Source organism: Adiantum capillus-veneris, chromosome 3 (genome assembly GCF_014529385.1).
Source record: "Adiantum capillus-veneris isolate H3 chromosome 3, ASM1452938v2, whole genome shotgun sequence".
Classification (NCBI taxonomy): Eukaryota; Viridiplantae; Streptophyta; class Polypodiopsida; order Polypodiales; family Pteridaceae; genus Adiantum; species Adiantum capillus-veneris.
The window spans coordinates 63,477,031-63,549,119 of record NC_140933.1 but is presented as its reverse complement, the minus strand read 5'-3'; the positions used below and the strand labels follow the sequence as shown (position 1 = coordinate 63,549,119).

General features: G+C 40.0%; 1 pseudogene; it reads left to right on the top strand.

Annotated features, from left to right (window-relative positions):
- Window positions 1-42,400: 42,400 nt before the first annotated feature.
- LOC147461020 (uncharacterized) lies at window positions 42,401-64,768 on the top strand (annotated as a pseudogene).
- Window positions 64,769-72,089: the final 7,321 nt, after the last annotated feature.

Here is a 72,089-nt window from a genome sequence, read left to right as displayed (position 1 = left end):
CGAGGGTGCCCAACTAATAAATCTAAGTGTCGAAACTGAAAAAACTGAGAGAAGACCAGAAAAAACGTGGAGAAGAGAGGAGGAACTGCCGTAGGTGTGTTTTTGGGGTTTTTGGAGCCTGTGATTGCCGTAAACTGCTCATCCAAGGTCGGATTTGAGCACTTTGACATTGTAGACTAGGGTTTTGGGCCGTTCCGGACGTGATGGCACTATCCATTTTGCTAAATTCCTCACTATTTTTCTATTGTTTTGGCTATGTAAGTTTCTCCTATGAGCGAAGCTTCTGCTCCAGTTTGTGATTGTATCTGCCTTATTTTACTCATACTGTGAGAGCTATTTGCCCCATTGGTGTTGGTCCAAGCTCATTTGTATCGAAATATCAGAATTTCTCCTCTTTTGAGCTGAGTTTTTTGGGTGTGTATGTGTGTGTGTGTGTGTGTCTGTGTGGAGTGGGCAAGTGGATAGTCTCTCTCCTCTCACTCCATAGGTGTGTTTCCTGTCTCCGTCAGGGGTGTTGTGTAAGCCGAGTGGTGCCCCAAAGTGTTTGTGTGTTTATCTTCCCAAGAGTGTGTGTCCGGTGGTTATAGAGGCGTTCTGTTTCTTTCTATCCCGCTCACATTCTTTTGGTGCCCCCCGTAAGGATCTTCTTTGAGTACCTTCTGCTTCGAGCTTCGCGCTTCGAGATTCGGGATTACAGGTCAAGATTACAGGTTACAGGTTACAGGGACAGGTGCAGGTACGCGTGATTTACACCGGTACAGGTAGATGGAGTACAGTGATATACTAGCATTGGTGTCACTTGCAGTTGTTGTGGGTATGCATCATTTGGCGCCTGTTTAAGCGCATTGTCTGCTGGATTGTACGTTACTTGGGGAAACTGCCATTGTACGCCTTTGTGGAGCCATATTTGGTTTTATTTGGCAGTCCCAACCATTTCTGAGACTTGACTATAGGCGATTTGCATTAGCCTTCGTAAGAGGGTCGATGGCGTGAGGTTTTATTGAGCTGGGGGATTCTCAAATGTGGAGATCCTTTCGATGATACAGGTAGCTGGAGCACCCTTTTCTCGACCTCGCCATAGGCTATGTACTAGTGATTCCTAATTGATGCTTGGGGTCTATTGTTGGCAGTTTATGCATACATAGACAGTCTATATTTTGGGCTCACACTGCTCTACTTGTGGGGAAACTTTGCCAAAATTTTTTCAAAGTGTGATGGCTTGATTTTTGGTCTTTTGAGCCATTTATGTTGTTATGCTGCTAAAATTTTGGCTAAATCAGAGGATAAGACAGGTGTGCTTTCTTGAGAGCTTCATGGTTGGCTTTAATGGATGATCAAAATGGACCTCAATTCACTCCTTTTCATTTAACTCAAAGAATCCAGATAAATGTTCATGTGTCTAGGAAGATTTTTTTCTAGCATTGCATAGTCTTTATGTTCGGGCCAAGAAGATTAAGGGAGATACTGGAATGTCCTTTACCTGTTGTAATTCCAATGATCAACTACGAAAACTCATTTGATGTGCATGTGTTTGTCCTTATCTGAAGTTGAGCTCCATTGAAGTTTCTGGGAATTGAGTCAGTCAAATGTTTTGGGTTCTTGCACGTTTGTTCGAAGGGGTTCTCAAAGCATCGTAATTTGGGTAGCCATAACTTTCTCTTATCCGGAGTCTCATGGAAGAAGTGGTGAATATTTGGAAGACTTTTTGGAAAAGATAGAGGTTGCCTGCATTAGCAAACAGATTCATGACCCAACGCAGATGTTACGTCTTCTCCAAATCTGTTTGAAGAGTGATGCACGAGTTTGGTCCAAAGCATTTGAAGAGGAGTTGCGTGGGGTTGATCCACTCGTAAGATTGAGTTGGGACAATCTGAGGCATGGATTGGTATTAGAGTTTGTGAAGATAGAAGATCCTGACAAAGTGTGGCAAGAAGTATAGGCTTTGGTGCAAAAGGAAGGTGAGACAGTAGATGCGTACATATGTAAGTTTTCATTGGCATGGGAGCGGATGTGCACGGCCTTAGCACCACAAGTATCCCCGCCTGTCATGATGAAGAAGGACAGGTTCTTGGCTGGTCTTTGGGAGAATATACGTTGGAGAGTGGAGCTAAAGAAGCCTAGGACATATGAAGATGCACTAGAGGTAGCAAGGAACAAAGAGTGGAAGTTGAGGAAAATGATCTAGTTAGGGCTGGAGTCTTTGCCCATGAGGTCTGAATTTTAACCTATGGATTCTTCGCAAGGTCGGGTTCATCATGAACCAGTGGTTTCTGTTACTCCTCAGGTTATGCCAGCAGTGGTCACTACAACAGTGCAAGATGATGGGTTAAGGCCAGACATGAGGCAAGTGGTAGATTTGATGAAGAATCTAAGCCTAAACATGCTTGGTCAAGTGGGAAATAATCGAGGTCGAGGGAGGTTTGAAAATCAGCGAAGAGGTGAAGAAAGGCCTATGGATGGTGTTGGACAAAGCAAATGGTAGGTACTGGAGGCAGACGCCCACATGCTATAATTGTGGAGAGTTGGGTTACATCAGCCCGCAATGTGATAAGCCACCAAGGATGGTGGGAGACATGTATCTGTAGCAAAGATAGATGCTAACTAGGTCAAATGATTATGGCATCGAAGTTAAGGGAGATGTAGGAACCAATGGATTAACCCAGGAGGAAAAGGGAAAGAAAAAAGTGATCAGTGTAGTCACCTTGGAGAAGGCATCAAAGCTAGAGGATACATTAGTGATGCCTATTGGGAAGAGGACCACAAAGGAAAAGGAAGGAAGAAGTGCCCCAAGTCCTAGTAAGAAGAAGGGAAAGAGTCATGAAGGCGAGGATGTGAAGGCCAAGAGAAAAGGGAGAGCTCGTCGGAAGTTTCATGTTGCACATTTTACACTAGGGGATCGGCAATTAAGCTATGACTTGAAGCAGGATCTGGCAAGCAGGAAGGCAGATGTTCCTTTTGGATAGCTTATAGAGATGCTGCCTAAGCTAAAGCGACAATGGAAGAGGATTGTTAACCCAATGGAGAAAGAGCCAAAGAGAGGTTCAATAAAGGTGTTGGCGATGGATGAGCTACCAGCCATTTGTCCAACAGTAGATGTGTGGCACAAAAGAAAAAATCTAGGACAAGGTTATGTTGATGGCGGAGCCCAAATATGTGTCATAACACACTCATGCGCTGACAAGATGGGTCTTATAGTGACTGGGGTGTCAGGTTTCTGGATCAGATTGGCAAACCATCAGAAAGCAAAATGTTTGGGTGTTGTAAAAAGCTTAGAAGAGGAGGCGTATGATGCAAAGGTGGTGGTTGATTTTCATGTGATGCCAGCAGGATTGGGAGCATATCCTATTATACTAGGCAGACCATGGTTACGTGCAGTGGGAGCTGTTCAGGTTTGGAGACGTGGTACAATTAGCCTCTATGGAAAAACAGGTGCCAAGAAGCTTTATATTATGGACACAAGGAAACGATTGGAAGAGCTTTATGAAGATGAGGATGAGTCTAGTGATGAAGACTATTCTACAGTGACTAATGAGGACAGTGATAGCACTACCAGCACTGATGAGGATGCTGATGTTGCATTTATTTTGATGGACAAAGGAATCCAGGAGTCTCGTTTAGTTGCATTTGCAAATGAGGTAGAAGATGAAAATGAAGGGCCTTATGAAGTGATTGAAGGGCTGATTGAAACCAAGGTCGAATTATCAAAGAAGCAAGAATTGATGACACAGATGATCAGTGGAGACCTCTCAACTATGGAGAAGGAGATATATTGGGACATGTATGTCAATGCCAAAGTAATTCATGGTTTTATTGGTGCAAAGTTGATATATGGCATCTCTACATGTTTTCCTTGGGAACCAGGGGGAAGCTTGATGAACCTTTTGATATAAGGAATGCCAAGTGTTTTTGTGTGGGATCCAGGTGGAATGAGTATCTCTAGTAGGCTAGGGGATGGGAAAATTATGTTAGGAGTTTTTTGGAGCAAGGGATTGCGCATATGTACATACACATACATGGTGCATCAAATAAAGGATTGCCCATTTTCCAAAGCCAGGTGGTTACGTGGGGCCCACATGTGTACATGTAGGACAACATGTACATAGTGCATCGATTTTCATCGTTACTAGTACCAGTGTGTTTTTTCTATAATAATGAGGAGTTGGTAGCATGTAAAACTTCTCAAGGAAGCTATCCACGGGCCGATGACATGAGGTAAGCGAGTGCGTCAGATAGCATATAGTGGCGTCAGGGGGCCGAATGGGGTCAATATTTGCACGTGGGTAACTACGAACACAACGTGGGTGTTTTCTTGTGATAACTATGCAGAAAGGTCATTATGAGGACCATATTTTGGGGCCACTTCACGTGGTGGCGGGATGCATTATTGAAAAAAGTTGAGTGCCAGGTGTGCGCATGGATTTAGCAGGGTGACAACTATTCACTGCGAGGTCAATTTTTGGCATGTTTGGGGTCCGTTTGAGGTCATCTAAAAGGCCAAGGGTGCCCAACTAATAAATCTAAGTGTGGGAACTAAAACAACTGAGAGAAGACCAGAAAAAACATGGAGAAGAGAGGAGGAACAGCCGTAGGTGTGGTTTTGGGGTTTTTGGAGTCTGTTTTTGCTGTAAACTGCTCATCTGAGGTCGGATTTGAGCACTTTGACATTGTAGACTGGGGTTTTGGGCTGTTCCGGACACGATGGAGCTGACCATTTTGCCAAATTTCCACTAGTTTTCTGTTGTTTTGGATCTGTAATTTTCTCCTATGAGCGAAGCTTCAGCTCCAGTTTTTGATTGTATTTGGCTTATTTTACTCATACTGTGTGAGCTATTTTTCCCATTAGTGTTGGTCCAAGCTCATTTGTATCTAAATATCAGAATTTCTCCTCCTTTGATCTGAGTTTTTTGGGTGTGTGTGTGTGTGTGTGTCTCTGTGTGGAGTGGGCAAGTGGATAGTCTCTCTCCTCTCACTCCATAGGTGTGTTCCCTGTCTCGGCCAGGGATGTTGTGTAATCAAAGTGGTGCCCCATAGTGTGTGTGTGTGTGTGTATCTTCCCAAGTGTGTGTGTCGGGTCGTTATAGAGGCGTTCTGTGTGTTTCCATCCCGCTCACATTGCCCAGTAACAGTGCACAGTGATCCAGTGGATTCAATGTCTGTCTACATTACAAACTGCCAAAGTCATGAAGCCATTGTAGAAAAGACAAGATTAGGTGTGAAAATGGTGTTGACAGGCCTTCAAAAAGACCTACTAAGTGGAGGGAGGAATGATGCAGCACCTTTGTGAGCACCACCAACACAAGAGGCACCTTCACCAGAAGTGACCATGGAGGAATCTACAACAGGAAAGAAGAAGGACCCAACAAAAGGTAAGCCAAAAGGACCAGCTTACAAACTAAAATCTGACATTGAGCTTGCTACAGACTTGAAGAAAGTTCTAGAGGAGATGATTTTGAATAGCAAGGTTGAGTTTACTTTGGGTGAGGTTCTTGGCATAGCCAAGAGTGAGTTCCATGAAGAAGTTATTGACATCATCAAGAGAAAGAAGCAAACACTTGGAGAGTCTATTCGCCCACAAGCTGAAAGCGATACTGTGAAGACACAAGGAGTACAAGTGAATGCTAAGCAAGGTGATGAAGCTATGGTGGGATTCTACTAGTCTTCTTGGAATGTAAGGCAAGTGAAATTTGCTAATGATGGGGAAGAATCTCAAAGTATTCCTAGGAGCCACTATTCTAGAAGCCATTGGGCACTGGCTACTACATTAACATTGAGCAAGGTAGGTGATCTTGAAGAACCATTTGTTGCCTTAATTGAACATGGTTTTGAAACAAATATAATGTCAAAAAGTCTTTACAACAAATGTAAATGGCTAATGGACATAGAACATGGTTGGATGATCAAAGTGGCAAGCAATTCATCAGGTGAATTGTATGCAGCAAGCATGTCCAAGTGTAAAGGTAACAATAGGTGATGTAAAGGTTGAACAAAACTTCTTTATAAAAGACACATCTTCATATCATCTTATCCTTGGACAACCCTACATTGTGGGAGTTTGAATGGAAACAAAGGTAATGGATGATGGTTTACCTTATGCCAGGATATGAAGCAAAGATGGTAAACATGCTATTCAATTTCTCACAGTTTGTGTAAACCATCCAAGAAATCATTACAACCTCAGAGATCATCCTCTTCAAAAGGTGAGAAAAGAGTTTCATGATCATAGGGAAATGTTGGGTTTTGGCCAAGTACCATTGTAAAGCGGGATTGTAGTGATACAAAAAGAAAAAGGGTCTCGCTTGATCCAAAAATAGGTGAAACTTTCTCAACAGGCTCCTTGGTAACAAGGAATGGAGGTAAGTCTTTTGCATTTGAGCCACATGAGATAGGATGTGTTGATCCTTCTATTGTAGCTCCTATGGTAATTTTTACAATACCTCATGTGCCTTGGAATCTGCGGCCAATAGTAACAAAGAAGGTGAAACCAATAGCTTCACCCTTACCACCCAACAACAGGAAAAAGATTGAGTAGGCTTCTTTGCAACCAAGTTTGAGGAATCCTAAAAAGATTGTGCACACCTTCACAAAGGAGTCTTTTCAAGAGTTGCAAATTGGCTGCGAGGCGTTTTTGTCACAGGAGGAGACAAAGTGCTTTAAAGAAATGCTCTCAAAGCATGGTAAGTCTTTTGCATTTGAGCCACATGAGATAGGATGTGTTGATCCTTCTATTGTAGCTCCTATGGTAATTTTTACAATACCTCATGTGCCTTGGAATCTGCGGCCTATTCCGATTCCAAAGGCTCATTTGCCAAAGTTAGTAGAGCTATTAAATGAAAATATCAAAATGGGGATTTTGGAGCCTTCTTGTGCTCCATGCTTAAACAGGTGGTTCACAATTCTGAATAATGGTTCTCTACGCTTCATCTTGAAGGAGTACGAGCGGAAGTGCGATGCGAGAGAGAGTGCGAGAAGAAGAGCATGACGATATGGTGAACTCGCTCTACTATAATGTGTAGAGCATAGTGAGTTCTTATTAGGTTTTAACAAAAGAATATGTGTACATAGTGAGTTCTTATTAGGTTTTAACAAAAGAATATGTGTACATACCTGGCGGCGTGCCCACTTACCTGGGCGACCACATTGGGCTTTATACCCCAACAACCTCCCACTTAAAGTCCAATGTGGTACTTTAAGTGGGAGAGAAGCTACTATACAAGCTAATATACAAGAGATGTAGAGAAGTGATGTAGTACCCTACACCTAACTGCTTGCAAAAATTATCCACTATTATTACCATACTCATTATCGTCATTATATCCGCTGCCCAAATTTGGCGCCTAAACTTTCAAATTCTGGCTTAACCCCTCCCCCCCCCTTCAAATTTTGGTGTTTCCCTCCTCTCAATAAAAATTAAAGAATATTGTATATAATTTTCAAATTTAAAAAAGAAGAGAAAGAAAGAGAGAGAGAGAGAGAGAGAGAGAGAGAGAGAGAGAGGAGAAGGAGGCAGAGGATATAAGATTACACTTGGTTACAACTAAAATAATCATTGGCAATTGATTAACATAATTGAGCATATTCGCAAATCTAAAGAGAGGAAGAGGAGGGAAAGAGAGGTGAATGGATTAAACGACCAAAAAACTTCATAACTGCAAAATGTTTATGAATCATCTTCCAAACAATCTCTACATGAAGCATCATCCAATTCTAAGCCCATGGCTCCTAAATCAACAAATAGAGGAGTGGAATTGTTGTTTGTGGATGCATTGCTAGCTTCATCATCTTCGAGTTCGTCATCCTCCATCTCATCATCTTCATCATCATGACAATCATCCTCGCTAAGACTTGCTACCGCCGGACTTGATTCCTCGACCTCCCGCTCCTCTGTTTCCACCTCATCCAAAGTCGGACGTGGAAGAGGGTCGAAGATAGTCTCCACTTCATTAGTGGAAAAAATGGTTCTCCCTCGAGGTGTTACAAGAAATACGAACCAGTGTTTTGGTTGGTGGATTGCTGGGATATAGATGACCTATAAAATAGAACCTCAAAGTGAATAACATTGGTATAACTAACGCTACAAGTAAATAAGAATAAAAAAGGTACATATCACTCACTAGCTCACAATTGCGTGGTAAAACTAAAGTATCATACCTCCCTGTGTGATGCACCCTAAAGTCCACCATGTAGAGGCCATTATCATGTCGACTAGACACATTTGCAAACCACTTGCACTCAAAGATGAAGCTACAAAAGTTTCTAAAATTAACCTTTAGTATCCTTTCAATAGTTCCATAGTACCTGGCTTCATCAGCGTCTGTGTTATAGTTGCCCATGATGGCACAATCCATGGTGGTTCTACTCTTGTCAATATGGTGCGTACGAAAGTGACGACCCTTTGACTACATAGAGTTAAAGGAAAGGCACTACAAAATAGATAAATATACTAATTTATCACAAATACATATTAAAGATAATTTCAAGGAATAGCGAGACAATATGGTTTAGGTATATGAGTACTCTACCTTTGGTATGCAGCCTCATGCATACTCCCATTCTTTGTTGGTGATGTCTTCTCCGCGCGCTTTTGCCTCAGTCATTCTCTCATGAATCCACTATGCACTAATGATACCTGGGAAACATGCAAGGTGTCTAGGCATTGGGGGTGCCCTCCTTCCTCCATGTGCTTGTTTCCATGCTTCCCTCTCTTGAAAACGCCTGGCCTTTGCCATTATCCACAAGTCAACCCACTTGGTCATAATCTTTGCATTGAGAGTGCAAAAGTTATCGACCACTCACGATAGATTCATATCCATGTTAAGTAGTTTTCCCTTTCCACTTGTCAAGTATGAAGTCATCCTTGCATCTTCCTCGTCTGACCACATGTGAGGCATTGAAGGATCGACTTGAGCCAAATACTCTGATATGTAAACAAATGCCTCTTGAACAATCCACCCTTCGGCCATGCATGCCTCTGGTTGAGATCGTAGCCGCACAAAATCTTTGAGAGTCTTTAAAAATCTCTCTAAGAAGAACATACATCATGCGTGCACTACTCCACATATAGCTATCTCCTCCACCACGTGAACCAAAAGGTGGATTTGACTAAGAAGGACCGATCAAGGAAATGCATCTTCAATGCATACACAGTTTTCGTTGCAAGTGTTTTGAGCAGCAGGGATAACATCTATTTAGATTTCCTTGGAGCTCACAAATCTCCAAGAAAACACACAAGGATACACTAAGTGCTAGTTGAAATTATTCTGTACATAAAAAGGTGTATTCTGTTCTCTTCACCCTCACAAGCTTTCCAATTTTTCTCACTAGTTTTACTCGGCCACAAGCTCGCTTCAACCTCAAAAGTTTTCCCATCATTTCTACTCTGCATGGAAACCATTTTTCTCTCGTCACCCTCACAAGATTTCCAAATTTTCTCACTAGTCTTGCTCTTCCTAGAAGCTCAATTTAGTCTCACAAGTTTTCCAAACTCACTAGTTTTGCTCTGGTTAGAAGCTCCCTTCAGCCTCACAAGCTTTTTCACCATTTGCACTCTGCCTAGAAACTCATTAAGTTGTTCCATATGAAAATCAAGCTCAACCAAGTGTAAGAAACCGCGAGGGTTGTGTATCAAAGGTTGCAGGCGTCCGAGCTCAAGCATTACAAAGCCAACGAAGCAAGCAAATGGATATGGACAGAAGTCAACTTGTATCCTGTTGATCCACAAACTCGAAGGTAAATAGAAAAATTTGAAGCCTTACTTTCATAAATCGATTTCCATGGTGGCCATCTGCATTTGGAGATTGATCCAACTATTTCTAAAAGTACAGAAAATGTTTTGCAGGATTCTTCAACAGGAGGTTTGAAAGCTAAAAGATTCACTTAGTTTTCTCAGAAGTCACATTATCAAGCACAAACTTCATTTTTCATATCAACAAGAAATGGAGGATGACAAAGAAGAAGCAATGCACTAAAATAACTAAGTCGATACCAAGGGAGGCAATTATAGAGAATGAGATCAAAGAGCCAACAACAACCACCTTGCTGTGAACATCACAATCCTTCCAAGGAGGAGACTATTTAGATTCAAAGTTACAATATCATTCCTTGCAAAAGACTATCATTTTAACAATATAACTGCTTGTAAATTTACTTTAAATCTCCTTGTAAATTTACTTTCAATCTCCTTGCAAAACATTCATTTTCACAATATAATACCTTGTAAATTTACAACATATGTTCCTCTAGCATTGCAGCATCAGGATTAACACTTTATCTCCCCTTTGCCACACAATCATTTTACTCATCTATAACTCCTAAGACAAGTTTCCCTTTAACTATTCTAACATTTGTGTGAGATCAAACTTGAGCTTGAATTTTTTTCACTCTTCTATGTAGACTTCCATGTGACCATGATCCTATAACATGAAATCTAGAAACCATTGGCATGGACCATCATTATTAGAATCTTCATCACCCTCCAGAGTCCCTTTGCCTTTAAGCCATGTTAATAAAACTTTGTTGCTTCAGCTATTTTGACTCAACTTAAAATTACAACTTTCAAATAGAGAAAAATGACAAAATTTTAACATCACAGATGAGTTCGAAATGCCCAAAAACCCCGAAAACGACTGGCTATATGCTTCGTTCTGACACCCGGAGAGGTCGGTATGGCCAAAAAAGGCCTCCGGAGCCTTTTTTGGCCATACCGACCTCTCCGGGTGTCAGAACGAGGCATATAGCCAGTCGTTTTCGGGGTTTTTGGGCATTTCCGACTCATTTGTGATTTCAAAAGTTTCAAATAATATAGCTTTTAAAAGTTACAAGTGTCATATATTGTAAAAATTTTGTGACTATGCTTGGGTCCAATATGCTTAATAGATCTCTATATAAAAAGACATCTATATTAGGCAGGAAAGGTGAATCTGTGAATGCAAATAACCCACATGTCATGATTGGGGTAATGAGATTCTAAAACTAACCCCCTATCCTGGGGTAATGTGGCACCAAATTGTTTCAAAAATGACCCACACAACATGAGGGGATAGTGAGATTCTAAAAATACTCCCTATCCCGTTGTGCAAGCAAGGCGTAGTGTGGCACCAAATAGGCCTTTTGCTAATATCTTGTACATATAAGAAAAACCAATGGAATCCAAATAATAAGGTCACTCAATATTTTTTTGCATCATGTGTGCATGTAGCCAGAACGATGATGAGGGTGGGAGTGACAAGCTGTATGATGCCCTTTTTGCGCGGTTTGGGTAGGAGCAAAAATAATGCAACATGGCAAGTGTCAAAGTCTTTGAGTGCTTTTGCACATGGTTTAGAAAAATAAGTCCAAATAGTAAGGTCACTCAAGATTTTTTTGCATGGTGTTTGCATGGAACCAGAACGACGCAATGAGGGGGGTAGTGACAACCTGTATGATGCCCTCTTCATGCGGTGTGGGCAAGAGCTAAAATGATGCAACATGGGGAGTGTCAAAGTCTTTGAGCGCTTTTGCACATGATTTAGAAAAATAGTCCAAATAATAAGGTCACTCAAGATTTTTGTGCATGGTGTGTGCATGGAGCCAGAACGACGCGATGAGGGGGGGAGTGACAAGCTGTATGATGCCCTCTTCGCGCGGTGTGGATAGGAGCTAAAATGACGCAACATGGGGAGTGTCAAAGTCTCTAAGTGCTTTTGAACATGATTTGGAAAAACCTTAGGAATCCAATTAACAAGGTGATTCAAGGTTCTTATGTGGTGTGGCCGCAGAGCTAGAACAACACGATAGGAGGATGACAAGCTCACACATGACAAGAGCACTATGGGCAAGAGATGGACCGGTGCGATAGGGGGAGGAGTGAAAAATTTATTGAGTCCTTTTGCACACTATGTGGGTACACTAACGAAACGGGGCGAGTGGGGGTAGAGTGTAGTTCAATCAAGCCACAATCGCATAGTGTGGTCATTGATTCAAAACAATGTGAGAAAGGATGTCTTCAGGTGTGGTCCCATGTTAATGTAGATATTATGTACGCACGTGCTAGGTGCAAGCTCTTGATGTGGTGCTTAGAAGTAGAGGCTAAGTGAAAAGTGGACATTTAAAAAAATACGGATTAGTCATTAATAGGCATCATCATCACTGTTTGAAAAGAAAGATTTCGTATCTTCTAGCTTAATATTGTACAATATTAAATAGAAAAGAGCACTTGTACATCAGGCCCAGAATATGATGTTATTAATAGGCGTCATCATCACTGTTTGAAAAGAAAGATTTCGTATCTTCTAGCTTAGTATTGTACAATATTAAATAGAAAAGAGCACTTGTACATCAGGCCTAGAATATGATGTTATACATCAAGAATAACAGGAACGCCATCAAGTATAGGCAATTTAGCCAAATGAAAGTGACATTTAGACGTTTTTCGCTAAAGTGGAAGCACAAAAGCTCAAGCTAGAGGAGACAGGAATGCCATACTTTTGTATACGTGTCAAGTGAGTACTGGCCTATTTCTTAATCCGTGGATTACCGAACAGCCCGTTTTTAGACGTTTTTGGCCCTAATGGAACTACAATGTAAATCAGGGAAAGGAAAAGTGAGTGATAGTCATACACACAAACTATAGATAGAATATGGAGTATGAAGACTACCTGAAGCATCTTGTGCCAATCGTGGGACTTCAACCCATACAATTGAAGGCTTCCACCCTTCTTTGCTTTGGTGAAAGCTCCCTTTAGCGACCTCATGTATCCTATTGGTGTGCGAATAGAGGCGATGGTACCCTTCACCTTGACTAATTCTTCTTTTAATAGCATCCATGGTGCTTTAGGAAGCACAATCTTTCCATTTGGGGCACGCCGTGGAGTGGCAAAGGTGGGGAGACATTTTAAAAGCCTCAAATCCTCCCTCGCACCCAAAGAGTCCTTCTTGCCAACAATGTGGTCCCATAGTGTTTGGGCTACATTCTTGAATATGTGCATGGGATCCAAGAGGTGTTGTATTAAGTCCTTCCAAGGATTATCTGTCTTTGATAACATTTTAACATTGATGTTGGGAATTGAGGCATGTCTAAAAAATAATCAAAATGGGGTTATGATGCAACTAGATTTTGCCATAGCATTTGATTCCATTCTTTGGGACTTTGTAGTAATTGTTTTGATAAAATTCAAAGTTGGGGGAAAAAATGCATCTTGAATTATGTTACTTGGGGAGGGTTTCACTTCAAACATATTGATTAATGCTAGGTTTTCTAGTAAAGTGTCCATAGGAAGATCACTCAGACAAGGTTGTCCCCTCCCCCTATTGCTTGCAGTAGCTACTCATTCTTTCTTTTTCTTTCTATCTTTCCAAGGTGAGGCTGGAAATATAAGAGTTTTGCAGGTTGGGCAGGAACTCGTGGTGGCCCTAGGGTTTGCTGATGATACCTTGACCTTTCTCTAAGCTATAAATGCAATCGTTGGTAGATGCATGAATTTTTTGAGTGTGTACTCATTGGCTGCTAGTCTTAAAATAAATGGGGGAAAATCTAATCTTATTGATGTCTCTATTGTGGATTTTGACTCTTTCATATTGAAAGGGCAAAGGATGCCTATAGGCACCATCTTCAAGAATCTGGGATACCCCATTGCTGTTGATGTATCAGCTAAACAACTGACTGCATGGGTAGAAACCAAATTGCATACTAAGGTTGCTACATGGTACTATGATGAATGGATTGTATTTCAATGCTTGCCTTTCTTGTGCACTTTGGATTTTACATTGTTCTCCACTTGTGGGCATTGATCAGAATATCCAGACTTTCACACCATCAATTGGGAGCTTCTTTGGAACAACCCAGACATTCTTAGACCCCTTCTTATCATGCTCTCTCTGTATTCACTTGCTCTCCACGTAAGCCCCTATTTTAAAAAATCTATTTCTAAGGCCGAGATAGTCATTTACTTTGCACGAGTAGGTCGAGTGATCACGGAGAAACAAATGTAGAGAACATGAGTTTCTCAATGATCTTGCAAAGTGTATGTGTCATGCATATGTTCACCCTAGCTAGTGGGATATGTAGGTATATTATTTTCACTTGATAGGAGTGTATATTATAGCTCATATATAAATTATAGATTTACACTTATAGGATGGGAATTTTAAATCAATTTTCAAAATATTATATAATACATGAAGAAAGAGGGTTAGCTTCATTCCAATCCACAAATGTGTGAAAGGATTTTTTAAACTTACCTTTGATCACATAAGATGTAAATTATTTCGTAAGGTGCACCCCCGAGAGGGGGGTATTCCACCAAGTGATAATGTGGCATGACCACCCGGACAAGCAGATGAAAATGATTTTATAAGTTGTTCCGACTTATGAGTCCTTTCTGACAAGGCCCAAGGGACACAAGAGAAAAGAAAATCGCATGCTAACTTGGTAGAGCTGTACAGACTGCCCGCGAATTTCACTGACAACTGACATGGCATATCGTACGGAAATTCCATGTTTTGCACTTGCTGTGCCACATGGCAGGCCGTACGGCTTCCGCCAATTGCACTGGCTGATTTTCATAAGGTGCACCCCCGAGATTGAAGTGGGAGATCAAAGTTGTCACTTGTGAACATCCTTGTTTGTTTTTCTTTTGGTGTAGCTTTCTTTAGATCTGTAGAGGTCAGCCTTTGAGAAATGTATTCCTTGATATCCTGTAATGCTTCTTACAAACACAAGTATGTCTTTGTGGATATCAAACGCATAGCTTGGATATAGTCTGAGTCCTCTCACGACTTGTACATTTTTTCTTATCTTCCTTCGCGACACTACAACTGAAATAGTGGACTAGTCTATACCTTTTCAATTCGTTTAATGCTTATTTGGAGTAGAACTACACTCTCGTCAATCACCATCATCCATTCGTGTCATTGGAAACTTACCAAACATAGAGCATTCAACTTCATTAGTCATCTGCATTGCATGGGCAATGCTATCATTTACATCCTCTAAACTCATATTTTTCTCCTGACCATTCTTATACAATTATTCTTTCTATTAAAACACATTAGTATAAAAGAAACCATTTCTAGTCACATGCAGATAGAAGATAAAAAGCGTAACAAGAATTGCTAGAGTAGTAGATACACTATTGGGTGCCTCGAAGAGATCCACGTACTTTGATGTTTCTTTGTCTAACATAGAATAAACGAATACACTTTTGGGAGATGGAATAAGTAATTATCCTATATTGTTACACAAACATGCACCAGATAACTTACAAGATGTTCACTACAATCATCTTCAACACACATTCCATGTTTTAAGCACATATATGTATAAAGTTGTGGGAAACAAGCAACCTAGAACACCTCTATAGCGATGTCACCCAAGAGAAATGAAAGAGCACTACAAGAACACCAAAAGATTTGGGAAACCCCTTTGAAATACCACTAATCCAACAAGAGTATTCCCCTTGGGAATTTACTGGCCATTGCCCACCGAAGAGACTATGTCACATAGTCTCTTGGGAATTTACTGGCCATCGCCCACCCAAAAGACTATGTTACATAGGATCAAAACCCTGTCAAAGCACGGATTTACAGCACATTCCGACCAATGCATATGAATACAAGGGCCCCCCCTTTCAAAATTGAGCATCAAAAACCCATAACTACAACATCAATCCCATAATTCATAGATACATGCCCTCCCAATCTAACTGCACAAAATTTGCCACTAGGCTACCATAGCCATAACCCTGCAGAGAGAACTAGTCGTAGAGCACAACTCCAATTGAGGCACTTTAAATCTTGAGAGAAATCTTGAAAAATGACTTGCCAAAAATCTTAATATGACCAAATTTGAATCTACACTCTGCTACATGAAAAATTGATGCGAACAAGGAGTTGTCGCGACATGACTACACGTACGTGGGTTAATTCTATTTGCGAGTTAATCAATTCGTGTTTTTTTGCTACAGGTGATGCTTTTTCGAGTTTATAGAAGCATGGATTCCACTCATATGTATGCTCTCTAAGGTGGCGTTGTGGTATGTTAAATAAGTACCGAGGGAAGGAGAGAGAAGAAGGATTAGACGGAGAGAGAAAAACATACTTGTGAAATAGAGATAGGATCGGGGTGTGAGAGTACCGACAACGAGAGAGAGAGAGAGAGAGAGAGAGAGAGAGAGAGAGAGAGAGAGAGAGAGAGAGAGAGAGAGAGAGAGAGAGAGAGAGCCTGAGAGTGGGAGATGAGGGGGAGAGAGGAAAGATAGGTTCAAAATGAAAAAAGTCCGGCTAAAGTTTGGGCAAGAAGGTTCTCAAGCCGGTTCAAATTATTTCATTTAGTAACTTGGTATAGAATTGTTTATGTGTTGGTTTAATGTATATATTTTATAAATATGCTACATTTTAATTGAGATGAAAGTGGAGTTAAGTAAAAGTGGAGTTTTGTTGTGAAGAAGGAGGTTTTGTGCACGTTTTCTACTCACATGTGTGTGTGTGTGTGTGTGTGTGTGTGTGTGAGAGAGAGAGAGAGAGAGAGAGAGAGAGAGAGGAAAGATAGGTTCAAAATGAAAAAAGTCCGGCTCAAGTTTGGGCAAGAAGGTTCTCAAGCCGGTTCAAATTATTTCATTTAGTATCTTGGTATAGAATTGTTTATGTGTTGGTTTAATTTATATATTTTATAAATATCCCACATTTTAATTGAGATGAAAGTGGAGTTTTGTTGTGAAGAAGTAGGTTGTGTGCACGTTTTCTTCTCACGTGTGTGTGTGTGTGTGTGTGTGTGTGTGTGTGTGTGTGTGTGTGTGTGAGAGAGAGAGAGAGAGAGAGAGAGAGAGAGAGAGAGAGAGAGAGAGAGAGTTTGCCTGTTCATATGCGTGTGAAAAGGTTCCAAAGCCGGGTCCACAAATAATGTTTTCCGAGCCCTTACAGAGGCAGTTAGTGGTGGTTACTCATTGCACTATTATATGCCTATAGTATTCATAGAAGAATAATAATCATAGTGTTTCCCGGGCCCTTAGAGAGGCAGTTAGTGTTGTCTACTCATTGCACTTTTAGATGCTTATAAATCTTATAGGGGAATAATAATCGTAGTGACAAATCATTCATATTTTATTGCACACCCCATTTAAAAGTTAGTGGTGGAGTAGTAGACGATTATAATATTCATATTGACAAATCATGCATATATTATTGCACGCTCCAATTTAACAGTTAGCATATGCTGCGTGGGACCCCTCATGTCACTAACACATGTCACTCTTCCATCACTATCGATGCTTTTTGAGAGCATGGTGCTTTAGCCTATATAAATGTTACAAGGCAAGCACCATATGCTGCACAAGTGAATCGGAGGTGCTAATCAAGAGAGATTTTTTCATTTTCCCTGTACTTATACAATGCCTATAGGATATGCAACTACTGGTAATGAGGTAGTTGCAAAAATCCATGAAGAGCTTCACAAACTCCCCCCCAACGCACCCCTTGAAGAAAAGAAGACGTTTACACAGAGAGAGCGTGACACAAACAAGGCGATCCGGATGTTCAACCACCTTAATCGTGCTCGCAACACCGGAGACCAGGAACTCAATGATGGCTTTGAGACAATGCGAGAAGCTCTGGGCAAGTGGGAGACATGGGGGTACATAGATAGCTCTTGAAGGGCCGCTTTACAGGCGGAGATTGACCATTTGCTTGTCTGCAAACGCACAATCAACCTGGTCGACATCTCTGGCTCTAATGTGGTTGAAGATTGAGGAAAGATTTAAATAATTATGCACTAAATAATATAGTTAAATAGATATGCACTAGCACATGATAAATTGTACTAGTGTGATGCAAGTTGTGATGTGTGTGTGTGTGTGTGTGTGTGTGCAGGTTTGATTCCCTACCTAATCATGTAAACAACTTATTTTAATTATATGATGCTTATTTTAACTATATGATGATGTTCCACTCTTCAGTGCCTTGGCGAGAATAATTCATATGTCTCTGTCTGACTTATTATTATTGAAGTAGCTATTATACTTTTAATCGGCCTGGTCTACTAACACATCTTCAAGATCTGTCATAATTTAGGGTATTGTTGATATCTTGTAGCTAAACTGAACCGTCAAATGTAACTACAAGCTGTTTGAAAGCCAAATGTAAAGAAAATCTATGTGAGTTTTTTATATAATGCAAGAAAAAGATGAGCATGTCTTTAGTATTTACCCTACTTTTAGTAGAATATACTTTCCTGTCCATGTAGGTGTTGTTGTAAACAAGGATGAATCCCTAATAAGCCAATTTGAAACTAGGAATCTAAAAAATATTGATGGTTGTACTTGTTTGGGCGAAGACCTCAAAGTAATGATACACGCATAGACTCTTGCATATAAAATAGTAATTAAGAACACTTTACTGAGTTGAAGAACTGCATACGTACATAAACACACACATATAAATAACAATATATATTGTATAAACAAGTACTTAAAAACACTTTACCGAGTTGAAGATCTCCTTACGTACATAAACACACACATATAAATAAATAAATAAAAAGATATTATATATATAATATAAATATTATATATAAAACTATATATATTCTTAGACTGAAAGTGTAAAGAAATACTGACAAGCAAATGAAATTTTGACAGCATAACAACGTGAAAAATAAAAATAAAACCATTCCATACTTGCTTCTGTGAAAGCTTGCCTAACTTTTGTTAAGCTTTCCTATTCTATACTTGCTTCCGTGAAGCTTGCCTAACTTTTGTGTATACATGAAACCATGATTATTTTTCTAAACATGAACAAAAAGCATGATTATATTCACAAGCAATCAAAATTTCGACAGCATAACGGTGCGAAAATACAAACAAAAAAATTTCCCATTCCATACTTGCTTCCGTGAAGCTTGACTAACTTTTCTGTATACGTGAAATCATGATTATGTTTTCAAACATGAACAAAAAGCATGATTATATTGATAAGCAATCAAAATTTTGGCAGCATAACGGTATGAAAATTCAAACTAAAAAAATTCCCATTCCATACTTGCTTCCGTGCAGCAGCGAATGCTTACGGGAAGAAGAAATTATATAAGCAAAAAAGCATATGTTGGTATATTACTTTGGTAAATCCAAAGCTCTCAACAAACTTCTATCTAGTATAATAAATATGAAATCATGGCTGAATTGATAAGGACGATCAACACCAACAACATGTCTTCAGTAATACCAGAAAAGTGGCACCCAAACACCATGGTCACACGTCGTTCCATAAAAATCACAAACTAGAAAAAATGATAGATAATACCAATGTTTATTTCAATCAAGGGCAATGTGATCCGGGCTCATATTGTTGCCAATCAGTCTCCTCATCGCTATCTGCATCAACTGCTGAAATAGCACGTACACATGGAGCCTTGAAGCGTGAAAGATGTTGATGGAAGACCTTTGGATCACTATCTATGCAGAGACAGTGTCTAGACAACTCAACGCAAACATTGCCCAAGCCACCACATCCAGAAAACATATCAACAATGTAGGTGTGCTCCGCAGTAAATGTCCGCACAAGCTAGCTAAAAAAAGCAAAAAATATGCGTATTTTTACTTTATGTAACATAGTCCAATAATGCATAGTAGGAAGCATATATTCTTACCGAAAGAAGTCAAGGCTACGCTCGGCGGCACCTCTAAGAGCGTGTCCTCCAATGTACTCTCCGTCGGCGTGCTCCACCAATATTCCAGACTTGGCATCGAAAGAGTTGTTGTCCACGCTCTCTCCATCTCGTCGATCGTAGATAGGACGTTGACCCTTACGATAAAACAATCCTAGCAATAGTGTTTCCACCTACAAATTACAATTAGAATGTGATCTAATTGAAGAAAACTACAAGCATGCTTTTCAATCAACAAATAAATTTACTTACTCTCTCAATCTCAATGGTCTTTCGCACATAACCATCGGGGATCAAAATAAGGATGGTGTGCATCATTTTGAATCCCATCTCGATGGCATGGCTAGACACAATGCCAAAGTGATTAGTGGAGCTTAGGGTGATGTACCACCCATTGTCTGCCACATACTTTGAAGCTATTATGGCCACTTTCTTACTTAATTTTTGAGAGAATTGATTCCATGGAGGGACCTTCATAATACGCATTGTTAATTTAATTAAAGTTCCAAAACTATCATAGACTGTCCATTGTGGTTTTGAAGGATGCATACCTCGTTCTGTGAAAAATTTTCAACTTTAAAGTTTGTTGGAAAATCCGCAAACAAAAGAAAGGCCACTTCATTGCTCTTTTCCCCATCAACATGGGCTGAATGAAGAAAATCCAACATCTTGCATACGATCAAATAAATGTATTTCAAACATTCACAACACACACCACACATAGTTAGTCTTTCTTTTCACATGTGTTTACCATTTCTCATCATCGAGAGAAATTTTGTAAACATCTAGCATGTTCCCAATAACGTTCACATCACAATCTATGGAAGGCACTGCATAATCAGAAAATAAAATATTTCATCAAGAATTGTTGAGTAGAAAGAAAGTGACAGCTAGATATCTATACAAGCAAGTTTACCTGTGGAGCCTTGAGCACCTTTTTGGTTCTTTTTGGGAGAGTTCTTGGGCTTCTTGGATCTAACAAAATCCAATCGTTTCTTTATAGAGGAGATTGTACTATTGTTTACTCTTTTTGAAGAGGTGGCTTTCTTGGAAGCTGAGCCAATCTCCTCAATACCATTTTCATTTCTTTCAAGAACGTGCTCTAAAGCAAACAAAAATATATTTCTCACAAACATAATCTAAATAGTATGAGCACTTTAACAATTTTGTAGTTTTTATAAATGCCAAAAATAACCTTTATATAAGTTCCCTTCATCACGTGGGTAGGTGCCTTGAGTGTAATCTAGCCACCAAGGGCAATACTCAATTTCCCAAGCAATCAAACCATAATCTCTCATCCATAGTGGATACATACACTCCTCACAAGAGAGGTCCCTCCAACTTTCAACAGCAATTGGCAACTTCTCCAACAAAGTTTGATCGTAAAGCTGAATTACCCATCTACATAAAATGCAGTTAACTTTATTTGAGCTCTTTCCTAAGTGACTTATTTATTATACAAACTCTAAGTAAAAAATAGAATAACAACCATAAAGATATCAATTGTATTACCTGAATAATACTCTCCTTGAAGATTCCATAAGCTCTGGAATTTTTTCATCCGACTCTTTTGTGTTGAGCTTACTCCAAAGCTCCACAAAAGCTTTATCAATGTGGTCCCTCAATTGGTGATGAAACCATGCTTCAAAGCCCTCCGGCATTTCTTTAATCATTTTCCCTTTGATCCTCAAGCATTGCTTCAAGATACTTCCCCAATACCACTCTTTACGCAAGTACATTCTAAATTTCATTGCACTAATATAACGCTCAGAAGTAACATCATCTACACGGCAATGCATCAAAGAGTGCAATATTTCCTTTTTCCTATAGAGCAAACAATAAACAAACCATAAATGCATTGATTCATTTGATGATTTCATGTGTATTTTTTATCCAAAAATTATTACCTCTCTGGTGATATTTTAGAAGTTGTCAAAGAGTGGACTTTGTCTCTTGTAAGGTCCACTTGATCTTTTTCTATTATCCAATTGAAGTTAAATAATAAAGAGAAGAACCCTTGGCCATTGGCGGGGTTGGCAATGGCCAACATCTATGTTACATTAGCACGAGATCAAATCAAATCAACTTTTCAATCAAATATATCAAATTCAAATGACATGTCAACTTACAATTTTGTAGAAATTCAAACATAAACGGGGAGAAGAGAAAGTGTTTACCTTATAAGCTCTTTCTTTGAATATTTTTTCTACTCTTCCTCGAGCAACCATTTCCTTTTCTGGCAGTGAAATCGAGGGATCATTGATCTCTTGCATCTCTTTGATAAGAGACAAGTCAAAGTCTTCCTTTTGTAGAGCAAATGAAAAAAAAAAAGTAAGATTTTACAAAATAATGTCAAGCTTTAGAAATTACATAAAAAGTGTACTTTAAGGCAAAAAAATATACCTTCCATATGAGCATTGCTAATAAAAGAGCAGGAGCGTTGTACCAACTCTCTTTAGATGCCTTCTTCTCACAAGTAAGCTCTACCTCTATCCATCGAATCCAATCTTGGGGAAAGTCTTTCATTAAAGAATTTTTGCTTGCCACAACCAGTTTTTGGAACAAGAAGATCTCCTACCCAAAATTTGTGCTCACAGTGGTTCTACCAATCCTAAACCACAATATCTTAAATTAAATGGCAGTACAATGACATCGATAAAGTAATAGCAATAACGTTCAAAACAACAAATGTGCTTACTCATTTTGAGAGCGCAAAGCTAGCATAAGCTCCCCCTCTGCACTTCTATCAACAAAGACAAATTGACATTTCACAGAACAATGTCTCCACTTTATCATTGAAAATTCTACAACAACAAAAAAGAAAATTAGAAAGCATAGAGTAATACAAGTCAACTTTACATTAGACAAAAAAGAAATCACTTACGTGTTTTTATTAAGCGCATCCAAGTTTTCAAACGGTGATTACCATCCCAAACGATAAATTTTTTTCCCCTTAAGTCTTCCCACTCAAGGGGAAGGGAATTATCAAAATCATCGCTTATTTCTCGCCAAATAGGCCCCCATTCATCTTTTTCTAAGTCGGAAACATAATGTTGATCATGGCCTGGCTTCTTAAATGACACAAGAAATGGAGCTCCAAGCACACTGTATCTAGACATCTCAAACCTTTTCACGAAGCCCTCAGTGCCTGGACCCACCGCTCTAATGGCTTCATTTTCCATCAATCTGCAAAGAGGAATTCGAGGAGGTTCCCCACCTCTCTTTACAATAAAACCCTCTACAATCTCCTCCAATATTCGACCATGAACATCCTTTCCGAATACTGTTGGATGATCGGGAGGTTTACCAACAATTGTTGTTGCTTCAGACACGCTCTGAGCCACCAATTCACCTTGTGTAGCATGAATATCTATGAACACCTCTTCTTCATGCACATCACTCAATATATCCTCTTCTTCATGCACATCACCCAAAATATCCTCCTTTTGATGGACATTGGAAGAAGCAATGGAAGATCGTGCATTGGCCCTATGCCCTGTAGTGCTAGACCTTAATGTGTATCCTACTCCTATAAGCAAAAGACAATAAGAACACAAATAGTTTAGTGAGTATGATGAGACAAAAGAAAAGAAAACAAATAGCTTAATGTATTTGAACTTACTTTGAGAGATACCTGTCCTGCCACGTTTAGATGGTGTACGAGCCATAATCTATTAACCACAAACAACAAAAATATTCTTAGCAATGACAATACAAATATAAAATTCTAAATTTCAGCAGCATAACGGCGTAAAATGAAAATTCAAAAAAAAAACAATTCTCAACTTGCTCATGGCAAGGAAAAATACAAATCCACTTTGACATTTGTATACCTCTTCTCTACAACGACCTGTTCTTACATCATTGTAATTGTTACTGTAAGTGTGTATGCAAGTGTGTTAAAGTGTGTGAATGCAAGTGTTTATATGTGTGTGTGTGTGGATGTATGCATGATTGTGTGTGTGTTTGTGCTATGTATGCAAGTGTGTTGATGTTGTGAATGCAAGTGTTTATATATGTGTATGTGTGTATGTATGCAAGTGTGTTGATGTTGTGAATGCACGTGTTTATATATGTGGGTGTATGTATGTATGTATGTGTGTGTATGCAAGTGGAATGTGTGTGCGTATACATGACTGTGTGTGTGTTTGTGCTATGTTTGCAAGTGTTTTGATGTGTGTGTATGCAAGTGTGTATCACTGTGTGTGTGTGTGTGAGTGTGTGTGTGTGTGCTTACCTACGCGCGCTCGCTCGATCCACCGGAGGAGGTCCAATGGAAGCTCCATTGGAGCTCCTCCATGCCTTGAGAGGCATGGTGAGAAAGCAGCGCGCGCGCTGCCCTCTCACCATGCCTTTCAAGGCATGGAGAAGGTCCAATGGAGCTCCTATTGAAGCTCCCCCATGTCTTGAAAGGCATGGTGAGAAGGCAGCGTGCGCGCTGCCCTCTCACCATGCCTTTCAAGGCATGGGGGAGCTCCAATAGGAGCTCCATTGGACCTCCTCCAGTGGATCGGGTGAGCGTGCGCAGGTAAGCACACACACACACACACACACACTCACACACACACACACACACACACACACACACACACACACACACACACACACACGTGAGTAGAAAATCTACACACACACACACAAAGTACCTTGTCTTCTCTTACTCCTTCACAACAAAACTCCACTTTCTCTTCACTCCACTTTCATCTCCTTCTTCACAGAAAAACTTCACTTTCACTTCACTCCACTTCAATCTCAATTAAAACTCCATTTAAACTTCACTCCACTTTCATCTCAACTACTACTTTTTTCACACACACCATATATTACAAAAATGATATTGTGGTATAAACACTCACACACACACATTCATTTATATATATATATGTATATACACACACAAAGATATACAAAAAATGGATTCATATATATAGTTTTACTAAAAAAATACTATGGTTTTTACACACACACACACACAACCATATATTTAAAAAAATGATTGTATGTGTTTGTGTGTATAAAAACCGTAGCATTCTTAAAGTTAAGTTATGCACACACACACACACACACACACACAAAATGGAAAAACTATATGCACAGTTAAATATCTTATGTGCACATACACTCAGCTTAAATATCTTAACTTAAAAAAATACACATACACTCAACTTAAAAATATCTTAACTTAAACTATGTGCATATACACTCAATTTTAAAAAATGCTATGTTAAATATCTTAACTTAAACTATGTGCACATACACTCAACTTAAATATCTTAACTTAAAAAAATGCTACGTTGTTTACACACACCCACAAAATCATTTATACACACGCACAGCAATGTATATAACTTAACTAAAATAATTATATATACACACTACCAAAAACACACACACACATATATATAAAATGGCAAGAAGGAATCATATATATAACTTAACTAAAAAAATTGTTACGTTTTTTATACAAAGTCAGTCATATAGAATGTTATGTTTTTTATACACACACTCACACAATCATATATATATATATATATATATATATATATATATACACACACACACACACACACACACTCACAAAAGATGGAGACAATATTAGACTGCATTAAATGCAGTCCTTGAACCACCATTTAGAAATTAAATGGCCCCTCAAATTTGATGACATATTCCACTGCACATACATTCACAACCGTCATATATTAAATGCACTTCTTCAATTATGATTTTCATTATTCTTTGAGCCGTCACAAGATCTTATGCAACTATCTTTTCGTCTATCTACCAATCTTTCACTTTCATTAACGTTCACATCTTTCATTAACTTTCACCAGTTTCATTAACCTTCACTTTATCTTTAACTTTCATTAACCTTCACCACCTTCACTTAATCCACCACAGTTTTCTCGCATCTCCACCCTGTAATCTGTTGCTTGAGAGAATATTTCCAACATGAAAGTAACAATAACTTGGAAGGTTGGTGGTCAGATAGTCAACCACGACATTCAGTTGAAGGGAAACTCATTGTTGCTTAGTGCTTACTATTTGCAGAGTTTACTGCCTCCATCTTGCCATTTTCAGTCACTATCTGCTCTTATTGAAAGTGATTGTGGCCTAACAAAAGTCTTGCTGCAACCACTGTGGGATATAGAAGGTCATCAGCATTTCTTAATAGATGGTTCTTTTTCGAGCTTGTTTGAGATGCTTCATTCAGACACATTTATACAAGTATCTGACAATGACAAAGAGATATCTGAAGATGTTTTAAGCATTGTGCATCTTGAAAGTAGTGGTGACGATATAGGACAGCTCAAAACTCAGTCAATCGTCATTTGGATTCAACAAAATCCAGGGGCAAAAAAGTTAAATGATCTGTTAACATTATGTGGAGCTCCTTTGCAAGTTGTTGAACTTCCACAACATTATGATGGAAATTTGTGTTTTGAGTTACCTGCGACTCAGGATAAAACAAAATGAATGACAGGGATGGAACAACGCTTTGATGGTCACTTGTGGACTCGCCCATCTGTGACAACCATGGCAATAGCATGCACAATTCGTCTAAGCCACTGTTTGGGATTCATGCAGTGCAATTATTCAACGTGTCCTCATTATATTAAGGAACAAGAATTCAATAGTAGAGATTTTCATGGATATTTGAACAGACACGTGAAAAAGGACTACCTTGCAATGGAAGAGAATACAACAATAAATTGTCATTATTGTCAGAAGGTTGTTACTTGTGTTGCTGCTTGTCCCTGCAAAATCTATTATGTTTTGCCTAGAGATGGTACAATGTCGCGACTGGCAATACATGTTGGTAAACATTGTCATAATGTTAAGGCAGGAACCTCTAGGGCTGCTATTTCAAGAGTGTGGAAACTGGTAGGTGCAGTACTAAAAATAGAAAAGGGTGGCCCAAGAAAAATTCAAATGTTGGTGGCTCAACAACTTGTTCTTCACTCCTTGATTGGTGAGGAAGCTGAAGCTACATCCGATGTACAATTCAATGATTTTTTGGAAGAAATGATGCCACTGGTTCAAACCAAAGGGTAAGAAAAGTCAATTTGGTTCCTTGAATTTGTTAATTTTTTAACTATTATAAATTTAGCCTTCTTGTGATGCATCGTGTAGGTTTTTTTCAATTGTTTCAAAGGAGAGCAAGAGTCAAGGTGCTGTTATTAGGGATGGATATGATAATATTTTATTGCTTCAAAAAAAGTGCACGTTTCCTTTTTTTCATGGGAGTAGATTTCCTGGACAGGGTGAAGAGGATGACAAGTGCTTCCTATTTAAAATGTCCACTAAAGGACCAGGTTCTGGGATTGATCTAGTAAATCGGATGAAAAGAACTGAAATTAGTGACTTGAGAAATGCGTGGATACATTTTGATTTTACCCATAGAATAGATGGATGGGCAACAATGTCATGCTCAGTTTATGATCCAAGGTAATCTTTAAGTATTTAAATATCTCGTATTTTTTTATCATTAAATAAAAGAAGATGTGTGAAAATGTTTATGTTGAATATCTTGCAGCATACGATCACTACAAATAATTGCTATATGTGAAACTAAAGAGGAGGATGCAAAGACTCAAGTTATTTTTTGGGAGATCCTTAATTCAACAATGGAAAAGTACGGACATGGTGCAGCTGACTTTGCAGGTTTTATGTCTGATGAAGCTGGTGCGAATTGAAATGCTATTCGAACAGTCTTCAATGGCGGCCCAGATAATATCATGGAGGGACGTGAACGATCATGCCTATTTCATTGGGAGCAGAGTCTCCACAAATATGCTAAAAAGTGGATACCTCAACATCTAACAAATCAACACATTGATATGTGTGAGGAATGGAGAGCTTGTAAGACCATTGTTCTTGCATCTCAAAAGGCACTTTCAATTCAAAAGTGGTGGAGACAACATCTATCTACAGAGAGCATTACAAGAGTGAGTAGATGGTTTAAATGGTGGGAGCAATGAATTTCACACTGGGGAGGAATTGGAACGGATGTAAGTACCTTTATGACAATCTATATTTTTAGAAAAATTTCTTTTCATACATGAAATTTATAAATTTTAATTCATGTTTTTTTGCATTTCATAGGGTAGTCTAAGTCCGTGGGAGCGGGCACAAATTCCCAATGTTAATTTATCAAAAAGTGTACATGCCAGTTGGTTAGCAGGTGAAGGTGGAAAGAGAAAAATATCCTTGTATGATGCATGTGTAACAGATGTTATAAACTCATATATTCAATGTGCAAAGCGTTTGGGATATACTACTGGGCGTTATATAGGAACGGGACCCACAATGGAGACCTTGCTTTCTCGAGTTGAATCTCAGCAAACTCCAACTCCAACCAACGTGGCCCATCTATTACACGAGGCTGTTGCAGGGACTCCCATGTATGCGCAGCCAATTTTGCATGGAGACAAAGAAACAGTACAACGCAAAAAGAGGGGCAGAACAGGAACAAGTAGCTCCCATCGGCCGGAATATGTCATGGAATCTAAGCAACGAAACCATCGCGGTCGACCAAAAAAAATCAAATTTGATACCCAAGGACCAGGTATTTCTAACATTCCACTGCAAATTAGTGACAGTGATGATGATATTGGATCTGAAAAAGAAACAACCACACCTTTGTCATCTCAAAGAAACAATGTGTTTGAGAGTGATGTGCCACGCACTCAATGGGCCCTCGGGAGAATGCCCATTCAAAGTCAAAGAAAATGTTTTGGAACAGTAGGGAGAAAAAATTGTGACAATATCTTGCATAGTCGCTCAATTGGTCTTGTTGCTCCATGTATATGGTCCGAAAGAATGTTCAAGGGTAAAACAATCGAGCAATGGTTATGGTTTTGTAATCATGATATTTTGCATACCCAATCAATCAAAAGACAAGTCAAAGATTTACCTCCTGCTCCAAATGTTTGGCCAGTAGCAAGAGGGACAGATATTCCACACAAGAACTTGCCGCGCTGCATCAGAGTGGATTTCGGACAGACAATTCAATGGTAAATCCACAACCTCTTGTTGGCGATTGCAAAGAAGGTGGTGGCAGCTCTAGGAAGAAAAAGTGGAGGCATGGAATCTCTAAAGAGGCCATGAAGAAATTGGAAGCATGTAATAGTATGACAATTATATTTTTGGATGAAGTAAAAAGGTCTCAAGAGCATGTAATTTTCCGAGTTCTCACTGAAAATAGTTATGAGATTCATATAAAACAGAGTCCAACATGCACGTGTCCGGATTTTCACAAGCGAGAGAATACCAACAAATCCTTTTTGGCATGCAAACATATGTACTATGTGTACACAAAAGTGCTCGGACTTGAACCTAAGGAGCACATGATTATTCATCAGCCAACCCTCTCACCAATGGACATTGCTTTTATTCTTGGACAACCAAGGAGGATTTCTCCCTCCATTTAATTACAACTAGTTTGGTATGCTTCTTTCACTCAACTAGAATATTGATCTATGATATGAAAGTGTTTTTCTGTATTTATTTTGGTTTACTATACTTGTGATTATTTATCTTGAAAAAACATTGTTTATGCAGCAAAGGATTTCAAATTTCAAGCAAAAGATATGAAGCATCTTGCAAGCTATTTGGGAGCAAATTACTTGCCTTTTAGAGTGACCATTACATTTATGGCGACTATCCTTTTTTGTACTCTAATTTTGATCTTATCCTGTGGTAGTTTTGCGAATGTACTTACATCCTCAAACTTACGTTGTTTCAAAAAGCAATTTCTTGGGAAAAATAGTATTGTCTCTATCTGGCATTATTTTGACTTCATCACATTTATATATGCTGTGGATTATATTTAACTCTGAAATTAGTGTTGTCTCTATTTTTCATGATTTTTTACTTTATTGCATGTTTATATGCTGTGAATTATTTGACTCTGATCACATGCGTTGCGAGCATATTTGACTCTAATGGCATGAGATGTGAAATGGTGATTTCATTTGTTTACATTTTTTCCGTCCTTATGCCCTCTCGGTTTCTCTCTCTCTCTCTCTCTCTCTCTCTCTCTCTCTCTCTCTCTCTCTCTCTCTCTCTCTCTCTTTCTCTGCGTAGTGATATACAACTCTATGATTTTACTTTCTCTCTCTAGAAGAGAAGTCACTCTCTCTCTCTCTCAAGGATTTATGATCTCTTCTTCCAATGGTAACTCGCATAAATACTATCTCTCTAGAATTTATACTTTCTCTCTCCGTCAACCACACATATATGGAGTCTTATGACGATTGAAAATTACATTAAATAGATACTTTATGCTATGACACATATTTGGTTTAAAAAACTCTAAACATTGCTAAAATTGTCAAAAAAACTTGAAATGAAAAACTCGCAAATGTTAAATCCCCCACGTAGAGTAGGCAAGGCGGCCGCAAAAACTGCAACGCAATCCATCAAGGAGGCACAACCAGGCTACCAGCTCAAATCTATAATTTTTGGATTTTTAGTGAACGTTTTTAATTTTGTACATGAGTTAAAGTTATATACAAGTCTCCCTTCAAAAAACTCACTCATGGACTAACAGCTGGCGCTATACTAGTGAGTTGCCTTGCATGTACATGTGCTTGCAAAATCAATCTTAAAAACCCAAAAAAACATGTCCAAAAACTCTTAAGAGAGTATATTTATAGCCCATATGTACATTTGTAACAAAAAAATGGGAGTTCTCAAAATACACACAACAACGCATGTGTGGTAAACATACAAGGATGGGAGAACACATTCAGTGTAGCTACATAAAAAATGGAGACACATCCCATACATGCTAAAGAGACTTCAATAAAAGATGCAAATATTGATTTCTTCGGTGCATGGGAAGGGGGTGTCATAAAAGCATTATACCACATTGATTCAACTTCAGTGTTCAAGCCAACGTAGAATTGGGAGTGCCCACATTCCCTCTCAAACTTATTCTATCACCAAGATATGAATCTATGCAGCATTGCCAATTCGAATTAGTATAATATTACACACTATAAAAATAAATGTGCCAGCAAATACTTCCATGGAGCATAGATGATGTGGAATAATTTAACCTCAAGGATAGCGTTGGATCTTATCTCTTTCGTCTTCTACAACTTACACATAATTGTTAGTAATAGAAAACACATGACCTTAGAATTGACATGTATACAATAATGTGATCTTATGTATGGCTAACAAGTAGTGACAGAGAAACTATGTATTTTCTTGGGCAATTATATAGCTAAAATAACATGTAGCACAAAGAAAAGATCTATATAGCTAGATTTAGTAGGCAACTATGTGCTTTAGGTGGCTACCAAATCTTGCCTCTTCACTGATATTTAAATCTTTGATAAATATCTAGTATATTTAAGTTGATCTACACTATAATCTAGAATATGTAATTTGATATCTATTGCCTTTGAATGGGCACTTCAGCTCCAAAAACCATAACACCCAAGTTGCATAAGACAACTCATCCCCTTGCTTGTGCCACAAGGACCTCTTGCTAAAAATGTTTTCTAGCGACAATATGGTTAGATGTGTTTGTGCTCCCGTAAAAGACCCTGATAGCAATTGCCCCAAAAGAAATTAAAAATCTAGGAGTCCATACATGCTCTAGTAGACTAGGGGTTTGGCTCTTTGTACTACTAAGCATACATGCTCTAGTAGACTAGGGGTTTGACAAAAAAACACATGACATAGTTTGCCAAACCCCTAGTCTACTAGAGCATGTATGCTTAGTAGTACAAAGAGCCACACACTCTATACAATTTATATGAAAGATAATTTTATTGTCACCAACACCCACCCGTGTCAAATGACAAAAGATCATAGGAAATAAAAACTTTACTCGTATTTATATACATTATGTACATTGGGTCTCTGTTGGAATTATGGTTGCAGAGAAACGTACACAGCTTGGAGAAGACGAAGGAAGATCAAGACACACAATAGAGAGTGTGTTACTTAGTGTGTAATGGAAAGATAGATAGCCCTAGAGTGATGGGCGTATAAACAATGCACGGGGGGAAAAACCTCCTAAAGAGGGAAAAAAAGCCCCGGAGGTCCTAGTGTGTTCACACACATCACTACCACATGTATATGGTAACAAATCCCCCCTGAAGTGATGTGGTGAACGAGAGCTGGCATATGAGTAAAGGGAAGTGCCATGCCCTGAGGACATGATCAGTCCACAAAGGGGAGTAAGCCCAAAGCTTTGCGGAAAGCTTCAAGCTTCTCACGCGGCAATGCCTTTGTGAAAAGATCTGTAAGGTTATCCTATGTTGGCACATAAGCCAAGATGATCTCTCCTGCTGAGAGTCTCTCCTTGACATAGTGGTAATGCACCTTAATCTGCTTTGTGCGAGCATAAAAAACTGGGTTCCTCGCAACTGCCAATGCGCTCTGATTGTCAGTGTAGATAGTGTTGGCAGTGTCCTATCCAACACCCAAATTAGCCATAAGGCGTCTGAGCCATACACATTTAACGGTAGCTGTGAAGATTGCCATGTACTCAGCCTCACAACTCGAAGTGTCCACAGTAGGTTGCTTCTTGCTCAACCATGATATACATGAACTGCCAAGCATGAAACAAAAACCACTTGTGGACACTCGCGTGTCAAAACAACCAGCCCAATCCGAGTCCGAAAAAGCATGTAACTCTATCGGCAATGATCCCCCCTTGGGATAAAACAAGCAGATGTAAAGTTCCACTAAGGTAGCAAAAAATCCTCTAGAGAGCTTGCCAATGCTTAGACTCTCGGCTATGCATAAATCTGTTGACTTGTGAGACTGCAAACTGAATATCCGGCCTCGTGTTTCATGGGTAGATGAGGCAGCCAATAGCATTTTGGTAAAGAGTGACATCAGTAGGATCGCCAGCATCATGTAGACTCAACTTCAAACCTGTTTCCATGGGAGTGGCAATAGGTTTGCAATACTCAAGTCCAAACTTACATAGCAATGTCTCTATGTAACTTTTCAAACACAAGGCAATACCACCATCACACTGTTTAAACTGTATACCCAAGTAATGATGCAACAACCCCGAATCTTTCATCTTGAAAGTAGCATTCAAATTAGCCTTAAATTCAACAATATGTCTCTCATTTGGTCCAATGATCATCAAATCATCAACATAAAGAACCACAATGAGAAGTACATCACTCTCACATTTTACATACAATTTTCTTTCTCTTGGACTGCTACGAAATCCTTGTTTGACCAAATGAGTGTCAGCTTTCTCATACCAAGCACGAGGAGATTGCTTCAACCCATACAAAGCCTTCTTACATCTGCGCACTTTGTCCTCTTGCCCTTTTATGACAAAACCGCGAGGTTGCGTTACATAAACTTCCTCAAATATGTCTGATTGATGTACATTCCAACAAAAATGAGCTGCCAATGCACATAGAAAACGCAAAGTAGTCATGCGATAAGTGGGAGAAAAAGTCTCTTCATAATCTATGCCTTTTTACTGTGCATAACCCTTTGCAACAAGTCGAGCCTTATGGCGATCGATCTCACCATCCGGCTAGCGTTTCAACTTGTAAACCCACTTTGTACCAATGGCCTTCTTGCTAGGAGGCAAATCACATAAAGTCCATGTGTCATTTTCTATAAGTGCATCATATTCTGATTGCATGGTAGCCATCCAATTTTTTGCATTCTGTGCTTCATCAAAAGGCAGAGGATCCTCAACATCATGTAAACTAGACACAGTCAAAGCATAAAAATATGATGCATAAGATGCATGGCGAGAGCCTGATCGAGTATGACTAGACAAAGATGCATCCAATTTACTATCACACAAAGTGTGCACCAGCCATTTTGGCATACCTCTAGCCTGCTCATTTTCAGCCGTGTCCTCATCAAGTACATCATGTACATCTGCATCAGTAATACGCTGATCTGTAACATTTTCAGAAGCCCCCATAGGCTATACATTTGCCTCATTGGAACTTACATTCGTATTTCCACCACTGAAAAGAGGCAACAAAGTGTCATAAATGTCCTGTGAGCTTACATTACTGTCTCTAGTACATGACAGCAAGGGCTGAACAAAATCTTCCACAAACACTACATCCCGTGAAACCAGAATACGTTTTGTTTGCGGATGATACAACCTGTAACCTTTGCTTTCATCACTATAACCAACAAAAATACATTTGACAGCCTTATCATCCAATTTTCTTCGTTGTGTTTGTGGCACCAAAGCATATGCCAAACAACCAAAAACATGCATGTGCTCAATAGAAGGTTTTCTGTCATGCCATGCTTCATATGGAGTAATAGACTACAAAGCTTTCGTAGGACACCTGTTAAGTACATAAGTGGCACACCTGTTAAGCCAAAAAGAATGCGGCAAAGCTTGACTTTTGACCATACATTGTGCCATTTCTGTCACTGACCTGCTTTTCCTCTCAGCAGCACCATTTTTTTGAGGTGTATAAGGCACTTTACGTTGGTGTTTGATCCCACGACTAGCCAGAAATGCATTAAATTCATGAGACACATACTCCCCTCCTTGATCGGAATGGAGGGTGCCCATAGTACATTTCGAGACATTTTCAGCCATAGCCAAAAATTTTTTGAAGCACATAAAAACTTCGGACTTCGCTTTAAGTGGAAATACCCATTCATGCCTGGAGTAATCATCAATGAAAGTCACGAAGTACACGTAATTGCCCAAGGACGGAGTTTGCATGGGCCCACAAACATCACTATGCACAAGCTGCAACCTGCATGTGGCCCTAACTGAACCATTCTTTGGAAACTTCGAACGCTGCATTTTACCCAGAATACAGCCTTCATAAACATGTTTGGCAGGTGCTTCAAGACGCGGCAAAGAAGCAACCATATCAGATTTCTGCAAACGCAGCAAATTCACAAAATTCAGATGACCAAAACATGCATACCAAAGTTTTTCACCTGAAATAGCCCTTGAATCTGCAACAGCATTTGCAAAATTTTCTCCACACTTGTCATATAAAGTGAGCTTATACAGCCCACCACACAAAAGTCCAGATGCAACAATTTCATCACCAAAACTGAGATCATGAACTGTACATCTGTCATCCACAAATTTGACTACAAGTCCAAGTCTAGCAAGTGCGAATATAGACAAGAGATTCTTCTTGATCCCAGGTACATAAAGTGCATCAACAAGTGTGAAGGAGGTGCCATTTGTAGCAGTAAGCACAATCTTTCTAGCTCCCTGAACCGGATAAGAGGCCTTGTTGGCACAAGTGACTGAATTCCCATGAGGAACAGACTCATGAGAGGTAAACAATTCATGATGTGAGGTAATGTGCTTTGTAGCACCACTGTCGAAATAACACACATGGGAATCTGCAAGGAGCTGAAAAGCATGCATCAAGGACATCAAGATTGTAAGTGCACTCTGCGCTAAAAGCCCATTCTGCATCAACATCAGCATCATAGTCTCCTTTCACAGAAGACTTAAAAATGGGTGCATTTGTAGTGGAACCAGCATTTGCAGTGGAACCACCCTCTTTCTTCTTAGCCTCTTTGGCCTTCAACTTAGGACACGACTTGATCAAGTGATCATTAGCTTTACAATAATGGTGACGCATCTTCTTTTTGCCCTTATCACCAGAATTTCCAGACGAATTGCTGCCAGTAGAAGCATTAGGAACATAATTTTTTGCCACTCGCAGCGGAACCATAAGAAATGGATGCATTACTGTTACCACCCTTTCTTTGAGAAGCAATAAAAGCATGTTCAACTGCACGCTGCCTAGTCCAGTTTTTTCTAGGAAGTGACTCTTGCAACAACAATGTGCATAATGCATCAAACTTGACAACTTCAGGGTTTCCTTGGGTCATCAGTCTCCAAGTACTAGCAAAAGTCTGGTAGGAATCTAGCAAGGCATTAAGAACAGTCTGCACAAGGGAACTGTCTGAAATGACTTCACCTGCAGAAATAAATTGCTCATTGATATCCTTCACACTAGCAAGGAAAGTGTCCATATCATCTTCCTCATGCATAATCTTTGACTCCAGTTCTTTACGCAGCAAAGCAATTTTAGCCTCATTGAAACTTGCATAAAGACCAGCAAAAATATCCCAAGCGTGTTTTGTTGATTTTGTCGAACGGATGTGAGGAACAATGGCGCACTTCATAGACAACGCAATCAATGCATGAGCCTGCGCATCCTTAACATCCCAACGAGCTTGTTCTACCGTAGGAAAAGCAACTCTAATTGCAGCAAGAACTGCAGCATCCTCAACATCGCCTACATCCTCAGAACCAGGACATACATCAATGCCCTGCACAATGTTCTAGACGCCTTTTGACACAAGAACATGTTGCATCATATAAGCCCATATAGGGTAGTTGTCCCCATCCAACCTGTCCTCAACAACAAACATCTTGAACACATCTCTGTTGTTGTTATCAGCCATTGTAAATGTTGCACCTGATGTGAAAAATGCCCGAAAATAAGAGAAATGGAATGGGAACAACACGTGCTCCATTCGGTCTTCACTAAGCACCCCTGCATGCGCTTCATGTTTCTCCTCGCACATATTCACTGCCACTCACATGTAAGAGGTCGAACTCATCATACCTGGATTGGGATGACTCGTTCTCCCAACTCATATCTGCGTCCATCGAGCTACTATCACTCGACCCAGTCTCCTCTTCGGTTTCAAGCTCGAGAACCTCCTCTAGCTTTACTGCTTCAACCTCGTCTACAAACCGCACTCCTTGCTCTTTACCGCACTCCATTGGAGCTTCAACAACTTCACTCGAACTTGGCAGCACTTACTTTGCCCACTCTAGAACCACCTGCACTTCCTCCACAATTGGAACTGCTCTAGCCGTCATCTTTGGCATAGGAACCATCTTGTCTCTTTGCAGCCAAAGAACCCTTGTTTCTTCTCGCACTTGCACTTCTCTTTGCACCACCTTTGGCTCGGGTACCACCACCTCACACTGCTTTGGCATCATTGCACCTTGCAAACACCGCCTAGCCTCAAGCTTCTTCAAAATCTTTTTGGTTCGCCCTCTCGCTAGAGCTACCGCCTCTTCATACGACATTGGACCATCTATTTCCACCTTATCTCGCACTTCCTCATGGAGGCAATCCATAAACTTACACAACTTCAAAAAATTGGTATTTTCTATAGCAGTTACCTTGATTAACTTCCCCCAAAGGGCTTCGAACCCCCACTCGAACGCTTGAAAATCTCCCCCCAAGCTTTGCTTCAATTCGTCCAGCTTCCGCTTTACTTCATCTAGCTGTGCATCCACTACAAATCTGCTTCGAAAATCCGCCTCTATCTTCGCAATCTGCTTTTTCTTCTGCACCAGGGCTATCGAACCATAGCTTTGCTTTACCACGAACCAGGAGCGGGAATCCTTGTACCGCACCATCTTCTCTCGATAAACCGTTTTCCAACACGAAAAATCCGTAGTCTTGAAGCCAAGTTTCTGCATCTTCAACCCCAGTGAAAATGGGAAATCCCGTCCAAGCCATCATTAGCAGCACCTGCTCTTCAAAGACCGTAACTTTGGCATCACAAAAATCACCGATTTAACTTCAACTAGGAGCATCAGTATACTCCTCAATGGGGGCACCAGAAGACAAAGAGGGGGAATGGGGGAACACGCCCAGCACAAACACAAAGGCCTCTCTATAGCTCAGGGTATTCACAACACCCCTATCCTCTCAGAAAACACCTTCAAACACACAACTCACACTAGCAGACCACCGCCTGCTTGATTACCAATGCTCACACACTCCACAGAACCACCACACAACGCACACCTGTTGCCATGGCCTGTCTCCACCCTTACACACACTCACAACAACTCAATCTCTCTCTCTCACTCCAAGCAGCATCGGTCCGGGGGGGCACACACATCCACATAGTTGGCACTGGATAGAACCATGAAAGCAGGAGAAAGAGAAGGGGGGAAGGGGAAACAATAGCACAACGAGGCAACAAAGACCCAATTGCACTCCACAAAACACCTTTACAAACTCGCACTGCCATCACCATGGCCATTTACACAAGAAAAATGCAAAGGGCTTGACAGGCACACTCCTCTGTCCAAAATATCCACTTTGCAAGCTTCCAAACGGGCTCCTCAAGCCAAAAAAAAATCCCTTCATTTGATCATTTTTTGACTTTTATAGGGTGGGTTGTTCTTTTTGGGAAATTGCAATCTAATTGGTCCATGAGGCACCCATTTTTGGTATCTCTTGGGAAGGGGGGGACCGCCTTGATCCATCTGCTCTCTTTCTCTCTTTAGCACTTGGGGGGGGGGGGGCATTAGCAACGTCGCTATTGCCCCCTAGCATTTTTCAATTTTTAATCCTTCAATTCTTACCCCCTTTGGGCTTAGCCTTATACCACTCAATTTTGACTTTGACCTTCACTCCCCTGTCCGACTCCTCTTTGCTCTTTGGTCCACTGGGCCTTCACTTTTTCTTGGCTTTGCATCTTTCTTTCTCTCTCTCTCTCTATTTACTCCTTTGCCCTCTTTGGTTCCGGCCTTTACCCGGCTTTGATTTGTCTGCCCTACACCTTTGTACACATGAGGGCTCGTCCCTCAGCTCGCCTTGCGGGACCACTCTCTTACCTGGGGGGAGGCAATAGCGATATCGCTATTGCCCCCTCTCTCTTCTAAAACTACGTCGCCCATAGGGCCGCAGGAATGGACGTGACATGTCATCACTGCCAAGCTCTCACACGCGGGTGCGCCGCCTCGGGCGCCACCTCATCTGGCCAAAAACCACCGCCATACGCCCCGCAGGGCCGCGCCACCAAGCTGGCTAAAATCCGCCGTGTACGCCACCACAGCAGCACCCGGCCGCCTCCGCCATAACCATGGAGCTCCAAGAGCTCACCTCCACTTCACATACTCAAGAGGGGATCACGCCCTTGGATTTATACAGGAGTGCCCGATCTCCGTGCTGCGCATGTGGGCCAATACCTCTACCATGTGTCAGCCATGGGCCTCATGGCCCCTTAAGCCCACCAAAAATCTTCAAACATAGATATTTAAAACCCCTTTTGTCCCTCTTCTGCAGGATCCCATTCATTGCTCCCGGGCCTGATCACCAAGCAGAAGAAACCCACTAAAACTCCACATTCCCACCCCGTCTACACCTGCCATCTCTGCATTTCGATCCCTCGACCACCTCGAACCAAGGCCTCCAAAATGAAAAAAAACATCTGCAACTGTTCACTTCCCAAATGCTCCCAACTTTATCTTTCTGTATCTGGCCAACCAAGCCTCCGATTGATGTGCAGGCGATTCGTGCTGACTCCACATAGTGCATACTACCTTCGAGAACCTTGGCGAGGTCGCAAAACTACCAAATGGCACATCCTCCAATGCGGTCAAATGAGCTCAGACCCGGCCCCCGAAAAATCTTCCTCTGACCATATCTTGCTATCCAGGGCTCCGATTTGCAATCCGAAAAGACAAGCATGATCCGCAACTCTAGCTCTACACATGTATGCACTGACATCAGCCCGGGCCACCTGTCCCCAGCTGCCCTGTCCGTCGAGGATCTGATACACACTTCAACTTTAAATTGCCATATCTTGAGTACCGGGGCTCCGTTTGACAAGCCGTCTAGACTGGCTTGGAAAGCACACTGAAGACCACATTCTAGGACATAAACTCCACATCTCGGACACAGAAGGCCACCAACATCCTTGGCTCTTTGAAGCACACATTTGTCTAGAAAAACCGCTTCGAGCATACACCTCCGCTATCCTTGGGCTACCTAGGGCCTTCGCACCTGCCCTATCCTTCTGCACTGCACTTGGCTGCTGCCTTTGCCTGGCATTGACCATCTCCTAGCGCGGACCAACTTTGGCTGCACCAATGTCTGTATCATTAAAATTAATCTCATCATCCCAAATGGGCCCACACAAGCACAACTCATGGATAAACCATATCTCATCATATGATGACAAAGAGAAGATATCATTCCACTCTACTTCCATCTCATATCAATCATGAGTGGGAGCATCCATACGCATAGGAGCCTGGCACACAAAACCGGAGAGAACCTTATATATGAACCAGCTAACAACAAACCATTTCCATCACTTCCCCTTTTTCATGTATATAATCCAATTGCACCCCCTTCACCATGTTGCTTAACATGATTCGTCATCAACATTATCCCAAAAGCATACATCACTCTTTGAGAGTGCATCAACATCAGTATCAACATCATAGCTAGTAGAGAAGCTCTCATATACAACTCATGAGGAGATTACATATTGGTTCACATTCTCACACTTCATTTCCTATTTGACGAAATAAACTATGCTATGTACATGTGTACATTGTAACCTCCATACAAGCAAACTCGGCAATTTTTCGATGCACAAGAGTCTCTCTTTGATTCATGTAAATCCAAGTCCCCTCCAAAACTTCAAACTGTTGCTTCAAACAATGGAACCTCCAATAATGCATGCTAAGATCTCCCAAGCTCCCTAATTTCAACTTCCTTATCTCATCATTCATTCAAAGCAGTGTGTCAATGAGGTTCACCATGGCTATACCCTTGAGTTCACAAGGACTAGACTAAAGGTCACCAAAGTCCACAATCCTGAGTGGAGAGCAACAAAACAATTTGGAGACTTTTGGTAGATCAAACTCTACCTCTCTATAACTCAAACCACACATGGACTAGAGATATCCATCACCAAGCACCAAGAAATAGCGATACAAACCACTTTACCTCCATAAGTAAGACCCAAATATGATAGACCCATTTCATAGAACCTCTTCTGCAGGACTTGCACCATTACATCCATGTTTCCATAGGCAAACCTTCTACATCTTGTCACTCAAGATGGTCTCACCTTCTCCCAAAGGTGCTTCCTAGATTGGACGTCTATAACAATGATCCTCCTTTCGCTCCTCAAAAACCAACTACCACGCCATCAATTGGATCTCAACATTAAGGCACGAAGTTATTCTCTATTTCCTTTTCCATGGGTGCTTTAGATAAGAAAACCATAACACCCGAGTCCTATAGGAGTGCTCGCCCCTTGCTTGTGCCATGACGAACTCTTGCTAAAAACGTTTTACCGTCCCAACATTGTTCGATGTGCCTATGCTCCCATAACCGACCAAAATTTCCCCAAAAGAAATTAAACTTGTGGAGCTCGTTAAAAACTAAGGCATAAGCTAGTCAGTTGAAGTGTGAACACTACAAGCACCACTAAATAGCGAGCAAGGTTCCCATATGGAACTCACACATGGAATTTGGAAAAGCCCTAAAGCACGACCAATAGGGCGCTAATTGTGCCCGAGTCTGCATGAAGTGGGAAAAAAATGGCTACAAACAACATTTACGCACCCCATGTACATTGTCCATATCCCAGACGATACACATATATAGGATATGTGCTCTCTGAATTACTCAACAAAAACACACTTGACAACATCATTGTACAAGTAATGTTCATTGGGATGATACAAAAGACTCCATAGTTTTGACTTGCAATTTACTGTCTCTTTTCCCTTTTTTTCTTTGTTACATTACGATAGAGGTGCACCACCACATACCTGCACATGGCACTCCAAGCAAGACCCTACAACATTGTGTTCTTCCCAAGGGCACACCAAGGGAAAGAGTAATGGCCATTGAGCTCGCACCCTATGAAATTTGGTCATGAAAGAAATTCAAGGTTCTAGGAAACTAAATGAGTTGATGTGTTGAAGATATTGTTTTTCAAATTATTCCTTGTTAATAAGCATATGCCAATCATGGTTTGGTATTCATATTCTTGTGTGCACATGCCAACCGTGATGGAATTTTTTCTTGGTGGGATTGATTGTTATTAAATTATTATTATTTTTTTAAATTGGTGGGTCTAGTTGTTCGTAATTTGGGATTTTTTGAGTCTCATTGTTATTAATTTAGCTTGTTTACATTGTTTGAGTAACCCAATAATAGAACTACTTATCTAGTCATTTTTTTGACAAAATCCTGCTATTTGTCTGGTTGTAGCTAGTTCCCTACAACCACAATAATTGCCACATACATGTCTTCAAAAACAGTTGCACTAAGGCCATCAACATCCTTCATTACATTTTGTGTAAATTCATACGTCCGTGCATCGGAATAATTGTTGATAACATCATCAATTTGTTTGTTAGTAGAGGCTAAATTATGATACAATTTGCAAATTACCACTTGATTGTATCGATAACATAAAGGCCAAGCACCATGGGAGAGACACCAAAGAGAGGAAAGGCTAAGACACAATAACCATCAAGACATCGGCGGCTACGGCCCCAAAAAGTTGGAAAACCCTTAATTTAAGGGCAATGGAAGGTGACGGAGAGTGGAGAAAGAGGAAGAGGTGGGGATTGGACTCAATGTCGGAACCAGGGTTAATCGTCTGGCCGGGGGCCAGAAAGCATTGACCATTTCCCAGGACGGTGAGCATGGCTGGGTCCACCAGCGCCTGCATCCACTGGGGCTCCAAGCACGCCAGCACGACGTCACTCACGCTGCACCTTACCGCAGTTGTTGACGACGCTGGCCACGCTATTAGGATGGGAGAAGTGCAGGTCCCTCTGTACCACCTGGATGCACAACACGTCCTGCAACAGCTCCGCCTCCAAGTGCAGCACCTTGCTGCCAGGATCATCTCTTAACGCTGGAATCGATATTCTGCTTGCCTCCGCTACCTGCATTAATGATGATCCCATCATCGCCAATATCACTACGGCACCTAAAACCAGTAGCTGTTGCACGCTGGCGCATGCGCAGGTTCCTGCACGAGCGCACTTCGTCATATTTTTGCACTCCTGATCTGATCTCGCAGCAGCACCTCCTTTCTGCTCTTCGTTTTCGTGAATTTCAACTGGTAATTATGCCATGAACCCTCAGCCCCATTCCCCTTTATATAAGCGTACGCGCAATTCCTTCTCTTCCTTTTCCAAAGAGGAAACTATATAGATTTCAACTCCTCTTTTGCTTAAGTTTTAGGTGGAATATTTGTTTGTTTTTCCTCTGCTTCCTATCCGAGACACTTTTCCCAAGCACTGTTTCTCACAAACAAGTTGAGTGATCGATTAGCCAAGACTAATGCTTCATGCGCCACCGGTAGTAGGCGACGGACGTTCATGAGTGCCACCACTTGTACGAGCCCACTCGCCATCTTGATATTCATAAGCGGCCATTCAACCTGAATGAGCACCTCAAGATTTTGGCAAAAAGAGCGTTGTCGGACAGCAAATCAAAAGTTCAAGAGCAGGACCTTGAAAATGAGTGGCAGCACATAAAAGTTCAAGCGTGGGGTCCATTCTTGGTGCCGTTGCATCCCTCAAGTCCCCGCTAGTAGTGGTCTTGCTTTTTCCTCTAATGCCTCAATCTAGATCATAGTAAGGTATTTGTAATAGAGATACTCGCCACAATAATATGTTGATCAGTCTCTCCTTCTCAACGTTAGCAATTTACACAACTGAGTCCGAGACTTATTTGTTTTTATACCCAAGTTACCCACTACCCTGCCTTTCAGCAAAAGCAATCATAAATACCGAACAAGAATCCTCTAACCAATGGCCATAAATACTAACCGGTGTACAAATTGGTTTTGGACACTTGTATTATGCTTTTCAAGATATGTATGCTTTGGAGGTCTTGAGAGGTCTTGGGATATTGAATCTGGAAATATGCTCGCTTGTAAGAAGGGAGACTTTTATCAAGCACCTGCTGAACTTAGATAAATGTCGGTCTAGGCTGTTGGGATTTTTTATTGGTAAATCCATAGTGTTTTTTCATGGCTCTTGGGATATGTGTTAACAAGATAAATTATTCACTACAACACCATTGAAACTGTGCGGTTTGACTAGCAATATGCTCATTTTTTCTTGGAAAAATATTCTTTCTAAATTGGTGTGGGTAGGTAGAGCCATATATATGGGTAATTTGTTCGGCATGGAATCATACTTTGGGAGTTAACCTCCTCCTTTGTTGATGGGGAGAAAATCTCTTGTTCTTTTCAAAAGAGATGTCAGTGCCATTGAGACTTCAATAGCCAGTTGGTGGATCTTTTGGTTGCCAAGAGATGTACAAATTGGAAAATGGATTGAGGATTCCATGGGGACTTCTTGATACCTGTGTTCAACCTTCATATTCCTTGTAACAAAATTCAACTCAAAGGTTCAAAGACAGGGAACTGCAGAACATCCCCTACCAGTACCTTCTATCAACTGTTATTGACTGATTCTAGTATATGTATGGACGATGTAACAGAATATCGGAAATGAATAAAAGTCAACATTGGTGGCTACAAATATTTCATTGTATTTGGAAAATGCATTGCTCAGTCAAACCTAAAGTATTTCTTTGGAGGATCATCAGTAGAGCACTACCTATTGGGGAACTTTTAGCGAGGAAAAATGAAATGAATGGCATGTGTACTAGATGCAATAAAATAGAATCTATGCAACATCTATTTTTTGATTGTAGAGTGGTAAAATTGTGATGGAAAACTTTGTAAGATTATTGCATGATTTGTTGGTAGATTAAGATTACCAAATTCAAATGTAGATTTGGTCTTGTCCAATCTACGGATGCTGGTTTGGACACTTGTATTATGCGTTTCAAGATATGTATGCTTTTGTTTAATTGGCAAATAAGGAATGCATGTATCTTTGATGTTTGGGATCAAGGCACTAGATTGCCTTGGGGACTCATGAAAAATAAACTTTTGGAAGGTTTTGTGTCAATGCCTCAATCGATGCAGATGCAAATGAGGAGATATATAGACGCTCTCTGAGGGTCTTAAAGATGTAATATAAAATTGTAATATAGAAAAATAGTTTGTCCAGAGAAAGAAAGAGAGAGAGAGAGAGAGAGAGAGAGAGAGAGAGAGAGAGCTAATGTGTGTGTTTGACAACTGGGAAGCAATCAAGATTATTAGAATGTAGTAAGTTGTGATTTTGTGTATGACTGTGGGATTGACTGTGTGCAAACGAGTGTCTGCAGTGAAGGTTTCCTATTTGCTGTTTTGTTTTTAGAGGATTGGTGTGTTTTAATTCCACTTGGGCTATAGAGAGGTGTGGGTGTGTTGTTGAGTGTCTTTTTCTTCCCCCCTTCCAATGTTACAATGGTGTTGGCACTCTTTTTCTTATGTATCAATTGTAGCTTATTGTGTGGAGTAATAAGCTCATTCCTTGTCCCTACAAGCAAGTCTAGGGATACTCAGGGAAGAATTCCTCCCTTAGACAATAATTGAAGAATTTAGTCTATCCAAAATTTCTTATCTTCCAATTTTCTTCCTTCAATGGTAATACTAAGATCTGACGATGTTGACGACCCTTTAAACATATGTGAGGGGGGCCATCATTAGGTGGAATGCAGACAAATTCATGCTTTTCGACAAGGAAGCAACATTGGAAATGGCGTAGCATGTATAGAACGAACAATGTTATTAGAGTATGATAAGGATGCTTGTTTTGTAATAAGCAGTTAACTGTTCCTCATATAGGTTAAATGCCCCGTATGTAAGGAGACATTGATAGAATACTACCCAAATTCTATGTGCCAAAACAAGAGGAAGAGGATCCTCACATAAGGCCAAATGGCCAAGATATTTTGTAGAATTTCTTGATGACTAAAAAACATCTAATTTATATTTTTAATGTTGCAAATGGATTCTTATTTCTTGCAAAATTTTTAAGTCATTTATTTTGTTTGATGCAAAACCATTTATATTAAAAAATGTGAGACTACATCGAGCCTACATTTTGTTTGATGCAAAACCATTTATATTACAAAATGTGAGACTACATTGAGCCTGGATGGTACAAATAGTTTCCAATGGGGACTTGATATCTTTATGATCTCTTAGAAAATTGAAAATGGTGTTGTCCAAACTCTTTCCACACATTTCTTTTAAAGAAGTGTCTCTGCAAGTCCTATTGTTGAAGATGATTCCTCCCATATTTCCTTTCTTTGATCTTTGCTTGCTAACCACATTGCAAGGACAATGTGACTTTCTTTGGCTTGTTCCTTACTATGTGACCTATGTATAAGTTTTGATGGGTTTATTGATGTAGCTCCTTTGAGCTATTTACTTTGTCTCAACCACCTCCATGGCACGTGCGGTTAAAATGTCTACAAGCTTGGTAGTGAGTTTTCTCCCTGACTTGTGTAAACAAGGTTGCCAAGCTTCCATATTGCCTAGAAAACCAAGACATAATGGTTACATATAATGTATTGCAAAGAACTCCAACACAATCTTTGTGAGAAAATAGTTATTGTTAATATCAAAAAAATATTAACATTATATGTAGTGAGTGATGTGCTCAATCATCCACACAGAGATGAAAGAATTATGGAAGGTCTCCAAAGCCTCTTGAAAAGATGTACAATAAAAAATGGTCTTTGTATTGAGCTCACAATACTTTAATATTGCATCAAAAAATTTCCACAACCTTGTCTTGCAAGTCCTTGCTACACCATGTTCTGCATAGTCAACCATTACATTGTGCATTTTTTCCATGTATTGTATATGAGGGCTTGCCTTTCTTGTGCACTTTGGATTTTACATTGTTCTCCACTTGTGGGCATTGATCGGAATATCCTTCTCTTCTCTTCCTTCTCCACTTGTGGGAATTAAGCGTATGTGCAATTCCTTCTCTTCCTTTTCCAAAGAGGAAACTATATAAATTCTAACTCCTCTTTTGCTTAAATTTTAGGTGGAATATTTGTTTGTTTTTCCTCCGGTTCCTATCCGGCATTATTGCAACATGAGACACTTTTCCCGAGCACTGTTTCTCACAAACAAGTTGAGTGGCTGACTAGCCCAAACTAATGATTCATGCGCCGCCGATAGTAGGCGACGGACGTTAATGAGTGCCACCACTTGTATGAGCCCACTCGCCGTCTTGATATTCATAAGCGGCCATTCAACGTGAATGAGCACCTCAAGATTTTGGCAAAAAGAGTGTTGGACAGCAAATCAAAAGTTCAAGAGCAGGACCTTGAAAATGAGTGGCAGCACATAAAAGTTCAATCGTGGGTGCCATTCTTGGTGCCATTGCATCCCTCGAGTCCCCACTAGTAGTGGTCTTGCTTTTCCCTCTAATGCCTCAATCTAGATCATAGTAAATATTTGTAATAGAGATCCTCACCACAATAATATGTTGATCAGTTTCTCCTTCCCAACGTTAGCAATTGACAAAACCGAGTCCGAGACTAAATTGTCTTTATACCCAAGTTACCCACTACCCTGCTTTTCAGTAAGCAATCATAAATACCGAACAAGGATCCTCTAACCAATGGCCATAAATACTAACCGGTGTACAAATTTTCCTTTTGTTGTTTTTTGTTGAATACGAAAGGCAATGTTGTGTGGACCTAACAAATCCTCATCTCACTAGGATGATAATGGGGGATTCCATATCCTTGGAGAGTTTTATTTTTATTTTTTTCCAAACTCACAATAGTAAGTGGGTGTATTGAATTCTCGAAAAAACAAAAAAGACCTCGAGCTCAATGTTGACCCTTGAGGGATATCATATTACATTGACACAGTCCTAGGTATCATAAAGAGGCCACCCACTACTCCTCCTCATGTTGGATCAAGACTATCAGTACGGCCATGGTGGCCCACACTCACTTATCCGAGTTTTTCTTTTGGTGAAAGGCTACAATTGAATCCTTACTCTCTTCAATCTAGCAATTACAATAGCTCAAACACCCGACTGTTTCTAGCCTTTCAAATTCTCTTAAAGTAGAAGAATCTAACTATTTGTGTGTAGACCAACAGAACTTGGCTTTTCATCACCCTCCCTCCAAAAACAAGATCATTCTTAAAGAACCCTATTGCCCAGGTCCTTTGAACCCACTTGTAGATTTCCCTTGCAAGGCAACTAATAGCGAGACACTTCTTAAAGAGGTGAGGGGGTCCTCACATGCCATTTTGCATCCCAAACATCTATCAGAGCCAATCCCTCTAGTATGAATCTTTACACATGTAGGCAATGCCTCCCAATGAGACCTTCCAAATAAATATATTCATCCGTGATGGCCATCTAGGAGTTCATATGTTGCTCGCAATCGCCACCCATCTTGCCTCTAGCCATTGTTTCCCCCATTGCTTGTTAAGGGGAGAGAACCTATCATGCGAAGACATTAGAGTGAGATTTACAAATTGATAATCTCACCTTTTATCAGCACCCTACAAAGTCCACAAAATAACGTAAAAAACACATCACATTTAAAGGAGAATTATGACTAGAAAGAGATCCAAATGGACATCATTTAAGAAAAAGAGCAATGCATGCTTGATTAGATAAATGAGCTATTATGTTCTCTTTCCCTTGTTTTTTTGTTTTTGAAAAAAGAGGTCAAAATCTACCTTTCTCCTTGTCCTTAAAGCTCAACAAGAGAGGCTCTATCCAAAGTTTTGGTAATTCACATGTGGAGAGGCAGCTGTTTATGGCTCATGATATATCAATTCTATATTGCAAACAATGCCCAAATATTTGGTTTTGCACCTAAAGGCTCACAACACATCAACCAACACCTAGGCGTTTGATGAAGCCCCACCTTCTCTAATACTCACCTTCTCACAATGAAGCTGCATTACCGTCATTCCCTTGGTTGCTTGCAAGGATCTAGTTTGAGGGTACAATCACAACACAAGAAGCCAATTTGTTAGTTCTTATTAACCACATTGATTGACAATATACTACAAATTCAATGCCTAACATGAATATTATATTGAGAAGGGCCCAAAAAATATGCATGTCCATATACTATAGTCCAAATGTACACATAACTCCCTCAAGCTGTCAATGGTGCAATTGTGGCATCATTTCTACTCCTTCATCTTACTACTCTCACAGCATTTCCATCAAAAGATAGATATGCCACTATCCTTATATAATGTCAGTAAAATCCCTCAAAGTACAAACCATCAAGTATGCATGATACCTATTTGAGTGTGTGTGGGAAAGGGGTGCTTGCGACTGATGGTAGAGGTAACAATGGATGGCATCTAGTGGTAGTTATCCCTCCGAAGGGGTCACTTAATATTTATGTGACTATTGTTGCAATCAGGGTTGCAAAAAACACACACAACTTGGAGAAGACAAAGGAAGCTCAAGGCACTCAATAGAGAGTGTATTACTTAGTGTGCAATGGAACGATAGATGGACCTAGAGTGATTGGCATATATACAATGCACGGGGAGGAAAACCTCCTAGTGAGGGAAAAGTGCCATGACTTTCCTAAATGTGTTCACACACATCACTACCACATGTATATGGTAACAAGTCCCCCGTGGGAGTGATGCGGTGAACAAGAGTTGGCACATAGAGTTTAGCCTGGAAGTGCCATGCCCTATGAGGACATGATCAGTCCACAAAGGGGAGAAAGTCCAAAGCTTAATTTGCAAAAATCTTTGAACTTCTCGTGAGACAATGCCTTTGTGAAAATATTTGCAAGGTTGTCCTTTGTTAGAACATAAGCCAAGCTGATCCCTCCTGCTAAGAGACTCTCCCTGTCATGGTGGTAATGCACCTCAATGTGCTTTGTGCGAGCATGAAAAACTAGGTTCCTCAAAACCACCAACGTGCTCTCACTATTAGTGTAGATAGTGTTGGAAGTGTCCTCTCCAACACCTAAATTAGCCATAAGGAATCTGAGCCATACACACTCAACCGTAGTTGTGAAGACTATCTTGTAGTCAGCCTCACAACTAGAAGTGGCCACAATAGGTTTTTTCTTGCTCAACCATGAGATACATGAACTTCCGAGCATGAAAGAAAAACCGCTTGTGGAAACTTTCGTGTCAAAACCACCAGCCCAATATGAGTCCAAAAAAGCATGTAAATATGGCATCAATGATCTCCCCTTGGGAAAAAACAAGCCAAGATGTAAAGTGCCACTCAAGTAGCGAAAAATCCTCATCACTAGGATGGTAACACTATAAGAGGAGTTGTCTATAACCGCTAACATTGCCGCGGAAAAACAAAGGAAAAGGAGAGAGAAAAATTTGCGTGGGCGGTAATAACCACTGCTATTACCACGACCTTTGCCACTAATATTACCGCGCTTATTATCTCTACACGCCAATTCAAAAATAACGGTGCTCATTTGGGCTACCCAAATTTGGGTGGCCCAGATGAGCACCTTTGTTTTTGACCTGCATAAAACAATGAAACATCAATTGTTTTTGGAAGAGTATAAAAAATACCGAAGAACTGAAATCGAATTTACTTTACCTTGACAATTAAAATTGTAGAAGATCAACTATTTAAAAAAGTCACAAATAAAAAGTAATTAATTGTATATACATTGCACCACATTGGGACTTTACGAAAGTTTTGACAAAACACTTTTTTATCTAATCCTCATCGTTGTCCAGAGGCACGTATGTTGAATCACTTTGACTCTACATAAACCCAAACTAAATTAAACAATTATCCACAACTCAAAACAATTGATACAAAATTACTTGTTTAAACTTATCGCTTGTAGTGGTCCAACCATCGTGTCGAATTGCTCATGAGAGATGTGGTTGTTTTCGAACAACCATCGCCAACTATCAAATTTTGTATGTTGCTCTCGATACTTGACCATCTCTATGGTTGGTCGAGAGAGAGAGTGACATTTTTCTAAGTTAGCAGTAACAATACCAAATCATCAACTACAATCTTTATAATCCCTCCAAGCTCTCTTGCCTCCTGAGCCATAGTGCATGGGAGTTTGTTTTGTGTGGGCCTCGCGTTGTTGTCTGTAGGACCCTACGATGCAAGGGGAATAGGACCCTGTGATGCAAGGAGAGTAGGACCCTGCGATGAAATAGGACTAGGACGATAGGAAGGGAGAGTAGAGGGTGGTGCCGTCGGTGCGAGGATCTGTAGGTAAGGAGTCCCTCTCTGACTCCCCCATGGTGTAGTCTGCGGAGAAATATCGTAGGTCACAAGCTGCTATACGGAGTGTAGTGTCCAAACAAATCCTCAGTCAACTGGAGGTACTTCTCTCGTAAAGAGATAGCCCGCTCCAAGTCAGGATCTGTGTATTAATTGAATTTATTAAAATCTTTTTTAGTTAAAAAATAATTCTAACACTCATTGTCATTTATTCCCTTTGACTTTAATCGTATATGTAATTTTTCTAATGGAATTAAGTGTTTTTCTAATTATTTATTTTTTAAGACTCATGACTAAATAAACAACCTTTCGCGTGTGCAGGACATTGACCGGGATGATCGTGGTCCTCTTGGAGGCCCAGAGCGAGATTGGTGGCTCAGGGAAAAAACTACCTTGTCCTTGCGCCAAGTGCAAAAGGGCAATTCCTCGCTTGAGGCGCATTTCTTTGGAGCACGTGGAGAACAAAGGGCTTTGGCATCCTTGGAAAAGCGCTTGGAGAGATGATAGCGTGACTCACCCATCGCTTGAGGAGGTGCCCCATTGGTCTGTGTTCGGTGGTGGTGCACCGACGCGCAAGGCCAAACACAGAGGCAAGAGTGACTGGGCGATTTGGGTGCACCGCATGGTAATCCACCCGTTGGGTCTACGTCGACAGCTCCTATGGCATCTCTGTCGCACTTTGAGTTAGAGGATGAGCACATGTTCGACATTTGTGATGAGTTACTACCTCATGAGCGCGACGTGTGCGAGGAGGATTGTCAACCCTGCCCTAAACGGGCTGCCAAGATGGAGGATAGATTGATGACAAGTGCCCAAACACCTCTTTACGATGGTGCATGGTACTCGATGCTCCAAGCATCGTTGGAAGTACTCAACTTGCAAGAAAAATTTAGTTGGAGTAATGCAAGTCTCGGTGCACTGCTTCTGTATGTATGGAATGTGGCTTTTATACACTCTCTCCCTCTTTTTTTATGGTGTCGTCTTCTAGGAATTATACTAATATGCATGTTTATTGTAGTTTGATGGGTAAAATGTTGCCAGAATATCACCATATGCCACCAGATCGTCGATGAGCTGGATCATATGTCACTACACTTGGAATGGAGTATGAGCGCATCCATGCGTGCATCAATGATTGAATGCTATACCGCAATGAGCATGCACATGATACCTCATGTCCCGTGTGCGGGGAGGCACGATACAAGACAGGAGTGAGCGGGGCACACCTACCCTGCAAGGTATTAAGATATTTTCCACTAATTCCTTGCATCCAACACATGTTTAAAAGCAGCTCTATCGTGGAGCTTCTCACGTGGCACACAAACCATCACTCAAATGATGGAATGATGCATGTCCCAACCAATTCACCTACACGGAGGCACGTCAAAACTCAATGGACAGTGTTTGGGTTTGAGCCTCGACACTTGAGGCTTGGGTTAGCAAGTGATAGTGTCAACCCCTTTGGCACTAAGTCTACTTCATGGAGCACTTGGCCTGTGGCGATCGTCAACTACAATATTCCACCATGGGAGATAACCAAGAAGGGAAATATACTTCTTTCCTTGCTTCTGCCAGGGAAGTACAAAGTGTCAAATATTGACATTAACCACGAGCCCCTCATCAAGGAGTTGGAGGAGTTATGGAGAGGCATTCCTATGCATGACTATCCTGGGCTTGGAGAGATTTTTGGTAACCCCATGTCCTCTATCTCTCTTTCCCTCATTCCCTCTCTCCCTTTAGCTCACTTTAGTTAACTCATCTCTCTAACCATATGATATGTATGGAGGGTTGTCCACATCGGGGCACAATGCATGTCCTACTTGCGGGCCATCGTTGGTGTCAGAGAGTCCCGATTCCTTGTCCAGGGTAACCTATCCAAACAACCATCGTTTCTTACCCCAAGGGCATAACAATCACAAGGCTCCAACAAATGGGAAGGCTACTCTAAAGCTCACGATGGCAGATTGGGCAACCATTTGGGAGTAACACCACAACAACAAACCGGCTCCGTGTCCTCCACCAAAAGGTATGTCAAGGTATTCCATATTCTAGAACCATGTTTGAGCCTCATGCAGATGCTTTTTGAGAAATGGATAGATCCTTATAGCTATGTCTTTCGCCAGCATTCTATATAGAATTCCCATCATTGTTATGGGTCTTCAGTCTTACAAACCAATAGGAAAGGTTTTCTTGGGCTACAATTTTATTATCCCTTGTTTCAACATTGGATACATGCATTGAGATTTGCATATTTGATTTATGACTTCCATTATTAATGAGTTCAATTGTTCCTAGAACTCCAATATAAATTTGTTGGTAAGACCACACAATCCTTTTGTTTTATAATTGCCAAGCTTCTTGAGGGCCCATTGAATTTCCTTCACCTCAAATGGTGCTTCCAGTCTCTTAGCATTACATGTATTCTTCAATGCATGGATCCACTACAGAAATCAAAAGCTCAAGAGCCTACTGTCTTTCAAGTGACTGCTAGTTTGTTGAAAATTTCCTCAAAGTAAGTTTGACATTCCTTCATAATGTTATCTAGTTCAGAGATGGATCTTTCATCCTCAATGATGATTTTCCCTAGAATCCTTAGTCTACAGATTCCTGAAAAATGTTTTGGATGAACAATGTACATCTCCACCTCAAATTGTTTGGGTTTTTTTATGGCATCCCTAAGCATCAATGTCCCTATCAGTCAGTTGTTGTACACCTTGAGCCATAATTGATCTTACATTTTCTACAGTGTGTTTAACATCTCTTGTGTTTTCTTTGGATGTCCTCTTCCTAGTATATACAACTCAATGTTTCATCTCTGCACAAATTTTCAGCCAAGTGTGCACTGGTTCTTGCATACCATATTGAAGCAAAGAAACCTCTAATGCATGGGACATTGCCTATTTAAAGCCAATATTTTGTAACAGTGAATTGGTAATCACTAGGGGCCTACTCAACCCCACATTATGAAAAGACTGCATATCATCATTGTTTCGGGCTCAAAACTAGAGGAAAGTGATCAGATAGAGAAACTTGGATTTCAACATTCAATGGAGCAAAATCTGGAAGCCAATCAGATTCAATGAATTACAATCTATCAAGTTTGGACCATGAGGAAGTATGAAATCGAGAGTGAAATGTGTAACCATTATGTATATGCCCTTGAGAAAGCCATGTATCATTCCAACTACCATATGTTAAAGCATCTCAATTGGCGGTTTTTGAGTGAGACATGAGTGTGGCAGGTGAGGTAGTGTACCTAGAAAAAGACACCATGTTGAAATCTTCTCCAACAGGACCTGGCTTTAGATGCATAGAGTCACTCCATTCTCGAAGATTTTTCCTCAAAGTATGGTTGTTATCAGCATAAATGTTGACTAGAATTGTTTGCCCCCATTCAATGTCAATTAAAAATATTGAGCATATACCACTAGGGTTATCCATCACCCATTGACGTTTAAGAGAGGCTTTTATGCATGTCAATACACATGAGTACCCTGACTGGTTACCGCATAAAAATAGTGCATTCCTCTGTAGTGCACGCGTTTACCAGCTCTATTATGCATTTTATGCTCTTGAACAAAAGAGACATCCAAATTTGGATACAACATCCATTTATTAAACAAGTACAAATGGGTAGGGTTATTGAGCCCCTTCACATTAAAAGTGGCAACTTTCATTGAGGAATGTTATGTACTATTTGGGTCTCCCCATCCTTACTATCATTATTATGCATGTGGACATCTAGCTGCACACCCTGTCCCGCATTAGATTGCGGTCGGGGCTTTCTTACTGGAGTCATGGGTCTCTACAATGTTTTCTATAGTAGCCAAGGTCTCTCGTGAGGACATATCCTCCATGAGCACCTCATAAAAGTTATGTGGTGAGAAGCCTGATAATAACCCTTTGGATTTGAAGGTTTTCCTTTATCTAGATTACATGAGCCATTAGAAGAGGAAGCCACATTACTCCCCCCCCCCCCCCCCCCCCCCCCCCCCATCCCCCTATATTCTGTTTGAACACGGATCTTGGATTGGAGGGAGATCTCTCCCCGAGAGTCTGTGCATAGGATGGGGTAGGAGGGTTAGCATAGGGAGTATTATGAGGGCCTAAGGGTTATTCCTTCCCTATAGTCTTACCAAATATTTGTTCTTTGGTGTCAAGATTGTTTTGCCAGGGTGTGTGGGATAAGGTACCTTGCCTTGCTCACTAGGGGACAATTCTTGGGAAAGTGGTCTTAATTCCCACAATTTAAGCAGGCTCTAGCAAGTTCTCCCCATTTAAGATATATGACCAGCTTCTCAACTATATTCAGATCAATTTCCAAAGTTTTAGGAAACTTATGATCAGTTTTCCATAATACACTTGATTTGTTGGTATTAGGGATAGTTGCGGAGAACAAAACCTTGCCCAATGAAGCTGCTAGTTCATCTATGCATGGCCACAAGAACGTTCTCCACCCCAATCGAGCATTTGGCTAGCAATTCATCCTTAATAAACTTTATCGATTGCCATGGAATGATATGGATGACTTGCCCACACAAAATCATAGTAGAGAAGAGCTCATTTTTACTTAGCTTTGAAGAACATGACTTCAAACAAGCCAGACCCCGAGAATAATATCTTATCAACCATAACGTAAAATAATCTCATGAAGATGAAATTTGCGTACAGATTCTGTGGTTTTATCTCTTAATGCTCTCCCTTCAACCTGGTTAGTTAGGTCCTCTCATGCAAGAACTAAGTATCTCATTTTCTAGAGTCCTAAAGGCATTGTGACTAGATCCACAACCCATTTATAGTGCATGGCCAGTGGATATGTAGGGTGCTATCCATCACGATGTCGAACATTTGTATACATTTGACAAGTTACACATGACTACAAATTGAGATACATCTTTATACATACCCTTCCACCAATATTTTTCTTTCAACTTGGAGAAGGTTTCCCACACACCCCTGTGTCCAACCCATAGACTCTCATGAACCTCCTGCATGAGCTTTACTTGAGTCTCTTTTTTACATATAACCCTTTGTGGTGTAGCACCCTTTTGGTTAGGATGCTTCCACAAGTAACCATCCCTCAAAAAGTACCCATATACTTTCTTGCATATCCTCTTGAATTATTTTTTTGACCAATCATCCTATTTTGCTAAGTACTCAAGTAGCTTCCAATAAGAAGCCAATCACCTTCATAAAGATCTTTCAAGAACAATTCAAGTGGATTACTCATGCAGACATTGTTACCTTTCACATGAGAGATAGAATAGAACTTTGTGCCTACATCATCTCCCTCATCAATCATGTGTTACTCATCTTCATACCTTGACCTTGATAGCATAATTTCCAATGTACTATCTTTACCTGCAATGTGCTTAAACTCAAGATCTAGTGACTTAATGTAGGCAATCCACCACAACATAGAAATGTCTGGCGATGAGCAGCTTGTAATCATCCCAAGAAGTGGTAGACAATCTGTTTCTACAACCACACATGCACCAATTAGGTACTCTTTCCCATTTTTCAAGGCTGTAACCATACCCATAACTCTCTCTTTATCTGTGGATAGTTTCTTCAGCAAGCACTCAGTACCTTTGCTCCAAATCTCACCACATACCTGTGTCCTTCTTACTTATCTTGCCCTATTGCCCTTCCAATCCTTGTAGGACTGGTGTCTACTATCACAATTACTGGCCTTTGACACTTATAGTCTAACTTTCTCAAAGATGGTGCTGACTGGAGAAACTCCTTTAGCTTTTTCATATATTTTACATGTGCTTCTGTCCATTTAAACTTTTGATTCTTTCTAAGAAATTGATAAAGAGGATCAACTACATGTGCATAATGTGGAATCCAAATAGCATAAAGGACACATGATCCCAGAAACCTTCTAACCTCAGTGATGCTAGTGCATGTTTCTTTCATTCTTTGGATGGCATCTAGCTTTGTTGGAAAAGGTTTCCTACCATATGGCCCACACATGTTCCCCACAATGAGCACTTCATTGACACCAAACATAGACTTTTTCCCTGACAAAGAAAGATTTACTTCTTCCAAACTAGACAAAATTTTATCACAATCATGTATGTGATTTATCACAAACCTATGACATCCCTTGAGATCCAAAGCTTCATCTTTCTCACTTTCTTCACATCCTTTGATAGGAAAATCATCAAAGAAAGGCATTGTGGTTTGAGGAATAAAGTCACGTAAGCCCTTATTCATCCCATTCATCATATGTGCAACCGAGTTGGTTGTTGCCTGTGGTGGCAAGGTACACATCCTTACCAAACCCAAAAGTGTCCTCATTGTTGTCAGGTCTATGCTTTCAATCGCAAGCTAAAATTGCTCATACCTTGAGTAGAGAACCCCCATTGAGTAGATTGCCCTCCCTGCAAACGACTCTGCAAAATCATCTACGATCAGTCATGTACCTACATTTCTAATTGTCACCTTGTTCAGTGGCTGCATATCTTAAATGAAGCGTAGAGCAACATTCTTCTTCGAAACTGTGAACCACCTGTTTGAGTATGGAGCACAAGAAGGCTTCAAAATCCCCATTTTGATATTTTCATTTAATAGCTCTACTAACTTGGGCAAATGAGCCTTTGGAACCGGAATAGGCCGCAGATTCCAAGGCACATGAGGTATTGTAAAAATTACCATAGGAGCTACAATAGAAGGATCAACACATCCTATCTCATGTGGCTCAAATAGAAAAACCTTACCATGCTTTGAGAGCATTTCTTTAAAGCACGTTGTCTCCTCCTATGCTAGAAACTCCTTGCAACCAATCTGTAACTCTTGAAAAGACTCCTTTGTGAAGGTGCGCAAAATCTTTTTAGGATTCCTCAAACTTGGTTGCAAAGAAGCCTACTCAATCTTTTCCCTATTTTAGGGTGGTAAGGGTGAAGCTATTGGTTTCACCTTCTTTGTTACACTCTTGTATTTAGTTTCAACATGGACTTTTGGGCCAACTGTTTGCTTAAAACATTGGTTCTCTTTAAAGGCTTCTATGACTTGATACATTTCCATAGAGCATACCCATAGTATCTACAAAAGAAACTTGCTCACATAAAAACCCAAAACATTTTGTAAATTATGTATATATTGCATTTCACATCTCTTCAAATATTTAAGTTTTGTAAAACATATTGATCCATTCCTTTTTACCAAGGAGACGGTTGAGAAAGTTTCACCTATTTTTTGATAAGACCAGACCCTATTTGTTTTTGTACCACTACAGTCCCGCTTTACAATGGTACTTGGACAAAACCCATCATTTCCCTATGATCATGAAACTCTTTGCTCACCTTTGGAAGAGGATGATCTCTACAGTTGTCATGATTTCTTTCATGGTTTACACAAACTGTGAGAAATTGAATAGCATGTTTACCATCTTTGCTTCGTATCCTGGCATAAGCTGAACCATCATCCATTACCTTTGTTTCCATTCAAACTCCCACAATGTAGGGTTGTCCAACGATAAGATGATATGAAGACGTGTCTTGTATAAAGAAGTTTTGCTCAACCTTTACATCACCTATTGTTACCTTTACACTTGGACATGCTTGCTGCATACAATTCACCTGATGAATTGCTTTCCACTCTGATCAACCAACCATGTTCTCTGTCCATTGGCCATTTACATTTGTTGTGAAGACTTTTTGACATTATATTTGTTTGAGAACCATGGTCAATTAAGGAAACAATGGTTCTTCAAGATCACCTACCTTGATCAATGTCAATGTGGTAGCCCCTGCCTAATGAATTCTAGATTAGTGGCTCCTAGGAATACTTTGAGATTCTTCCCCATCATCAGCAAATTTCACTTGCCTTACATTCCAAGAAGACTAGTAGCATCCCACCATAGCTTTTTCACCTTCTTTAGCATGCACTTGTACTCTTAGTGTCTTCACAGTATCGCCTTCAACTTGTGGGCGAATAGACTCTTCAAGTGTTTGCTTCTTTCTGTTGATGATGTCAATAATTTCTTCATGGAATTCACGCTTGTCTATGCCAAGAACCTCACCCAAAGTAAACTCAACCTTGCTATTCAAAATCCTCTCCTCTAGAACTCTCTTCAAGTTTGTAAGCTCGTCCTTTTGGATTACCTTTTGTTGGGTCCTTTTTCCTTCCCACTGTAGATTCCTCCGTGGTCACTTCTAGTGAAGGTGCCTCTTGTGTTGGTGGTGCTCGCAAAGGTGCTGCATCATTCCTCCCTCCACTTATTGTATCTCTTTTTGAAGGCCCTTCATCACCATTTTCACACCTAATCTTGTCTTTTCTACAATGGCTTCATGGCTTCGGCAGTTTGTAATGTAGGCATGGATAGACATTGAATCCATTGGATCACTGCACCCTGTTTCTAAACGTATGCAATCACTTGCTTCATGTAGAATCTCTTTTGTAAGCTTTTCTTTTTTAGCTAATTCCATGAAATTTGACCAAATTCGACCATGATGATCATTCACCTCTTCCTCACTAAGATGCTCAATTTTTTCTCCATAAGTAGATGCCTCAACTGAAGAGGTGGCATGGTTAGTTTCTATATCTTGAACTAAGGTTTGCATTCCCCCCTTCCCAAAGTTAATTCTCAAGGGTAGACCTATATCTCTTAAGTGGATTTTACCATCCTTAAAAAAGACAACATGTTTTGTCAAAGCATCACTAAAACTATCATAATCCCTTCTTACATGGTCTGTACTATCACACCAAATACATCTACTAACAAAACCTTCTTTGGTCTATTGTCTTTGCCTAGGAAGTGGCCATGATGGTTGGTCTTTTTCTTCAAGCTTTGCAAGCTTCACCTTCAAGTCATGCATTCCCTTTACAAGCTCATGTAGCATAGACTCATCAAACTTAGGATCTATAAAAGTAGGCTCTACCATTTTGTCAGAAGTTGAGGTGAAAGGACTTGTAGTGTTTACTGCCATCTTGTCCCTTCTTCTTTGTCATTTGGCAAGGAGTGAGACATCACCTTCAACTTCATTTCAGTCGATCTTTAGTCCTTGCTCAGCATCTTTATCTTCAAGAAGACTCTCCAAATTTTCTTGAAACTCTTTACTTGCAGCTTGTAAGAAAAGATATGTCTTCTCTGCATCTACTGTGGCCCTTTCTGTCCTGGTGAGTTGTGCATAGCGCCGATCAAAATCCCTAAGTAGCTCTTTTATTGATAGTCCTTGCACTAGATTGACTACCCATTCTAAGAATGTCCTTTTGGTCACTCTCTCAGAGTCCTCCATGAAATATTTCTCCTTTAAAGCTACTTGGAGCTCTTCCCAGTTTCTCCCATGCCCATATTTAATTCCCCTAGCATGTTCTCTAATTTCTAGAGCAACAACTAGCTCAAAGCTTTGAATCTTCTCACCTTCTGACACACGATGGAGCTCCATCTCCTTCACATACTCATGTAAGTACTTGGTTACATCTTTTCCATTGAACTGATCCATTCTGTTGTGACGACCGCTTGTATGGATTTGGTTGCTGAAATGTCCCTTCTTTCATTGGCATGTTGTTGTTGCATGAACATTGAAAATGCTTGAAACATTTACATTGTTGCTAGGTCAAAATGCAGACCCTGTTGCTCAACATGATCACCCATGGTTACCCAAAAAATTGCACCCTAGTAGATTCGCATCGAGTTCACCAAAAATATGTCAAGAAATTTGCGGTCTTGCCAGGAAAGCACCGGGATTTTGGCTGTGAGAGTTTTTTAGAGAACTCCAGAAACTATACGAAGGAGTTAAACCATAGATGCCATGAAGTCTAGGGTTTGGAAGGAAGTACAAACAAAGAAGGCCCACTCTTTCTCTCTTGCACTCACACACACAAAGAAAGAACACAAAAGAGAACATGAAAACAAAACAAAGATGAAAACATCAAGGATATGGTGGTATCATATCATGTGTAATGTAAAAGGGTTAATAGAGATGAGTTAATGGTGTTCAATCTTTACCGGCCAAACATGCTACAAATTGCTCTTTGGAATTGTGTTTTTGTGCTTACCATAATATATATGTTTTGTCTAGTGATTGGGGTTACCATATACATGTGGCAGTGATGTGTGTGAACACACTAGGACCGTCGGGGCATTTTTTCCCTCTTAAGGAGGTTTTTTCTCCCGAGCATTGTATATACGCCCATCATTCTAGGGCTATCTATCTTTCCATTGCACACTAAGTAACACACTCTCTATTGTGTGCCTTGAGCTTCCTTCGTCTTCACTTTCTCCGATTTTAGTGAGGTTTGGTGAGCGTTCGCAGGTCGACCAATAGCCCGTAGATCTCGGTCTGCTCAGATTTTTGATTCAGGCTCATTTCGACTTCCGTTTCCACTACAGGCAGGTCTGCACAAAGTAATTTTATCATTTTGTGCAGAATTTTTATCAGTGCGGTTTTCTGCATAACACGTGCCTTATAGTCTTCTACGGTTTGTGCTATATAGCATGTGTTGTTCCCACTCCGTTTCTCCTATTTTCGGGCAGTTTTCACATCACGTACAGCATTTACCATGGCTGACAACAATATCACAGATGTACTCAGATGTTTGCTGCGGAGTACAGGTTGGATGGGGACAATTATCCTATGTGGGCTTATATGATGCAACACGTTCTTGTGTCAAAGGGTGTCTAGAATATTGTGCAGGGCATTGATGTACATCTTGGTTTGGAGGATGCAGGCGATGTTGAGGATGTTGCAGGTCTTCCTGCAAGGATTGCTGCTATTAGAGTTGTTTTGCCTATGGTAGAACAAGCTCTTTGGGATGTAAAGGATGCGCAGACTCATGCATTGATTGCGTTGTCTACTGTGAAGCACACTATTGTTCCTCATATCCGTTTAGCAAAAATCTGCAAGTCGCAATGAGGCTAAAATTGCTTTGCTGCGTAAAGATTTGGAGTTGAAGCTTATGCATGAGGAAGATGATATGGACACTTTCCTTGCTAGTGTCAAGGATATCAATGAGCAACTTATTTCTACAGGTGAAGTCATTTCAGACAGTTCCTTTGTGCAGACTGTTCTTGTGGAGTTACCAGATTCTTACCAGACTTTTGCTAGTACTTGGAGAGTTATGACCCAAATAAATCTAGAAGTTGTCAATTTTGATGCATTATGTACATTGTTGTTGCAAGAGCCACTTTCAAGAAAAAATAGGACTAGGCAACGTGCAGTTGAATAGGCTTTTTTTGCTTCTCAAAGAAATGGTGATAACAGCAATGCAACCACTTCTTATGGTTCTGCATCGAGTGGCAAAAATAATGCTCCTAATGCTCTTACTGACAGAAATTCCTCAGGAAATTCTGGTGATAAGCGCAAAAAGAAGATTCGTTGCCATTATTGTAAAGCTAATGATCACTTGATCAAGTCATGTCCTAAGTTGAAGGCCTAAGAGGGTAAGAAGAACGAGGGTGGTTCCACTGCAAATGCTGGTTCCACTACAAATGCAGCCATTGTTGAGTCTTCTATGAAAGGAGAATGTGCTACGGATGTTGATGCAGAATGGGCTTTTAGCGTAGAGTACACTTACAATCCTACTGTCCATGATGCATGCTTGTCAGTTGTTGCAGATTCACATGTGTGGTATTTCGATAGTGGTGCTACAAAGCACATTACCTCACATCGTGAATTATTTACCTCTCTCGAGTCTGTCCCTCATGGGAATTCAGTCACTTGTGCCAACAATGCCTCTTATTGGGTTCAGGGAGTTGGAAAGATTGTGCTTACTGCTGCAAATAGCAGTTCCTTCACACTTGTTGATGCACTTTATGTACCTGGGATCAAGAAGAATCTCTTGTCTGTATCCGCACTTGCTAGACTTGGACTTGTAGTCAAATTTTTGGATGACAGATGTATAGTTCATGATCTCAGTTTTGGTGATGTAATTGTTGCATATGGCCTTTTGTGCCATGGGCTGTATAAGCTTACTTTGTATGACAAGTGTGGACAAAATTTTGCAAATGTTGTTACAAATTCAAGGGCTATTTCAGATGCAAAACTTTGGCATGCACGTTTTGGTCATCTGAATTTTGCCAGTTTGCTACGTTTGTAGAAATCTGATATGGTTTCTTCTTTGCCGCCTCTTAAAACACTTGTCAAACATGTTTGTGAAGGCTGTATTTTGGGTAAGATGGAGCGTTCGAAGTTTCCAAAGGATGGTTTAGTTCGGGCCACATGCAGTTTGCAGCTTGTGCATAGTGATGTTTGTGGGCCCATGCAAACTCCGTCCTTGGGCAATAACCTGTACTACGTGACTTTCATTGATGATTACTCCATGCATGCATGGGTATTTTTGCTCAAAGTGAAGTCCAAAGTTTTTATGTGCTTCAAACAATTTCTGGCTATGGCTGAAAATGTCTCGAAATGTACTATGGGCACCCTCCATTCTGATCAAGGGGGGGAGTATATGTCTCATGAATTCAATGCATTTCTGGCTAGTTGTGGGATAAAACACCAATTTACAGTGCCTTATACACCTCGGAAAAATGGTGTTGCTGAGAGGAGAAACACGTCACTTACGGAAATGGCACGATGTATGGTCAAAAAATTCAAGCTTTGTTGCATTTGTTGTGGCTTGAGGCCATCATGTGTGCCACTTATGTACTTAACAGGTGTCCTACGAAAGCTTTACAGTCTATTACTCCATATGAAGTATGGCATGATAGAAAGCTTTCTATTGAGCACATGCATGTTTTTAGTTGTTTGGCATATGCTTTGGTGCCACGAACACAATGCAGAAAATTGGATGATAAGGCTATCAAATGTGTTTTTGTTGGTTATAGTGCTGAAAGCAAAGGTTATAGGTTATATCATCCGAAAACAAAGCGTAATCTGGTTTCACGGGATGTAGTGTTTGTGGAAGATCTGTTCAGCCCTTGCTATCATGTACTAGAGACAGTAATGTAAGCTCACAGGACATTTATGACACTTTGTTGCCTCTTTTCAGTGGTGGAAATACGAATGTAAGTTCCAATGAGGCAAATGTACAGCCTATGGGGGTTTCTGAAAATGTTGCAGATCAGCCTATTACTGATGCAGATGTACATGATGTACTTGATGAGGAAATGGCTGAAAATGAGCAGGCTAGAGGTATGCCAAAATGACTGGTGCACACTTTGCCTGACAGTAAATTGGATGCACCTTTGTCTAGTCGTACTTATTCAGGCTCTCGCCATGCATCTTATGCATCAGGTTGCTATGCTTTGGTTGTGTCTAGCTTACATGATGTTGAGGAGCCTCTTGTTTTTTATGAAGCGCAGAATTCAGAAAATTCGATGGCTGCCTTGCAATCAGAATATGATGCACTTATAAAAAATGACACATGGACTTTATGTGTTTTTCCTCCTGGCAAAAAGGCCATTGGAACAAAGCGGGTTTACAAGTTGAAACGCAAGTCGGATGGTGAGATTGATCGCCATAAGGCTCGACTTGTTGCAAAGGGTTATGCACAGCAAAAAGGCATAGATTATGAAGGGCTAAAAGCAAGGGATGGTGGTACAAAATTGGTTGTCCTTGACAGTACCTTTTGATGGTACTTTGAAAAATCTTTGCAATGCGATTTATCCAAGTCCTAAAAGAAATTAGTTATCATATTATATATCATTGGATACATCTTTAAAAGAGAAACATCAAAATAGAATGTCGGACAAGTTTTGACACGAACTACAAAAATTTTACCAATCCCCACTTTTTCAGTGGTACCAATAAGGTGGAAAAAAAATTGGTCCTTCTTTTGTACCACCATCCCTTGCTTTCAGCCGAAGAGACTTTTTCTTTCACTTGTTGTTTGACTATTGTGCGTTTTCTATGTGCATTGGCAGCTCATTTTGGTTGGGATGTACATCAATAAGACATTGTTACTGCTTTCTTGAATGGTGACATATTTGAGGAAGTTTATGTAACGCAGCCTCGCGGTTTTGTCATAAAAGGATAAGAGGACAAAGTGTGCAAATGTAAGAAGGCTTTGTATGGGTTGAAGCAATCTCCTCCTGCCTGGTATGAGAAAGCTGACACTCATTTGGTCAAACAAGGCTTTCGTAACAATCCAACAGAAATCACATTGTATGTAAAGCGTGAGGGTGATGTACTTCTCATTGTGGTTCTTTATGTCGATGATTTGTTGATCACTGGACCAAATGAGAGACATATTGCTGAATTTAAGGCTGATTTGAATGCTACTTTCAAGATGAAAGATTTGGGGCTGTTGCATCATTATCTGGGTATACAGTTGAAGCAGTGTGATGATGGAATTGCCTTATGTTAGAAAAGTTACATAGAGACATTGCTATGTAAGTTTGGACTTAAGGATTGCAAACCTATTGCCACTCCCATGGAAATAGGTTTGAGGTTGAGTCTACGTGATGTTGGTAATCCTGCTAATGTCATTCTTTACCAAACTACTGTTGGCTACCTCATTTATGTATGCAGCACGAGGCCAGATATTCAGTTTTCAGTCTCACAGGTCAGCAGATTTATGCATAGCCCAGGGTCTAAGCATTGGCAGGCTGTGAAGAGGATTTTCCGCTACCTTAGTGGCACTTTACATCTGCTTGTTTTATCCCAAGGGGGGATCATTGCCGATAGAGTTACATGGTTTTTCGGACTCGGATTGGGCTGGTTGTTTTGACACGCGAGTGTCCACAAGTGGTTTTTGTTTCATGCTTGACAGTTCATGTATATCATGGTTGAGCAAGAAACAACCTACTGTGGCCACTTTGAGTTGTGAGGATGAGTAGAGGGCAACCTTCACAGCTACGGTTGAGTGTGTATGGCTCAGACGCCTTATGGTTGATTTGGGTGTTGGATAGGACACTAGCAACACTATCTACATCGAGAGTCAGAGTGCATTAGCAGTTGCGAGGAAACCAGTTTTTCATGCTCGCTCAAATCACATTGAGGTGCATTACCACTATGTCAGGGAGATGCTCTCAGCAGGAGAGATCGGCTTGGCTTATGTGCCAACACAGGACAACCTTGTAGATCTTTTCACAAAGGCATTGTCTCGTGAGAAGCTTGAAGCTTTCTGCAAATATTTGGGCTTACTCCTCTTTGTGGACTGATCATGTCCTCAGGGCATGGCACTTCCCTTTACTCATGTGCGAGCTCTCATTCACCGCATCACTTCAGGGTGGATTTGTTACCATATACATGTGGTAATGATGTGTGTGAATACACTAGGACCTCCGGGGCATTTTTCCCCTCTTTAGGAGGTTTTTTCCCCCGAGCATTGTATATACGTTGATCACTCTAGGGCTATCTATCTTTCCATTGCAAACTAAGTAACAACTCTCTATTGTGTGCCTTGAGCTTCCTTCATCTTCTCCAATCTGTGTGCGTTTCTTTGCAACCCTAATTTCAACAATTGGGATTAAGTATGTCTACAAATCCTCTTGGTTCATAGCAAAATAACAACAGGTACGTCAAAAGAAAAGTTATAGTCTATAAGGGATATTATGATGGGATCCGGTGAAAGAAATATTTCATTGAGCCTTTTTGGGAGAAAGAGAAACACTATGCGTTGTTGAAAGTGTATTTTATGGCTAATCCATACATTAATTCTAATAGACCGCACAAAGTGGAAGCAATAGAAATTCACATCATTTGGATTATTCATCTAGGATAGTATGTGAGAGATGTAGATATCAGAGAAGTAAAGAGATAAGAAGTCTCCCTCCCAAGACCTATTCTTGCCCGTAGGCAATAAGGATACTGCGGGGAGAGATGTACCTGTAGCAAGGAGAACCTAAAATTTGTAGAGAGAATGACTTTCTAAGAGTAAGAGAGATAGGTTTGGTTAGAGAGGGAGATGAAATTAGAGATATATGTTGGATTAGAGATGAAAAAGAAAACAACAAGAAATCATCAGAATATCAAAGTAAAACACATCTTACTTCACAAACCCTTCGAGATTTATTCACCATTTTTGATGGAGAGAGAAGAAGAGGGAAGACTTCAAGCCTTGATTGATGCACCAAGTTCAAGTCCTTATTTGATAAGAGATTATATTTCAAGGATAGTTTACAAGATTGGTTAGTCTTCCTCTAGGAGTAAGTGTAGGCTTATGCTTATGTTTATGGCTAAATACAATTAGGCATTACTACTCTCACTCCCTCGTGAATTCATCTCATGAATGGCTTGAATGTTTTTCAAGGAAGAAGAGGTCCCCTTTTATAGGTGAAGGTAACCCCCAAGGGTTTATACAAGAAGAGAAGAGCCAGTGTGAATAGAAACTCAAAAAGTTTGAAATGGGTTATCCCTGCATGATATGGGCAGACTGGGGTCCAATATTTTGATCATATCTCATCAATCGTGGCTCCAAAAAAAGACATAAAAATAGGGGCAGAAAATTTATCTCTTTATCTACGACTCCCATTTTATATACTTTTTCCAATTTGGATTGAAACTTTGTGTTAAAAATTCATCAAAATATGGTACATTTTTGGCAGAAAAAATATTATTGTGGTCCCCTTAGCGTATACTTTCATTTGATTCTAATGGACACCTCATGCAATATGAAATCATGACATTGATACTTGACAAAGTTTTGTAATCATGGTTGAATAATACATTAAAATAGGTGTATCTTTGAGAATCATGCAAGCTAGTGCCCACTAGGATTTGATTCCTTCCTAGTAGCTATTAAAAAGAAATATAAGAAAAACACATAGAATATATATACATTGAAAGCTACCCTAGATGTAGGATCTAGCTAGGGTGTGATAATGAGATAGTAGAAAGAAAGAACCTATGCTTTTTTCCCCTAGTTAAAGAGGCGGAGCTATTGACGGTAAAGTAGGAATATGTTACCCTTGAGATAAATAATAGGATGAGATAGAAAGCTTATTATTATACTTAGGTATGCATATGTACATTATATGAAATATACTTATGTATCTAAGAAGTCACGAGATAGATCTTGTAGCATTCGTTCCCACTATGTACGTGTCACATCATGACAATAGGGGGACATAGCAAAGGTATTCTATAAAGACAAAAATAAATATAAGAAAAATACATAGAATATATATATATATTGAAAGCTACCCGAGATATAGGATCTAGCTAGGGTGTGAGATAATAATGAGATAGTAGAAAGAAAGAACCAATGTTGTTTTTCCCAAGTTAAAGAGGCGGAGCTATTGACGCTTTTTCCCATAGTATTTTTTGACGGTAAAGTAAGAATATGTTACCCTTGAGATAAATAATATGATGAGATAGAAAGCTATACTTAGGTATATGTATGTACATTATATGAAATATACTTATGTATCTAAAAAGTCACAAGATAGATCTTGTAGCATTCGTTCCCACTATGTACGTCTCACAACACGACAACGGGAGGACATAGCAAAGGTATTCTATAAATACTGATAGCCATTTTTTGGCTCTCCGTAATTGCCATAGTGAGTTAACCCACCCTACCAAAATCATCCAAACACTGTGTCTATCTCTACCATTTCACTGTATATAGGTGTGTGTGAGTTAGGGGACTTTTCCCATATCTTCTTAAAAACCCTCAGCTAGCTAGTCACTGTGCTAGTTGAGTCAAAAAAATAAAATTAAAAAAAATATATAAAAAATATAAGTATATTATGGCCCATTTGTGTGTAAATATTTCATTGTATATAGGGCTTACATAAAAGGATTTTTTATAATTATTTTGGTATTTATTTAAATATTTCTACCTATGGTGTGTTATTTATGCTATGTACATTGACTCACCATTACCATATTTTTTCTTACCATTTTGCGTACGGTTTATTCCATATAAAAATAATTTCATGCAAGCTTCTCTTATTTTTGGTGTAACTCCATCCCAACAAAAATCCAAAAAAACTAGTTTTATTTATGTGTATTTTTTTTCACTATTGTGATTTTTCCTTCCTACATCTATTCTCTTTTACTGTCATAAATTAGAACACCAAAAATATTCATCTTTCTATGGTCGACTTATAATGAGAGAGATTTATTTTGACCCCTTTATATTTTTTCCACCTATATTATTTATATTTGACATGTACATATTTTTTTAGACCCCTCAATATTTGATTTTCTTAGTTGTATTATTCACTTATATCATGATCTCAACAATATCTTCAACTATAGACCTACCAAATAAGGTCAAGGGTATGTGGAATGCATGCATGCACCATGGGGAGCTCACTCTTGGAGGTATTCAAAAGAATCATCCAAAGAAGGACCTCACAAGGACCTTGTGCAGTGGAAAAAACAGTCGGTTTTTCTGAATTTTTAAAAATCATATGCTCCCCCCCGAATTTGAAAAGGTGATACAAACAAAGGTTGTATCTCGTGAGTTGAACTTTCACCTCAAATTTTTTCATATTTTTTTGAGCTATGATTTTATTGGTGGACCCCAGTTTGCCCATGCTATGCAACCACACTCCCTCTTCCACTTTAACATTTTCCTCTTTCGCACACACTCCTCCCTCTCCTTCCCACTCCCAAACCTGCAACTCCCATGTCCTAATTCACCCTCTTCACCATTGCCACATCTCTCACACCTCCATATCCTTCATCCTCCATTTCTACACCCTTTGTGTCCCCCTTTCTCTCTACATATATATCCATATTACCATACTCTCTTCAACTTTGTAAAGAACTTCAAAAAAATCAGCAAAAATCCAAGGATAACCTCTGCAAATAAAGGATTTTATCATGAATTTTCCAAGGTTTGAAATAACATAGCTTCAACGACACGCGCTGCTTCCCCATGCTGACAGCTTCTTCTTCCGGTGCTGTAAAGAGGTGAATGTCAACTTCTCCAAAGCTTCAACCTCTCTTTACAAGCTCACCCCTTCTCTAACTTTTCTCATCATATATCTCACCATTTGGTGAATGATTTTGTAAATATTTTGTAGTGATAATTACTAACTACTAACCACTAACCTTATTGTAAAATGCACCCTCTACTAGAGTAGGCACTCCCAAATTATTCACTCAATCCTCTCTCCTTTCATCCTCAATAATTCTCTTCCCTTGAGCCCACATCCATGTGACTCAAAGGACAAGAGAGACCCACCCTCATTAAAAAAAATAAAAATATGCATAATCTTTTATTCCTTCAAATAAACTTGATTAAGCCTAATCCAAATCAGGGCTTCTAAAACCTATAAATAGAGCCCTTCTCTCCCTTGTAAATCATCACATGATCACACTACACCACACCATTCTCAACACATAACACACCACTCTTCAAGCCTAGTTGTGTAGAGTGTGTGCATTGTGAGTGCTCTATTCCATCACTACACATAGGTGCATGGAGAAGCTTGAAGTTATTTATGCCATCTAGAGGAGTGGAGTGATACTATACTCTGGAATCACACTTGTAGCCTACTCTTGTCCATAAATAAGATTCATAGTTTTGGGTGCAGTTGTATGCTGCAACTACGACTCTTCTCTCCAAATTGACTTGATAAGTTGGCTCATCAGGTGGTTGAAGGTATATTGTCCTTGAAGTTTGTTGTGCCATTTCATGCTTGGTGGTTTGAGGGCTTGTTGAATTGTTTGCCTAAAAGGTCAAGTGTAAGAGGGTGCTCGGTGAGAGGGCTCCCGTGACCCTAAGACAATTTGTGTATTGGCAACAAGGTCAAGTTTTGTGTTGTCTCTCTATTTCTCATCAAGCTTTGTGTGCATCTAGTCTTTAAGGCTAAGACTGATTTGCTCAAGTTGATTTGTGCTCTTTCTCTCTCTCTGGCGTGGTGAATGCTTGTGTTTGGTGTGTGTGGCTTTTTTGCATTCCCCTCTCTTTGTGCGTTTGAGTACAAGGAGATATCACATGCGTCCTAGTTCGCATCTACAACTAGGTGGTGCCCCTTTTCTTGTTTGGTTTCTGGCTGTGGGTTGTTGTTGTCTCTGATTGTGCTTGCCCCAGCCCCAATTGAGCAGCATGCGAGCCTCGAAGGGTGTTTAGAGGCCGCTCTTCTTGTTGCCTGCCCCGGACCGCCTCAATACATGAATTGGAATGAGCTTAAAAACACATACTTAGTTTCTTACAGTCAAAATCAAAGGTTTAAAAATCGGTACTAAGTATCAACTATCATTGGGAAAAAGTGGGAGATGTTTCATGTTGCCAAATCCATAGATACATGGGGAATTGTAGAAGTGTTCATAAAAGAGCTTCCTTTCTCCAAGGAATCTTCTAGCTCTAGTTTTGTGGAGAAGTTCATACAGTGATGCAAGATCTTCTAGCTCTAGTTTTGTAGAGAAGTTCATGTAGTGATGCATGAAAGGAATTAGGGAAAATTTGGACTCATAAAGGGGCCTTATAAGGAATTTGACTTCCTCTCTCATGTCCAAAACGAACGTGCGGTAAATTTTTTGCAAATCAACTCTAAACTTGGCAGAGATTTGACAGTTAGAATCTAGTCTTGAAGCTCTTTCTATTGATATATAACACACCATGAGATTCCTCATATTTTAAAAGATTCTATTTTTTATTCTCTTTTGATGTGACAACTCTGTCTAGAATCTAGAGAATCAAAAATAGAATATTTCAAAATATGAGGAATCTCATGGCGTGCTATATATCAATAGAAAGAGCTTGAAGAGTAGATTCTAATTGCCTGATCTCCGCCAAGTTTAGAGTTGATTTGCAAAAATTTTACCGCACGTCCATTTTGGACATGAGAGAGGAAGTCAAACTCCCTATAAGGCCCCTTTGTGAGTCCAAATTTTCCCTAATGCTTCAATATTACCCTATGCAATTAGACATGTAAACACACACACACACACACACACACACACACACACACGTGGATGTGGTTGTGCAAAAGAAGATAAAAGAAGAAGGAATGGGGAGAGATGACATCAAAGAAGATGCAACCAAAGCTTGCTTCTTTCCAAAGTGATGTTCTATGGTGGAGTATACAACAATAAATGCTCTCTCTCCTTCTATGTTCTACCTAGAGTCCTTAAGAAATAGTAGGACATGAAAACTTAAATATCTCTCAACTAATGAGGAATTAATCTATGTGCGTGATATGGAAAAATGTTCAAAACAACCTTTTTCTTCTCTATGGCTAATCATTTTTACAAAAAGCATGTTTTATAAAAACTTAAATGAAAACTTTGAGCCTCCCTCATCTAATGGAGTTAGTCTCACTCGTTTTCCTTTTTATCACCACATGGTCTGCACAACCCAACTTGGCTTGAATTTTTAAAGAGGCTCTTCACATAAAAACATTCTTTTACAAGAATCAAATCCTTGTACTTGACCTACATAGATACATAAGCCATACACATCTTAACCTTGTTGCCTACATTAGGTCTTCATAGCTACTCTAACATTATGGCATACACCTATAAGCACCACATTAATCATACACATGCTTAGCTTCGTTGCATACAATAGGTCTTTATAACTTCTTTGACATTATTGCATACACCTATAAGAAGTCTTGACCTTGATTTTGATGTTTTCTAGCATTGAAATTATTTGGTTGCACCATCATTGCCCACCCCTTTGTTGAACATTTAGATATTCAACCAAAAACCTATTTATTGAACTTCAAACTCTATAAAGTAAGCAAACCACGAATAAAAA